The sequence below is a fragment of the Rutidosis leptorrhynchoides genome, chromosome 1, assembly GCF_046630445.1.
Source record: "Rutidosis leptorrhynchoides isolate AG116_Rl617_1_P2 chromosome 1, CSIRO_AGI_Rlap_v1, whole genome shotgun sequence".
Classification (NCBI taxonomy): domain Eukaryota; kingdom Viridiplantae; phylum Streptophyta; class Magnoliopsida; order Asterales; family Asteraceae; genus Rutidosis; species Rutidosis leptorrhynchoides.
In genome coordinates, this window is record NC_092333.1 from 604,647,756 (window position 1) to 604,719,844 (window position 72,089).

Sequence of the window (72,089 nt, forward strand, 5' to 3'; positions counted from 1 at the left end):
AAATGCAAGCTTGAGGATTTGATCAAGGAAACCAAGGTGATTAATGATTGGATAACGTTGGTATTGAATGGAAGTGGTAAAGGTAACGGTTCCCTTAGCTCAAAGGGAGGGGAGGTTTACCACCCCGGTGTTAGCTAAGATCCACGTGGAAATTGAGTCGGGTGATAGACTCGTTAAACAATTTCCACAATCTTGTTTATAGCTTTCTTTAATTGCATTGCATGTAGGATTGTATGACATTTCTTTCAATTAGTTGTTTCGCATTTAAATAACTTTTCTGCATTTTGTTAAATGGAAAAATCCAAAAATAGTTTGTTAACTTGGTCAAAATGTGCTTAAAATGCGAAAAAAAAACTGCATCCAGGTGTAATTGCGGCGCTTCTATGGAAGGAGCGGTGCTCTTGCTAATCAAGAGCGACGCTTTTGACACAGGAGGGACGCTTTTCATCATATTTTGGAACAATTTTTGGTCAGTAGTCAAGAGCGACGCTCTCGCACTTAGGAGCGACGCTTTTGCTTGTCCAGGAGCGACGCTTTTACCCTATTGCGGTGCTTTTGAGCTGGCAGGAGCGGCGCACCTGTGTCAGGTGCGGCGCTTTTGCATCTGTTACTTAAACAATTTTGGACAACCAAAACACCATTTTTTCACACCCAACTCAATTTTTCTCTCTAATAGCGGCGCAACTACAACCCTAATCGCCATAAATCGACCCAATACTTCAAATTACATCCATTTTCTTGCAAATCTTCATCACTTAACATGGGAAAAGTAAGAATCTATCATTCTAATTCATTCTTTAACATGATTTGGGTGATTTTTACAAATTTTCTCTTTATGCTTAATTAGTAGATTATGCTTGAATAATGATGTTAATGTTCAATTTGTTGATGATTCTAGACTACATTGTTGTTGATTAACATGTTTTGCATGCTTAGTTGCAAAAATTTCAACTTTGGATTTCTAGGGTTCATCCAATTTGGGGGTTTTTAGATTCGAGCAAAATTAGAGTGTTAGGTGTTGATGTTGATGCTTAATTGATAGTCTACCATGATAATTTTGCTTTAAATCCATCTTTCATGCTTGTATGATTTGACATTGCAAATTAGGGTTCATAAACTAGGGTTTTGACTTGGTTTGACTGATTCGAGTTGTGGTTTGTGTTAATGTGCTTGTTTGCGGTATACTGATATTATAACATGTAAAGTTGAAATGATTTGATGATTACTCTTATCTTAGTCAAATTTTTCAATAATTAGGCTTTGACTAGGGGTGACTTTTTGCAATATTTTTTTCATGTTGACCATGTTTGACCAAGAGGAGCCTAGCAGATGAATGTAATGCATGTTTAGCTTATGATACTACATGTTGTTAACAAATCTATCGCATGAGCTAAATGTGCAACTTTTTGTAAAAGTTTGGAAGTTCACTAAGTATTTGCTCATGTTTGATCTCACTTATTGTCATGACTAAATGCAATTGTTTTATTCATATTTGTTATTCACGCACATATCTTATAAGATGAAACTAATTGTGAATTTTTGAAATCAACTTGGGAATTGTGATTAGAGCTTGAAAGTGAACTATTGTATGCTAACTTGTATTTCTCCACAATGTTTTTCTTTGTTGTCTTGACATGCAGACCAATGTTCCAACACAGTAGCATGGCGGCTCAGGTAGTGGGAAGCATCAAAAGAGTATAGGTGTTAAAGGAAGGGGTAAGAGGCCAGTTCAGGAAGTTGAGGAGACTAGGGATGAAGAAATGACTCAGATCCCCGAGGATATTCAAAGGCTATCTACGGACCCTTGGTTGCAAGCGATCCTAATTAACCCACGCTTTAGGGATGGTTTAGCAATTAGGCTTAAAGAGACTTTTTAGGTTGGAAAGGCAATTGATTAGGCACTTTTAGACGAGGGTGGTTTCACGAATGAAATAGAACGACTTTTTGAGGTCGAGTATGGAAATAGGAGAATCAATCCCTGGGTCCCAATTTTAAGGTACAATGAGCCCATCTACGCTGTCCCTACACTAGAGTTCGCCTCAACCTTATTTGTGAATTTCAAAGTGTCAAGCACCACTGATCCAGGCTTCATGACCTTCCAATTGGGGGGAAAGCAAAGAACAATGAGCATGCTCCAATTCATTAGAGCCTTAGGAATCTACTCTGAGTTTAAGAATTCCGATGCCCTTTGGGACTACCTTTTGCATTGCAACATTCCGGTCCTCAACACTGAAGAATTTAATTACCCTGCAGCCTGGCATGAAATTAGTAGTGGAGTCTTTAGCCCGGGTAAAACCGTAGCCAACACCCTTAGGACCCATGATTTGAGAACAATAGCGAGATTCATCGCCAACACAGTCAACTACCATTTTAATAGTAATGAAAAGATGTCTTATCTAGACATTTGGCTGACTCACCAAATCTTCCATAAGACACACATTCATGTTCCTCATGTGATTGCCGATTATCTCTTTGACAAGATGGGAACGAAAGCGAAAAAGGGTACGGTGGGTGGTGTGTTTGTGACAAAGATTGCTAAGTATTTGAGGGTTGATCTTTCAAGGTTTACGCCCATGGAAATGAATTCATTTGGTTATGCGGATTTTAAGGGGGGTAGAATTCTTAAGCGGGACATGAACAAGATTATGAGGAAATGGTTTGATTTTGGTAGAGCCGAGGAAGCAGCGGAGGAAAGGGTTTGGCATGAGAGTAGTCGAGCTCAAGGTCAAAGTAGCGGTGTCCCGAACGAGTATGATCCCGCTTGGATTGCAAACCAATTCGAATAAATCAACATCAACCAACAAAATCAATCATATGAGGCGAGCTATAACTTTTTGGGGCTTCGTACGGTTTCACAATGGCAAGTCCATTGTAGTCAACTAGGCCGTACGGACCCAAATGCTCCACAACCATTTACTCCTACGTATGACCTGTATGACCAACAACACCCGAGGACTCAACCGTTCATTGATTATGACCCAAATTAAGGGTATAGGAGGGCTGAGGAGTTCGCTTACTTCGAAAGCTTAAGGAACCAACAACCACAAGATCTGAATCAACAATCTACAACGCCAAACTACTCTGACTATCCAAATCCGGACCAATCCGGAAGCTCTTACTCAGGAGGGTATAGTTGGTGGTAACTTTTATGGTTGTGTTCTCGCTCTCTTAACTCTTGCTTTGGTGAAAACATTTGGTGTTTGTTTGTTGGGAAAACTTTTAATTTAAATTGTTGGTTTGTAATAATTATGGACGGTTGGTTTGGGAAGAAATTTGAACAAGTGCTTGATGGTCGTGGTAAGTTTGAAAACTATTTTATTTGTGGTTTGAATGATGGTATTTGGATCCGGAGGTTATGCGATTCCCGGATAAAACAATTTAAGTTTGATTGTGGTTTGTAATAATTAAATACTTTCAAGGAACGTAATGTTTTGTCTATGGATGTTTGTGTTTGATGTCACTTTGTCGTGATGGTTGATTATTCGATGTGTGCATGCATGATGTGGTTATCATTATTGTTATATTGTGTTTGTGTGAGAAGCGTTGAATCTATTGTTTGCTTGTGATATTGGTGAAGTAAATTGTTCGGTTTCGTGTATCATTATGGAGATAGTTATTGGTATAACTTGCTTGATATTTTTGGATCATTGTAGGTTTATTGTGGGCGCTCATACTCACCCGAGTATGGCCCCGCACATTCTTGTACCTTGTGAGCATATTTCAGATTGTAGGGAATGCCATATGCACTTGGCTCCTTCTTTTAGCTCATCGAATGGTGCAACAACATGCAAGCAAATTTGGTGACTAAGTTTCTCGAATGGTGACAACAAAGATCAATTGATCTACTTCGGTTTTTATTTTCTCTTCTCTTCTCTATTCTAATTCAAAATGCCCCTCAATTTTCAAAATATTCTTTCGTTTAATACAATGAGGGCATTGCATCAAACTAAATGTAGGGATAGAGTAAATCTCGGGTCATTTTGAACTTTTTCGGGTTAAACTTATCACATACGCTCTATAAAGGCTAAAACTTGCATTGTTGATCAATTTTTGGAACAAGTTTTGAACCATTACATTAAGTCATTAACTAACATCATAAACATCTAAAATGGTTAAAACTTGTGAAAATTTTCAAACTTTTTGGAAAAAGTAAAGTCTTTTTCCATTTTGTTTCAAATTTTTGGGGAAGTAAAGTCTTCCCTTATGTTGGCAATTGTAATACCAAGTGTTTAAAGCTTCGCGCTTTAGCACTTCCGGATGACTCAAGTCCATCCATTTTGGTAGGGAGTAAAGTCTCCCGAATTTCGTACTACTTGGTGTGGGACACTTCCTAATCCACACCATTTCATATTGACATTGGTTGTCTCATCATTTCAAGATGGTTCAACCGATGTATCATACCGAGGGAAGAGGAGCCACCGAGCTTCAACGTATGCTATCTTCTTGATGAAGAGCAATGGCCTCGTGCTAGTGTTGCTAGACAATATAACCCGTAGCCAAAAGCTATGGCACCTTGTTGAGATTTCAACTAACGGAAAGGTAGTAACTACTTTCTACCTTTTCTTAAAATAAGCATAAAAGCTTGTTATGTGGGAAGTAGAAAAATCAAACACTTGGAAGTAAAGTCTTCCAAGTAGTCTCGGGTACCAAACTTGAAAGTAAAGTCTTTCAAGTCAATTTTTGTTCCAAGCTTGGGAGTTAAAGTCTCCCAAGTTAAGTTTGTCTCACCCGCTCGGCAAGGAATTCAAATTCCGCCCAAAAAGTTGGAATTAATGGATCTCTTATTTTGGCCACGTGGGGCCCTAATTCCACGAACCTCCGTCAATGCTTTCGCCCTAATATGAGAGAAACCATAGAGTTTTGATAGAAAGCTTGATGAGTGCCGGTCATCCTATGCCCGGATCGACCATAAAGATAGGGGTAACCAGTCCCCTACGCTTTGGCACACCCACCTTAACCCTAAACTTGGAATTGAGGATATCATATTTTGGAATTGACAAAAAATTAGGTGTTTTGGGGGCATGGAGGTGAAAGAGGGATAGCCATCGCGAGGTTGACTAAAGGATCATACTTTTCGGGGCATGTGCTTTTTACATGAAGAAATTCTTGGCGAACGGTAATTTTGATGATTTTTCATGACCCATTCTCAATTTGGGTACATTTTGTGAGCTTTTTGGTGATTTGAGCTTGTTGCCTATATTTTATGTCACCTTGTTTGTATAGTGGTGAATTTGCTTATTTTATGAATAGCGTTGATTTTTGGCTTGATTGATGGCTATCCCGCGAATCCTACATAATTGGTCAAGGTCAAGGAGGTCAAAGTGTTGATTGTGATGAACCTTAGGCTTGATGATTTGGTGTTTAATGGACTCTTAGGTGATGTAGTTAATCTTGACCGGGGAATGATTGTTTTGGGTAGACCTAGGTTTGGATTGTTGTTGATTTGGTAGTGATTGAAGATTATGGAAGCGTTGATTTATGCTCATGCCACTAGAAGTGTAGAAGAATGCTTGGTCCTCGGTAATTTTAAAAGGTTTTGGAGTTCATGTTAGCCAACAAAGTGTTCATTCTAAAAAGGTATCACTTGTTGCCTACATTACACTTTGGTTCTAATCATTAAACGTTTATTTTCTCCAAGCCTTGTTCTATTGATTTGCTTGCTTGAGGACAAGCAAGGTTCAAATGTAGGGGGTTTGATATTGCTCCATTTAGACATATTTATTACGCAATATCAACTTCATTTTATTCGGTTTTGATGATTGTTGGGGCTTTAAAGTTGTTTTCCTGTGCCAAAGTGTCCACTCAAGGCAAAATGCCTAACTTGGTGTAAAATTGACCAAGAAATGTTCAAATAGTGCAAAGAAAATGACAAGTGCAGGAAACAGCATCAAGAGCGCCGCTCCTGATTAAGGAGCACCGCACCTCACAGCCAAGAGCGCCTCACCTATGGTAAAAGCGGTGCAATCACCAACGTTTTGTCTCAATTTCTTCACAGTGAGCAGAAGCGTCGCTCTTCAGAGGCAGAAGCGCCGTTCCTACAGCTCCAAGAGCGCCACACCTAAGTCAACAGCGCTGCACCAGATGAAGCCAAGAGCGCCGCACCTGAGTCTAAAGCGCCGCACCTGAGTCTAAAGCGCCGCACCAATTGAAGCCAAGAGCGCCGCACCTATGTCAAGAGCGGCGCTTCTGACGCTGATTCAGCCCACTTTCCTCACCACTATAAATAGAATATGATAGGTCATTTGGCAAGAGAGCTGCAGTTTTTACTCCGAATTACACACACAAAACCCTAATTTCATCATCCATTAGAGTTCTAAGGTGATTTGGAGGAAGCAAGCTCAAGTTTCATCTTCATTAGTGTTAGATCTTTCTTTTGTTATCAAATTGGGTTGTAATCTTAACTTTACTCTTTCTTATTTTGAATCAATTAGTTGTAATCTTTACTTAATCTTCATCTAAGTTTAATCTTTACTTGTAATCTTTGTTTATCATCATTTATCTTTGAATCTTAGCTTGTAATCACTCAAGATGATGTTTATTAATGCTTTCATGATTATTGCTAGTGTAATCTTTGCTATGAGTAGCTAAATCTCGTGTGTTTGCTTATCTATGAATCTTTAATGCATGATGTGCCCTTAATCTATTGAATGAAAGTTGTTTTGAATGAAAATACATGAGCTAGTGTTATTGAGTTAGCCATGAGGTCCATTGCTATGTTTGATATTGGTTTTACTTTGATTACATGAATTGAGTAGCTCTTTAGGTGATTTTAGTAGTGAATCAATTTGTGCTTCAACACCTTTGGTGATCTAGACAACTAGAATAGGAATTTCAAGTGATTGTGTTTCTAGGCTAGGTTGGTTTTCAATTGACCTTTGTTCATCATAGTGGTGTTTGACTATCTTAGGTGACTTTGATGGTTAAAGGGTTTTAAGTGAATTTAACCCGGGCATAATCTCAATAATCAACTCATACATTACTTGATCTAGTGTTGCTAAGCTTATGTGAATTTTCAAGGTAAAATTGGATTAAGAATATTTACTAGTTCAAACAACTTAAGTGATAACAATTTGGGGAAAACAAGGGCCATCTAAGCATAAACAGGATTAGATAAGTGAACACTCTTCATCATATTGATTACTTCTCATTTCTTCATTACTTGTTACTTGTTACTTGTTAAGTTTTAGTTCGTTTATCGCAAATTTAGTTGATTAGTCAAAAATCTCTCGCAACCCCCCCCCCCCCCCCCAATCAAACAAAATCCCTAGGATAACTATTAGTTTCAAATACATAATCTACACCGCTCTCACGGGATGAACTTGATAAGAAAACTTGCATTAAGTATTATAGCAACCGGGTTTTAAATGCTCGATAGATTGTGCGTGCTTTTTTTGATATTTGAATCTTGTATAAATTTAGGGAGTTATGTATGGTATATCCACGCCACGTCAGGCTACATCCTCCACTTCGGCCCATCCTATGGTTACTCGCGCCCGTGTTGGTAAAACTAAACCCGTTGATCGTCTCAACCTTTACACCTCTGTTATTTCCCCTATTCCCCGCACTTATCCCGATGCACTTCGGGACTCTAACTGGAAACAAGCTATGACTGATGAATATAATGCTTTAATTAATAACAGTACTTGGACACTTGTGCCTCGCCCTTCGAACACGAACATAGTTTGCTCCATGTGGCTCTTCAAGCACAAGTTTAATACAAATGGTAACTTGAGCAGGTATAAAGCTCGACTCGTTGCTAACGGTCGAAGCCAACAGGTTGGTATAGATTGTGATGAGACTTTTAGACGGTTGTTAAACCGGCATCGATACGCACTGTCCTGAGTTTGGCAGTTTCTCGACATTGGCCCATTCATCAGCTCGATGTCAAGAACGCCTTCCTTCATGGACAACTTACAGAGACAGTATACATGCATCAGCCACCTGGTTTTCATGATCCCAGATTTCCAGATCATGTTTGCCTCTTACAGAAGTCGTTATATGGCCTCAAACAGGCCCCTCACGCTTGGTTTCAGCGCTTTGCCAGTTATGCTCATCATACTGGGTTCCATCAGAGTCGGTGTGATACGTCTCTATTTATTTATCGTCAGGGATCAGACACCGCGTATTTACTTTTATATGTAGATGATATCATGTTGACTGCATCTTCCACAGCATTACTTCAGACGATTATCGCTTCCTTATATAAGGAGTTTGGCATGTCTGATTTGGGTCCCCTAAATTACTTTCTAGGGATCCATGCTACTCGTACTGCTTCTGGCTTGTTTCTCTCCCAGAAACAGTACGCACTTGAGATTATTGAGCGGGCTGGTATGCCCACTTGTCACCCATGCAGGACTCCGGTCGAACCCGGGGCCAAGCTTACTAGTCACGGCCCTTCTGTTGACAATCCCACACTTTATAGGAGCCTTGAAGGCGCCCTATAGTATCTCACATTCACCAGACCAGATATATCTTATGCAGTACAGCAGATATGCCTCTTTATGCATGATCCTCGTGAGCACCACTTTCATGCGCTCAAGCGGATCATTAGGTACATTCAGGGCACCACTGATCTTGGCCTACAGTTATATGCGTCATCTCTGACATATCTAGTTGCTTATTCAGATGCTGATTGGGCAGGCTGCCCTACTACTCGACGATCTACATCTGGCTACTGTGTGTTTCTTGGCAATAATCTTCTCTCATGGTCTTCCAAACGACAACTCACACCCTCTCGCTCCAGTGCTGAAGCAGAGTACCGTGGAGTTGCCAACGCCGTTGCCGAGACTTGCTGGATTCGTAATCTTCTCCGCGAGCTTCATTGTCCTCTCACCTCCGCTACTTTGGTTTATTGTGACAATGTCACCTCCGTTTATCTGTCCAACAACCCAGTTCAGCATCAGCGGATGAAACATATCGAGATTGACATTCATTTTGTACGATATCTCGTGGCCCAGGGACATGTGCGGGTTCTTCATGTCCCGTCCAGATATCAGTTTGCAGACATCTTCACCAAAGGTCTACCGTTCCCACTCTTCGACGAGTTTCGCACCAGTTTGAGCGTCTAGCGTACTCCCGCTCCAACTGCGGGGGGATGTTAGTCATTATAGTCCACTTATCAATGTATGGGCCTAGCCCACATTTACACTAGTGCTAGGGTTAGATGGCTATATATATTGCACTATATTATCATTAGGAGTCAATCAATAATACATAATCCATTCTCATTAAATATATCCCGTATCAGATAAAACTTAAGAAAAAGAAATGAAACTCAAAGGAATAAAAACAGACTACTCTAAGGACAAACAACCCACACGAATTACACTAGGAGGAGGTTAACCATGATCATCTATTATACTTGGGTTGAAAGACCATTGGAGCCAATCGAATGAGACTTTCTTCACACGATTTGAAATCCACTCAAAGCTTCGAACTTGAATTTCTTGTAAAGCATAAGCTCCCGACCAATGGGAATTGCGAAAGAGTTTGTTATTTATGTTTTGCCAAAATTTATACGCGCATACTCAAATACAAGCTTGCCATAATAATGAGATGCAATCATTGTTCATTGTGTTTCCTGCAAAAGTATTGGATAACGATTGGGGGGAGTGATGCGATAGACCCCACCAACAATGAAGGCGTCTCTTGATATCTTTTGAGAATTAATGTTTTAAAATATTCTGAAATAATTATAACTCCAACATTTTTTGAAAATAAAATTCACAAAAACAATGAACAGTGTTTTTGTGTTTTAAAATGTTTTGAAATAATTATAACTCATTTAAAAAAAATACAACTTAAATGATTATACGCATGCCATATTTTATATCTATTTGAATATATGTATGTTTTAATTTATGTCATTTATTTCTATCTTTTTTTCTTCTTTTTCTCGATTGAATTTAGCTAACTTTCCTTCATCGCAACGCGAAGGTACCCAAACTTGTTATTTTACTAAAACAGTTTTATCTAAATATTTTGAGCTTGATAAGATGTCTAAGAGGTATGACCTCTTTTAGATTTCGAGTATGTTTGATTCAAATTTGGAGCTTTTAGCTTCTAACTTTTATAATAAAAAAAAAAACTTGTATTTAATAAAAAACTTCGTTTGGTTAAAGGAACTTAAAATTTTTAGACCGAGTAAAAAAAATTAAAAGCGAAAGGGCATGAGGCTTTTTGGAGCTTTTATGAGTTTTTAGTGTCTAAATATCAGTGTTGTAAAAGTCGGCCGACTTGGCCGATGCGTCGTTTTTTTGGGTTCTCCGTCCCGTTTTTTCTGAAAACGACTCAAAAGACGGTCAAAGCTAAAAGTTCGGTCAAAGACGGTCAAAGTTGGTCAAAACGGTCAAAATCAGTCAAATTTTCGTCCAGATGTGATATGTTTTAAAATTAGGGTTTGTTTTCATTTTTAGGGCCGCTCTTTTCTCTGTGTCCTTACTAATTATGCACTCCGTAACATTCATTGAGTTTGAAGTTTGATTGTATTTAAATTCAAGTTCTTATTTAAGAAATTTATGGTACAAAATCAACTATTTTATACATATATAAATATACATTTAAGAAATTATTAATAAAGTCAACGTTGGTCAACGACCGATGCGTCCCCGACGCGTCCCCCGACTCGGCCGACGCGTCCTTTTTAGGTCTCGACCGATGCGTCCCCGACTCGCGACTTTTACAACATTGCTAAATATCATGAAAAAGCTCATATATCTAACAAAAAGTTTCAATTGGTTAAAAGATTTCAAAACTTTTAAACTTAAAAAAAGCTAAAAACGACTACAACTAGCGTTTGAGAAAAAAAAAATTCAAAGTTTTTATCGTTTTGCTTTTTATTTTAATAATTTCAGCTACTCTGTTAAACATCTCAAATTAAATAAAATGCTAACAGCTACCAGTTAAAACTTACCAACTATCGGGTATGTTTGGCAAAACTAGTGATAGAAGGTAGCTTATACAGAGTAGCAGATATCCAGTAGCATTAGCTGTTTGTCGGTAGCTTATGGGTATGTTTGACAAAATTAGTTGGTAGCTTTTAACTTGTAGCTGGTAGCTTTTAGGTGATAACTGATAGCTTTTTAAATACAGTTTTAGTGTTTGGCGAAGTAGATGAATTTGTTAAATAAAGAGTAAAATGACTAAAGCTATAAGCTAAACGTTAAACGCTACTTCAAGTAGCTTTTAGCCTTTAGCTTATTCCCGTGTATAAAAGTAAAAACTTTAAGCTCCTCTAACTAAACAGAGTATTAAATAAGAGCTTTTTTATAAAAGTTAAAAGTTCCAATAAGCTTGTCGCCAAACATAGCCTATAGTTGATAGCTGGTAGCTGTTAGCTTTTTATATGTATTTAAGTGTTTGGTAGAGTCGCTGAAACTGTTAAAAGAAAAACTAAAATGAATAAAAAGTATGAGCTTTTTCTCAAACGCCACTTCTATTGACTTTTAGCTTTTAGTTTTTCTCTCTGTCTAGAGGCTTTAAACTCAAACGTTACTTCTATTAGTTATGAGTTTTTTTTCATAAAAATTAGAAGGCAGAAGCATCAAAAAGCTTTCAACCAAACCTGTTCATCAGCTGACATCTACCAACTATTATACCAGCTAGTTTTGTCAAACATACTCAAAACTTCGTGTGGTTGAAAAAGCCTAGAACTTTTAGACTGTGAAAAAGCTAAAGATACTATAACTAGTTTTTGAGAAAAAAATCATAATTTTTTGTCATTTTACTATTTATTTTAATAATTTTAACTACTCTGTCATAGGCTTAAATACATATAATAAATAACTAAAAACTAAGCTAACTACTATCAGTTAATTTTGACACTTCTTAGTTAATTCGTTCTTAGCTTTTTTCAATGTAATTCTGTCCAATTTTTTCTTTTCATTGTACTTGTAATTGGTAAGTGTGATGACCCGAAAAATTCTGACTAAATTTAAACTTAATCTTAAATGATTAATGATTTCGACACGATAAGCAAAGCCTATGAAGTTGAATCTCAAAATTTTGAACTATTCAAATACCTTTCGGTTGTTCTCAACGATTCGCGAACAATTATATGTAAATAGATACATATGCTATAACTTGAAAACGTAACAAAGTGTTATGAAAATGATACCGTACATTACACTTATTGGTTTATATATCTATTTGAATATATATGATCTCAAGTTATTTAGTAAACGATAATAACATTCGATTATTGATTCAATTGATATTTAGATAAGTTAACTAAAACGTTTAAGATGAACCAGTAAAACACTAATTTGCTAAAGTATTTTCAAATTGCTACAGTACCCAAAATGCTACAGTGTTTTCGAAAATTACTATTTGCTACAGTAAAATTGACTTTGCTACAGTAACTTTGCTACAGTAAACACTATTTTAAAAATGTATTTTAACAAATAGTGAAACGATGATTTATAGAAGTAAATGACCAAAACACTCAAACGTATAAGATACACTTTGAGTGACATAGTTTATGGATAGTTTAAGTCTATATTTTGACAAAGGTACGTGTCACGAAACGTAAAATGCAAGTTTTCTAAACGTACGAAAATACGTTCGAAAAACCGGAACCGGGACATAAGTCGAGTGATGACGTACGACTTATCGGAACTAAAATTACAAATCAACTATGCATGTGAATTTAATATAATATATAATTAATTATTTAAATTATATATATTATATATTTATTTATTATGTCGACAAACAAAAATACAAAAGTTTTGTGAGCTGGAAAAGGAGCCCATGCGATCGCATGGGAATCCTTCTACAAAATCATGCGATCGCATGGAGGGGAATTCCAGGCCAGGTACTATAAATTCAGGTGTTTTGCTCGAATGAAAAATCACACACACATACTCAAATATATATTACTCCGTATTTATTTTATTATTATTATTATTATTATTATTATTATTATTATTATTATTATTATTATTATTATTATTATTATTATTAATATTATTAATAATCTTATTGTTATTATTAATTAGTATTATACATAAAATACTACGACGAGGTTATGAGCTTGTCACTTTCAAAATGGTTTTCAAGCGAGCTAGAGCTAAGAAAATTATGGGTTATTGTCAAGAAAATTATGGGTAATGTTCGGGGGTATTTTTGTGAATCAAACCTCGTGTTTATCATCTCCGATGCGTCTACGTGCTTTCCTACAATATTGTATATCAATATTAAACAGTGAGTTTCATATGATCCCTTTTACTCAATATATTTTTGGGCTGAGAATACATGCGACTGTTTATAAATACTGAAAATACTATATTTATATGCGTGAGTTTCATTTGCTCCCTTTTTAATTGCTTTTGCAATCTATATTTTTGGGCTGAGAATACATGCACTTTATTTTAAACGCAACGGATACAAGTACATACTAAATTCTACACTGAGTTTGAACCGAAAATCCCTTAGCTTTGGTAACTAGTAACTGCCGGTTATAAGAACTGGTGGGCGCGAGTAGTAGTATATGGATCCATAGGGCTTGATATCCCCGTCCGAGCTAGAGCACTAGCCTTTTAACGGACGTATGCTATTTGAGAAGCGTACACGTTGGTTTGCGTGTATTATTAAGATGACTATACAAAGGGTACAAATTATATATACGTTAAGTTTAGTTACCAGGGTGCTCAATTTAATAGAATATTTTGATAAACGTTTCTGGATGAAACAACTGAAATCTTGTTATCCACTTTTATATGCAGATTATGCGAAACACTAAAACTATGAACTCACCAACCTTTGTGTTGACACTTGTTAGCATGTTTATTCTCAGGTTCCCTAGAAGTCTTCCGCTGTTTGCTTATATGATAGACAAGCTATGTGCATGGAATCTTACATGGCATATTTTTCAAGAAAACGTTGCATTCACCAATTCATCACCATGTACCTTATTTAGACTGCATTGTCAACGGAAGTACTGTTGTAAACTATTATATAAGGTGATTGTTTATATGTAGAAATCATCAGATGTCGAAAACCTTTGATTTAATATTCATTTATGGTGTGCCTTTTCAAAAGAATGCAATGTTTATAAAACGTATCATATAGAGGTCAAATACCTCGCAATGAAATCAATGAATGATGTATTCGTCCAAATGGATTTGGAGCGATCGTCACAGTAAGGTTCATTTTTTTTATGAAGTTCCTTTTAATATATATGACAATTCTTTTTCGCCGTAAAAAAAATCAGTTAATTTTGACAAAATACCTAATACCCGTTAGTTAACCTATCCATAGTACTTATATGCTAATTGGTGCTAAAGTTTTGATCTACTAATTGGTGCTAAAGTTTTGATCGTTTAAACACCACCCACCCTGTTACTTTCTTTAATAACATTTGTAATAGTAATACTTTGTTACTTACTTTTTTATTTTTAAAATTTTAAATTATTATTATTAATTATTGTTATTAATACAATAATAAATATTATTATTTATATCAATCGTCGATGTATAATATTATAGAGCGAAAATTATTTAAAGTTTCAACTTTAAATAATATTTTCGTTTTTTTTACGTGCAATTAGTTTCAACTTTATTTTTTTAAGTTTTAGTGGAATTTATTTGTATTTTTTATTTTTCATTTGATTAAAAGGTTTTATTAATCGGCGGTATTCGAATTGTAATTATAAAGATATAAGGTGGAATTATTTCTCAAAACGTAAGTGCTATCATCCTCCTCGTTTAATCCTATTTGTTTCAATTTGTACACAACTATTTTTTATTTATACACGACTAAACTTTTCTTTATGATGTTGAATAAAATACTATAAACAATTTTTTATTCATACACAACGTCCCATATCTATACACAACGTCCCATATCTATCGTCTATTATTTTTTTTTGAATGACTCAATTTAATTGTCCACTTCTATAAATGAAAAAAGAATAACGTAAATTCTTTTATGCTCCTACTTTATATATGTAAGACAAAATGATATGTAAAAAGCAAGGGGTAAGATTAAAAAGTGAAGAAAAAAGTAGACGTAACATGTATTTTTTCTTAAACCGTATATTTTTTGACTAATAACAAAATATATTGAGTTGTGACGGATGAAGTACAAACCAATCACCTTATTACTCCGTATATATTACTACAGTATACTCTATTCGGACACCACCTATTTTTAGCCGTACACCACCAAACGTGCTTTTCAGAGTTGTACAGCACAACAATGTAAAACATGTTTGATGGTGTATGACTGAAAATAGGTGGTGTATAAATTATCACCCATTTCTAAAATATACGGAGTATATACTTAAAAGATGACAGTCAGACACAGCCTAAAAGGCACAGCGGTTGAGGTGGTTTACGCTGGACTGGACCTGCATGTGTATGTTTTTTCTTTTTTTCTGTGAGAATAATTAATAATTAATAATTTAATTAAATTGAAACAGGAAGAGTTAATATTTAAAAAGGGCGACAGTCGTACACAGGCACCCAGCCCATGAAGCGGAGACGTCAAGCTGATTTACGCCGAAATAGACCAGCTTTGATGAAATACTGTTATATTATCACAAATCATTTTAGAAAATTCAAAATCTGTTATAATTCAGTAGGCTTATAACTACCTTTAGAGGTTTGATTCTTGATGTTATAATTCAATAGGCTTATAACTACCTTTAGAGGTTTGATTATTGATTAAGAATGCTAATAATGAAGTGTAAGAACAAAGATGATAATGGAGAGAAAGAAAGAAACACTTTGTAAGTGTGAGAAATGGTGCAAGTTTAATGCTTGCATTCATGGCTATTTATAGCAAAAATATCACAAGTTTAGGTAATACAATAATATTACTTTTGTGTACCAATAATTGACTATCCATTTATATATATATTTATATATTATAACACTTCCCCTTGGATAGCAATTTTGTTTGTTGAAGATCAATTGTAAGTTACTGCCTCGTTAAAAACCTTGCTAAAGAAAACCCAGTGGGAAAAAACTTTAGCTAAGGGAAAAAGAGTGCAGCATGGAGTTGACTTCCCCTCAAGTAGACATCGCTTCAGTTGTTACATCTTTTGAACATGTCTCATGCCAATGTTATGAACGTGTGTTCTGAAAATAGCAGTTGGAAGTGCTTTCGTGAAAAGATCAGCAGAGTTTTTGCTGGATTGAACATATCTCATTTCAATCTCGTTGTCCTTAATGAGATTTTGAGTGTATGAGAAGAATCTAGGAGGTATGTGTTTGGTTCAGTCACTTTTGATATACCCTTCTTTCATCTGTGCTATGCAAGCTGCATTATCTTCATAGATAATTGTTGGACTTTTATCGCATTTTAGTCCACAAGAATCAGTAATGATTTGTGTCATTGATCTCAACCAAAAATATTCCCGAGTAGCTTCATGTAATGCAATCACTTCGGCATGATTTGATGATGTAGCAACAAGTGTTTGTTTTTGAGAATGCCATGATATTGCAGTACCTCCATTTAGGAATACATATTCAGTTTGAGATTTAGCTTTATGTGGATCAGATAAATAACCTGCATCAGCATAACCAACCAAATCTTGTTTTGATTCGTTAGAATAAAATAATCCTAAATCAGTAGTTCCTCGAAGGTATCGAAATATGTGTTTGATCCCATTCCAGTGTCTTTTGGTAGGAGCAGAGCTGAACCTTGCCAACAAATTAACTGCAAAAGAAATGTCAGGTCTTGTACAAATTGTAAGATACATAAGAGCTCCAATTGCACTAAGATATGGTACTTCTGGTCCAAGAATATCTTCATGATCTTCACATGGACGAAATGGATCAGTTTCAACATTGAGTGATCTAACAACCATAGGAGTACTTAATGGTTTTGCCTTGTCCATATTGAAACGTTTCAAAATCTTTTCAGTATATGTTGTTTGATGTACAAGTAAACCATTAGGCATATGCTCAATTTGTAAACCAAGGCAATACTTGGTTTTTCCGAGATCTTTCATTTCAAATTCTTTCTTTAGAAGTTGAATGGCTTCATGGATCTCTTTATTTGTACCTATGATGTTAAGATCATCAACATAAACAGCTATGATCACATATTCGGATGTTGTTTTCTTAATGAAAACACAAGGGCAAGTAAGGTTATTTGTATACCCTTTGCTTATCAAGTAATCACTTAATCGGTTATACCACATACGTCCCGATTGTTTTAACCCATATAAAGATCTTTGTAATTTAATCGAATACATTTCTTTGGGTTTTGCATTTGATGCTTCTGGTACCTTAAATCCTTCAGGTACCTTCATATATATATCACTATCAAGTGATCCATATAGATAAGCAGTCACAACATCCATGAGATGCATTTCTAAATTTTTAGAAACTGTCAGGCTGATTAAGTATCTAAAAGTAATTGCATCCATAACAGGAGAATAAGTTTCTTCATAATCAATTCCCGGTCTTTGAGAAAAACCTTGAGCTACAAGTCTAGCTTTATACCTTGTAACTTCATTTTTCTCATTTCTTTTTCGAACAAAAATCCATCTGTATCCTACAGGTTTCACATCTTTAGGAGTGAGAATGATGGATCCGAAAACTTTTCTTTTATTGAGTGATTCTAATTCAGCTCGTATTGCTTCTTTCCATTGAGCCCAATCATGTCTATTTTGACATTCAACCATAGATGTTGGTTCTGGATCATCATCATTATTCATGATGTCATATGCAACATTAAATGAAAATTTCTCATCAAGATTTTTCATTTCATTTCGGTTCCATAATATTTTTGAATGTGCATAATTGATTGCAATTTCTGTATTGACATCATCAATCTCCTCTGCAGTAGGAGTACTGATTTGTGGTTCTTCTTGAACACTTTCTTTTACCTTATTATCAGCTGATTTTCTTTTTCGAGGATTTTTATCTTTGGAACCAACTGGTCTCCCACGTTTCAGACGTGGCATAGATTCTTGAGTGACTACATTATCAGTTTTCCGATTTGGAATCTCAACTCGAGCTGGAGTATTAACTGCTGGTATATATGATTTAGTCACCCTTTTTGTATCTGTGAATGCATCAGGCAATTGATTTGCAAGTTCTTGTATATGCATTATCTTTTGAACTTCTGTCTCGCATTCTTTTGTGCGAGGATCAAGATACTTTAATTGAGGTTCACACCATGAAACATCATTTTCTTTATTTTTTATTTCTCCCCCTAATCTAGGAAACAATGTTTCATTAAAATGACAATCAGCAAAACGTGATGTAAAAACATCACCTGTCATAGGTTCAATATACCTTATGATTGAAGATGTTTCATATCCAACATATATTCCCAACCTCCTTTGAGGACCCATTTTTGTACGTTGTGGTGTCGCAATTGGAACATACACTGCACAACCAAATGTTCTAAGATGGGAAATATTTAGCTCTTGACCAAAAGCAAGTTGTAGGGGGGAATATTTATGACTTGCACTTGGTCTGATGCGAATCAATGCAGCAGCATGTAAAATTGCATGACCCCATATAGATACAGGGAGTTTTGTTCTCATTATCAATGGTCTTGCGATTAACTGTAAACGTTTAATCACTGACTCGGCTAAACCATTTTGTGTATGCACATGAGCAACAGAATGTTCAACAACAATTCCTATAGACATGCAATAGTCATTAAATGCTTGAGATGTAAATTCACCAGCATTATCAAGTCTCACCCTTTTAATGGTGTAATCAGGAAAATGAGCTCTCAATTTAATAATTTGGGCAAGAAATTTTGCAAATGCCACATTACGGCTTGATAACAGACAAACATGAGACCATCTGCTTGATGCGTCTATTAGAACCATGAAATATCTAAATGGTTGTCACACCCCCCAAAATGGACCAGGGGTAATTGTGAACAATCATATCATAACACAGTTGTATAAACGAGAACGACTCTATATGAGACTTTTTAAATAAAACCTTTGTTAATAAAACAGCGGAAGCAGTAATACATGTTTACATTATTATTAAAACGTAAAATAAATGTTTATGAACTAAAATATAATATGCGATGTGGACTCCATGCAAGCATCAAATCTATCATCACAAAGTTGCAAACAGCTAGCTCAATCATCACCTGAGACAAAACATGCTTAAAGTGTCAACCAAAAAGGTTGAGTGAAATTCACAGGTTTATAAATAATATCCAAAGTTTTAGACCACAAGATTTAGTTTAAAGTTGATTGATATAGAAATATCAATCTAAAAGTGTTGCTGCATTTTATAATATCGCTACTAAACAAGTTTACCCTATGACACCTTGTACTGTCAGTGTCGTGGAATCATTATTATGTAACCAAAGACCAACGGTCGAATGGTTAGAGACGTTACTCTCAATAGGCCTACTCACAATAATTAAGTTTGCATTTAAACGTAGCAATTGACGATATTACGGTAGGGATTTAGCATGAATCAAAGCATGACAGCATAGTTAACAATTTAGTACTTGTGTCTAAGTGTAAAACAGTTATAAAGCAAGCATGTGTCTCACCCCAAAAGTTGTAAAACAGTTATGAAACAGTAAAAAGTGGGGCTATGAAGTTCACCTTAGTAGCACACGAAAGAATTGAACGGAAGGACGTGACCAAGATCTCAACCTAGAGATAGAACGTATGATCAGACATTGCCTAACAGACAATAGTATATAGTACTATATTGATAGTAATGGTTCACTAAAGAATTTCCATTTTCAGAAGGTTACTATTTATGGAAAGTTTCCACTTATAGTAATATTCCAATTTTAGAAAGTTCGGGTTAATCTTTAGCAAGATGTTGTACAACTCTACTCAAACTTCGTTGCTATCAAATAAGTCAGGAATGACCAGATGTAACCGGGGCCCAGGATTCTTGACCAGAATCTAAGTCATGGCATTCGAGATCCACAAGCTTACCCATAAATGGCAACCTAGACATCATTCACTTACGACCGTGAGTAGCGATGAAGTTCACATGAATTATACATTATCTTTGATTAACCTTCACTTTAGGTGTATACACACAACGAATTATTAATGTACTTAATAATTATATATGTGATAATATAACCTAAGTTTTATTTAATATTTAGTTATTATACCTTAGTATGTCTTATATATATTAAATATAATTACCTTTAAATAAATACCTAAATTACTTCAAAAATAATAGTGTTTTATTAATCGAACATTATTCAAAAATGTCTAAATAATAAATTAAATATCTAAAAATTACATACATAATTTTTATAGTCATAGTTAATCATATAGATTAGCAGAAAAATTTAAGAAAATGTTTTTATTATATTTTTGTATTTATTTTTGTTTTTACCCTTAATGTATTCACAAAACAATTTTAATTCTACATAATTACTAAATAAACCCAAATAATTATTTTTATAATTTTTATAAGTTTCTATCAGTCTAATAACCTGTAGAAAAATATATAAAAAAATATTTTTTATTATTTTATATTTATTCTTAATTTACATTCGAATTACATAATAATAGAGTTTAATTATATAATAAATACCAATTCGACCCAAGTAATTATTTTTATAATTTTTTCAGATCTATATAAGTTTTAAAAACTCATAAAAAAGTTATATATATTTTATTTTTGGTTAAAAGTATTTATTACGAATTTTATATTATTTTTACGTTTAAACACTACATAATTCGTATTTAATTATAAATAATATTCCATAAATTATCAAAATTATTTTTATGCATCATAACACTTATAATACTAATTATAACATATAAACATAATTAATTTCAAATTTTACAAAGAATATACAATAAATATAAATATAAATGACAATATTGAAAAAAAATTTAATAAAAATAGAAAGTACCTCAAATTTTCTTCAAGGTTTTGAGAGAATAACTTAAGTTTTTGTGTTTGGCAAGAAAAATGAATGAGGAGCCATGTATTTATAGGTAAAAAATGGTTGGTGAAAAGAAAAAAAAATAATAAAATAAAGGTGCCAATTTTGACAAAATAATAAAAACATGTTAAAAATGTTTTTAATAAGTTTTTATTTTTGAAAATATTTAGTCAAAATTCATGGGCTCATTATTTAATTTATAAAAAAAAATCTTATTTCTTTTTATTTTTATTTTTTATAAGCTAAAAATATATATAATGATTAAAATAACTTATCATTTAATTAATAATTATGTTACATATAGTTTTAAATATAATACGCATTAATATTAACTAAAGTTATTTTATATAATTAGTGTAAACTTTAGTTAACAAAAAGTGTCGACTAAAAATAAATATTTGATCAATGTCAAATTTAATTATATATTACGTATGGATAACAACCCTATAGTCAAATTAGTCAATTCAGGCATGGAAATATGAGGGTTGTTATAATGGTCCACATGGTGGATGAATTGGTCCACATATATCACCTTGAATTCTTTCAAGAAACATTGGTGATTCTTTCTTAACCTTAAATGGTGAGGGTCTAGTTATCAATTTTCCAAGAGAGCAAGATGTACATGGAACCATTGTATCATGATGGATTTTTCTATCATTTAGGGGATGTTCATGAGTACATTCAATAATCATTTTCATCATTGTTGATCCTGGATGGCCTAATCTGTTATGCCATAAACTGAATACACCAGGATCAATATATTTTTCGTTAACTACCATATGTATTTCTGGTACATTTATATGTGTATAATGTAATCCAGAACTAAGTCTTGGCAGTTTTTCAACCACATGACTCTTGTCAGTGATACTTAAATATTTCTCATTTTCTGTTGTCACTGACTGATAATCATACCCGTTAAGGTATATGTCGGAGAAACTCAATAAATTTCTGCTTGACTTAGGAGAAAATAAGGCATCATTTATTAAAATTTTTGTACCATTTGGTAGTATGAAATTTGCCTTTCATATCCCTTTTATCAAGTTAGCAGGTCCTGATATTGTATGTATAGTTCCTTCCGTTGGTTTTAGATCAATAAAATATTTCTCGGATTTAAGTATAGTGTGTGTAGTTCCACTGTCTGCTATACAGAGATCTCCACCACTTGATTGATGTTGTATTCCAGCAAAATTCATATTGAACTTCATATATAAGAAATAAATAGTGAGTACATTAATATTACACAATATTTTACACGCAAATAGATAGTACTGAAACATTTAGCAAACATAATGACAAAGACAGACGATATTAAATCGTTTATTTTTCGAAAGACACACAACTTAAACATTCAAGAAATCTTCATATAAATCAGATGGTTTCTCAGTGACTGTTGGATCGACGTTATCCACAAAGTTTACTTCCTTTTCTTTATCTTTCAGCGAATCCTGATACATCTTAACAAGATGTTTAGATGTTCGGCAAGTATTAGCCCAGTGGCCCATTCTACCACATCTGTAGCAAGATTCTTCAGAATTTTTAGAAGAATTTTCTTCAACATCTTGTTTAGTGGGCTTATTTTGTGGTTGATATTTATATTTTCGTGGATTATTATTTCTTTGACCACCACGGCCACGACCACGACCACGTCCTCGCCCATTACCATTACCATAAGGATGGTTTCTACCATAGTTATGGCTTTTGGCATGATGATGGTGATGGTTATTATAGCCACGACCTTGCCCGCGTCCTTGTCCCTGTTTATAATTATTTGCAGTATTTGCTTCAGGGATTGCAAGTGTACCAGTAGGACGGGATTGCTGATTTTTCATTAATAGCTCATCATTTTGCTCTGCAACTAAGAGATATGAATTAAGTTCAGAATATGTTTTGAGCTTTAGCATTCTCAAATTTTTTTGCACTGTGATGTTTGCGGCATTCATTGTGGAGAAAGTTTTCTCCATCATGTCTGCATCACTTATTTCATGTCCACAGAATTTAAGTTGTGAACATGTATTATACAGAGCTGAGCTATATTCATTTACTTTCTTAAAGTCTTGGAACCTTAATGTTCTCCATTGTTCCATAGCAGCTGGAAGTAAAATTTCTCTTTGATTATTGAATCTGCTTTTGAGACCTTCCCATAAAACATGGGGATCTTCTACAGTCACATAATTATTTTGTAAGCATTCATCAATATGTTGATGAATAAAGCAACATGCCGTTGCTTGTTCTTTTTCAGAACAAGTGTTGTTTTCATTTATGACTTCAAGAATGCCCATTGATTTAAGATGCATTTTTACTTTTATAACCCATGGCATGTAGTTGTTTCCAGTTGATTCTAAAGGAGTAAATTTAAGCTTTTCCAGATTCGACATTTTCTATTAAAACAAACAACATGATAAATTATAGTCACTTTATATTCATAAGTATATAAACATTAAACATAAATTTAATATAACATAAATGATAAGTAGGTGACAGTGTCGACCATATGTAAGCAATCATTAATAAATGTTATATAACATAAATATAAATATTAGTAAACATAAATGATAATTAGGCGACAGTGTCGGCCATATAAATGTTAGATAATAGAAATATAAATGTTAGTAACATAAATGATAATTAGGCGACAGTGTCGGCCATATAAATGTTAGATAATTGAAATATAAATGTTAGTAACATAAATGATAATTAGACGACAGTGTCGACCATATATTATTCAGGTGGTATAACCGACCATATATCATTTAAGTGGCAGAGCCAACCATAATTAGTATTAAGATTATCGTGCTGATAATGTGTTATAATTCAGTAGGCTTATAACTACCTTTAGAGGTTTGATTCTTGATGTTATAATTCAATAGGCTTATAACTACCTTTAGAGGTTTGATTATTGATTAAGAATGCTAATAATGAAGTGTCAGAACAAAGATGATAATGGAGAGAAAGAAAGAAACACTTTGTAAGTGTGAGAAATGGTGCAAGTTTAATGCTTGCATTCATAGCTATTTATAGCAAAAATATAACAAGTTTAGGTAATACAATAATATTACTTTTGTGTACCAATAATTAACTATCCATTTATATATATATTTATTTATATATTATAACAAAATAAGGTTAATAAATTCAAATCATTTTTAAATATTCACCATACAACTTTTTTTGATGCATTTATAAGAAAATTCGACGAAATTATATATCTTTCTTAAAAAGAACTCACAGCTTCATTACAGTACTCATTGTACAGTTTTCTTGGGGGGAAATGAATATAGGAAAAATGATTCGTAAAAATCAACTTATATACAATTATAATAATTAAAAAAATTTAATAATTTATTTAAATCCCATACATTCATTACTCTAACAAAATAAGAAAAAAAAAATTTGATAATGAAGAATAAGAAGAGTATGTTAATTAGTTACGAGTTTATTTCTATTCTAAATACTAATAAAATAAAAATACACTAAACACTACGATTATTATTACTACGAAAACTGGATATACTAAAGATTTGATAACAGGATGTACATGGTTCCGATTTGATTAGAGACTACAAAACATATTACCCCAAATAATACCCATTCAATCCAACCCTACAACACAAACAAACCCTAACATATCTGCTAACTTCAAATCAACACCAATAATCAATAAAAACCTAATGATGCAACTGATGATTTGGAACATGCGGAGGCAATCTAACCGCACCAGAAGACGCCGACGCCGGAGCAGGTGAAGAAGGACAGCAAGGTGAAGAACCAGGAGACGGTGCAGATGCTGACGTCATCGCCACCAAACAGCCTTCACTCCACGATCGCCTAATCGGATACGAAACTTTAGGAATTGAAGAAGCGTGAGAGCAATGATCCTCACCGGATTTATGAAGAGCGCAGCTGCAGTTACGATGATACGGCCGCCGTTGAATTCCGATGTCGTCGCTTGAAATTGTTCCGCCGAATACGTTTCCGAATATTCCGTCGCCGGAAGCTCCTGATGCCATTGTTGAATCGAGGATTGAAATTTTTACTGTATTTGATTTGATGATTTGTGTGTTTGTGACTGGCTTTGTCTCTTTTAGATCTGGGAGAGATCTGTAGAGAAAAGGTTAATTTGGAAATGGGTGGGGTGTGGGATATAAATAGGATGTTTGTATAACACGTGTTGACCTTCAAAAGTTGGTATTCATTACGTGCAAAAATTTTAAGTTACGTTCAGTTCGCTTTTATTTTTCTGTTTTTTATTCTACGGTCCATATTTTTCCAAGCTTATTTATTTTTCAGAAATTTTAAACGTAAAAAAAAAAATGGGAGTATGTTTTTCGAAAGAAAAAAATATATATATACTCCGTAGTAAAAAAAAGTGTTGAGATTTTTCGAGAACTAACTGGTAGAGGCGGAACCGTGGAAATATCTATATCTAAATTCTAAAATCTATCTATCTATTTATTATATTTTATCTAACCCTCTCTTCGCTGAGAGTTCGGTTTTCAATGTATTTTATTACGTTTAGTTTGTAAAATTATTTTGTGGCTAAAGAATGATGTCGTTGAAGCGCAACTCAAGTCGAACTAAAAGGTATAACCCTTAAAGAATTTAAATGTTATTTTAGATTAATAATATATGTTCATCTCCGCGTTTAGCTATGTAATTATCGACTTTTAAAAATTTAACGCAAAATCAACGTGTATGAAAAGTACCCCAAATATTTAGCCTTTTTTTTATAAAAAGAGTCCGTTTTGCGTATAGTTAGTAACATTGTGTTCCTAAAATTATTTCGAGTTTAACGATGGTGTCGGAAAAATTTAACTCGTTGCGAGCGATAAGATATGACCCGTTGAATATTTGGATGGAGTTTATTTATGATTTTTTTATGAAAATAGTTATTTGACACTTTAGCACCCTGTTTGGGGGAGCCCGATTTGAATAGTTGAAAAATGTGTGGTGGTCTTTGTTAGTGTGTGAAATTTAATTAGAATAAAAAAAAAATGTGAAATGATGAAAATACCTCTAGTTACTATTCACCATTTTTGTGTATTAGATATTATAGTAAAGTAATAAATGGAAGTTTGGAGTGAGGTCATTACATCCTTCCATATGTTGTAATATTTGCTAAAAGTTGTAACATTTTAATTTGATAATGTCATAATCTTTAATTTAATTTATATTTATATAATGAATAATTGCAATACATTGGGAATATATATATATATATATATATATATATATATATATATATATATATATATATATATATATATATATATATATATATATATATATATATATATTGGCTACACAACTTTTTTATATAGCTATTTATAAAAAAAATCAATATCTTTGAATGTATTTTTGCTACTACATGACACTAATATTATAAATACTTTATAACAATTATATATATTATGAATATTTTAATTCAATTAATTTAACCAAATACACAGTAATAATTACGGAGTATTACTTAACGGATTAATAATGCTAATTATAATTTAGATTGCTTCGCCAACTCCGTAAATTCATGGGTCAATGAACTAGTTCATTATTATTACGGAGTATTACGGAGTATCTGACTGGAATGACGGATTTAAGAAAAATGTTTTTATATGAAGAGTAAATTGTACCGTTGGTCGTTAAACTTTGAATAAAAATTATATCGATGATTTTTGGCTATAACATATTATGCCAATCGCCCACACATATTTAAAAGTTTGCGTTTACAGTCCCTATGTAACGTCTGTTAAAAACTCGGTTAAATATAAACAAAATTTGATAGTTAGATCTGTGATTAAAAAAGTCCCTTAATATAAATATAAGGGGCTTTATATATATATATATATATATATATATATATATATATATATATATATATATATATATATATATATATATATATATATATATATATATATAAGAAATTACGCCAATAATAAAATGAAATATTGTTTTATATTTCAGAAAAACAAATAATGTAAAGTGAAAATGGTTCACCGCCTATGAATATAAGATCTTATACTCCGTAATATTTATAGAGTAACACGGTCAAGAGTGTTGAACGTTTTTTTTCTTTTTCCTAAGGTTGTGGAATAATACAATTTAGGTCAATTGCTCATCGTTTTTTTGGAAATCTTTTCTCCATTCAAACTTTGCTAGTTTTGTCATGTTACCTTGTCTCTCAATTCACGTTGTTCTATTAAAATGTATCAATCTAATTATGGCTTTTTTATGTTTTGTTAGTTATTTTGTTGGTTAAGAATGTGCAGGTGGTCAAAGTGCAATTTCTGAAACTTTTGTGCTTGCAGCTCAAGTATTTCAAGCTTAAAGTCGATTATTGGAACTTCAGGGTCCTTGTGGTCATTTGCTAAAAGTTGGGTGTATTTAAGCTCATCTAGGGTTGCTGGTGCAGTCATTCAACATATTCATCATCATCGTTCTCTCTATTTTTCCTGATTATGAAACCCTAGATATCATTATCTAATCTTTCATTCATTCGTTTATATTGCTAATCATCTTGATTGCAACAAGTGTACTGGTTTCTGTAATAGTTGTGGTTTCAATTGTTCAAGGTGTTATAAAAGTGTTAAAATATTTTGTGTTGATTTGAGGTGTCTGAATTTGTGTTATTGTTCATTTCATACTACAATCTGTTCATGGTATCAGAGCGGCGTGTTCGTTCGTGGTGATTTGTTCTTCGATTTCATCTTCTGGTGTTCGAGGAAATTTGTTTAGGGTTTCTTCTATTGAGATTCATCTGATTTTGTTGAATCTGGTTATCAATTGTTTTCTGGTTGTCTTCAAATACGCGTGTGTTGGTTTGATATCTCCAGATCTGGTGTTTGGTACTAAAAACCCTAATTTCACAAATTAGGGTTAGGGTTTGGTGATCGTCTGTTTCTCTGGAGTTCATCTTCTTCGTATTTTCTTGTCTATCTTCCGCTGCATCATCAATCACTTGTGATTGATCGGTTACTTCTTACCCTTCTTTATCTTATTTTTGTGTTCTAACTTTCTTGTTTACCTTGTAGGATAGACAATCCTGTGTTCTTGCCTTGGTCATAATTCCCTTGAGAATTGTGATAACCTGGTTCATACACAGCTATTGTTTAGGATTTATTGTTTAATATTTTTTGTATTTGTCTGCTGCTTGTTTGTGTGTTTATATAATTGTTTATCATCATGACTAAGGATGATTCTTCTGGTTCTGGTGATTTGACCATGATAAGTAAATTGGATTTTGGTGACCCTTTATATTTACATGCTAGTGATATCACTAGTACACCTTTAATAAATTTTAAACTAAAGAGAACTGAAAACTATAAATCTTGGGCACGTGCAATGGAATTAGCTTTACAAACTAAAAATAAAATGGGGTTTATAGATAAAACATTAAAGAGACCTGAATCTAATGATACATTAGCAAATCAATGGGAAAGATGTAATGCAGTTTTATCATGGATTTTGGGTTATGTTTCTGATGAGCTATATTATGGTCAAATCTATTCTATAATTGCTTCTGTGATTTGGGATGAGTTAAAAGAAACTTATGATAAGGTGGATGGTTCTGTTATGTTTAATTTGTATCAGAAGATTAATTGTTTAACTCAAGGTGGTAGTTCTGTGTCTGAATATTATCATAAATTGAATTCTCTGTGAAAACAATATGATATTTTATGCAAACTGCCTAATTGTAAATGTGATGCTGAAAATCTAGACAAGAACATAATAATCACTTAAAGCTAATGCAGTTTCTAATGGGTTTTGATGATATATATGTTGATCTTAGAAGTAATATATTATCTAGGGATCCATTACCTTCTGTTAAATCTGCCTTTTTAATTGTGTCTAGAGAAGAATCACATAGGAATGTTAATGATAAAAAACCTGTTACTGAGACTGCTGCATTTTTTAGTAATAAACCAAAAAACTCTGCTGTTCAAACTGATTTGAAATGTAAAAAATGTCTTAGAACAGGTCACACTATTGATAGATGCTTTGAGATTGTAGGATATCCACCTAGGAATAATAATATGAAATGTACTAAGTGTGGATTGACTGATCATACTGTTGACAAATGTTTTGAAGTTGTTGGTTATCCTCCTAATTTTAAAAGAAAATCTTTTAATCAGCAAACTAATTCTAAATCTTACTAAGTGTGGATTGAGGCAATGAATTCTGAAATGGAAGCATTGCATAGAAATGGTACTTGGACTGTCACTGATTTACCTCCTAACAGAGAACCTATAGGCTGTAAATGGATTTACAAGATAAAATATAAATCTAATGGGGAAATTGATAGGTATAAAGCTAGGCTTGTTGCCAAGGGATTTAGTTAAAGGGAGGAAATAGATTTTGATGAAACTTTTTCACAAGTTGTAAAAATGACAACTGTTAGATGTCTTGTTAGGTTAGCTATTCAAAATAATTGGGAGTTATTTCAACTTGACATTAACAATGCATTTTCATATGGTGACTTAGAAGAAGATGTATATGACCCTTCCTTTAGGCTATTATGATCAAAATAGTAATAAAGTTTGTAAGTTAGTCAATCTCTCTATGGCTTAAAACAAGCTCCTAGAATGTGGAATGACAAGTTAACTTCAGCATTATTAGAATTTGGCTTTGTTCAAAGCAAAAATGATTATTCTTTGTTTGTTAAGACTTGTGATAATGTGTTCATTGCCTTGTTAGTCTATGTTGATGACATTGTTGTTACTGGAAATGTGTTAGAAGAAGTTAACAAGGTTAAAGATTTTTTTAGTACAAAATTTTGTATAAAAGACTTGGGAAAGTTAAAATATTTTCTTGGAATTGAAGTTTTGTACACCAATACTGGTTTGTGTTTGTCTCAAAGAATATATTTGTTAGAATTACTTGATGAATATGGTCTTACTGCTTGCAAGCCTGCTCTTACACCTATAGAGGCTTATGTTGATGATTGTCATGATAGTGAGCCTTTAAATAGTATCACAGAATATCAAAGGCTAGTTAGTAAGTTAATCTATTTAACTCTAACTAGGCCTGATATTTCATATGCTGTTCATGTTCTTAGTCAATATATGCACCCTCCTTTGAAAATTCATATGAAGATTGCAATGAGACTTCTTAGATGTTTAAAGAAGTCTCCATGTAAAGGTGTTTATTTCAATAAAAATGATAGTTTTTACTTAGAAGCCTTTGTTGATTCTGATTGGGGCAAAAAGGTCATCCTGAGAAAATCTGTAACAGGTTTCTATGTATTTTTTTGTGGTTGTCTTGTTTCATGGCAAAGTAAAAAACAAAGTACTATTTTAAGATCATCAGCAGAAGCTGAGTTTAGAGCTTTAGCTTCTGTGTGTTGTGAAATTGTTTGGATGCAAAAAATTTTGACAGATTTGAATTTAAAATTAATTTACTTGTTGAAATTTATGTTGATAATAAATCTGCTATCCAAATTGCTAATAATCATGTTTTCCATGAGAGGACTAAACATTTTGAAATTGATTTATATTTTGTAAGAGATAAAATAACAAGTGGTTTAATTTCTCCTATTAAAATTGAAAGTAAAGATAATATTTCTGATGTGTTTACTAAAGGATTACATGGTGCTCAGCATGCTTTCTTTGTTGATAAATTGAATATGATAGATTTGTTCCACAATTAGATTGAGGGAGGGTACTAAAATGTATTAATCTAATTATGGCTTTTTTATGTTTTGTTAGTTATTTTGTTGGTTAAGAATGTGCAGGTGGTCAAAGTGCAATTTCTGGAACTTTGGTGCTTTCAGCTCAAGTATTTCAAGCTTAAAGTCAGTTATTGGAACTTCAGGGTCCTTGTGGTCATTTGCTGAAAGTTGGGTGTATATAAGCTCATCTAGGGTTGCTGGTGCAGTCATTCAACATATTCATCATCATCGTTCTCTCTATTTTTCCTGATTATGAAACCTTAGATATCATTCTCTAATCTTTCATTCATTCGTTTATATTGCTAATCATCTTGATTGCAACAAGTGTACCGGTTTCAATTGTTCAAGGTGTTATAAAAGTGTTAAAATATTTTGTGTTGATTTGAGGTGTCTGAATTTGTGTTATTGTTCGTTTCATACTACAATCTGTTCATGTTCAAAAGTTTGGTTAACGACATAGATAACAAGAAATGTTGTTTCTTGTACTATTATAAACGATGTCGTGTGAAACATTGATTTACATACAAGGAAAAGTTTATGTGACACCTTTAAGCACTAAACTAATTAATCTTGACCGAGGATGGTAAAGACACTCCAAATTCAATGAGTTTATCGCAAAGCTTGATGTTTTTGATTTATGAAACAATGCCGTGTTATCGTCCCCCTCAACTACCCATTTTAACCGTGCCTTTTATTTTAACATTTCGGATTTCTCTCTCTTTTTTTAACTAACACATGTACATTCAACCATGCTTCACGTTCATCACCCCTTGGCCTGCTTTTGCTTCGAGGTTAGTGGTGATTTTTTCCATGATTCAGTCTCTCTTTACAAATTCCCATACTTAAATCTACTCGATACTCTAAGCCCTTCTTTCACATTTTTAAGTTTTTCTCGAAATATGCTATCGGGTTTGTGATCAACAACCTTTTTGTTCCAAGCTTCGACAATATTCTTTTTCACATCCTTCGATTCCATCCAAATGTCGAATAGTTTAAAAGGTTTGGGCCCCAAGTCTACGTTTTTATCCTTGAGTAATATCGGACAATGATCTGAAGTGTGACTGTCTATGGCAATGTCAGAAACATATACCCCACAGTATCTATTAATGTTAACTTTGAGTTACAAATATGAAATAAGTTATGTTAATATGTTTAAACGAAAACTCAAAAGCTACCTTTACTATTCTCCTAATATACTTTATTTGAGATTTTGGTGATTGCAAGCAAGTTACAAAATTCGCTTTTTGGAGATTAATCGGTCGGTATTTTGGAAAGAGTAATTGAAAATTTGGAGATTAATCGGGGATTAATCGGGGTGTAATATATACATTCAAATATTAAATTTCAAAAATTATAGGTGTAAACATAGAAGAAAATCATAATCATAAACATAAACATAAACTTTAACCAACTTGTTTAAAATTTTTCATTATGTTCATAAGTTATAAAGTTTTAGTATAAATTCATGTTAAAATGTTTTGACTTTGACCAACTTTGATTACTAAATTTGATTTTGACACATCAATCGACCGATTACTTAAACAGAATCGGAACAGAATGCTCTTAAAAATGAATAATCGAAAATTAATCAAAGATTAATCGGATTTTTTTAAATGGTGGTTCTAACAAATATTTTCACCTAATTATGTGACACGCGGTCATATATATCCACCATAATTTTGTTACCATCAATATATGTTATGAACCTCAGAGAAAAATAACACGTGACTTGCATATTAAACAAAACTAACCAAGTGGTTCTTGTCAATTTTCATGTTAGTTTAGTTTAGGAAGTTTCGTGTACAAGTAAGCGATTGTTTAGGTGTAACACCGGCCATTTTTTTTTTTTAAACACAGCGGAAGACTTATTAACAAACACACTATAAGTCACGACATTACATTAATCTGAGTAATTAAGTTTAAGTTTACACAACGGTGTTACGTTATTACAAAACATGATTTAAACAAAAGTCCACATCAGAGTAGGGTTGTCAAACATGCCTTCTGCCACAGCACCCATTCCGACTAGCAGTACCTAAACCTGCAAAGGGAGAATATGTGGGGGATTAGCGCACCGCTAAGTGAATGGAATCTATCTAACAGATATAGCTTAAGCCACACACAAGCTATATACTAACAACAACACTTGCTAACTACCAACTAGCATACAATAAGACAATACGAGGATCGGCGGCTTGTACGAGCACACGACTCTCAGCTGATCGGGCCTGAGTCTACCGATAGTCCCTGCTACTCAATTCACAGTATAGTTATCCAGATGCAGGGGGTGCATCGTTCACACTATACTCAACAATCAGTAGCCTATGGACCCAACAATCAGTAGCCTATGGACCCAACTTAAGCACAAACCCTGAGGGCAAAATAGACAACTTACAACTAGCCCGGGTTTCAGTCTGTTACATTAGGTAAGGCTATTATCATTATCATTATCAACATTACTAATTGTCATAAGGATAAACACTTTTACAAGGCCATTTTAGTCATTTCACATTCCCCCCTTTTTTCATAATTTCTTTTACACCTCCACCACCCTCATCAACAAACATGAGCCACCACCCTCACCCATCAAACACCACCACCGCCAACAACCCCGCATCACTAACACCAAAAACCTCCTTTCCCCACCACCTACCCAACCACCATCGTCACACCCACCAACGTGTTGCACATTGTGCAAAACAAGTTGTTCATTGTGCAAATAAGAGTTGTACATTGTGCCTAGAAGGTTGTATATTGTTCTTAAAAAGTTGTACGTTAGTGGTGATTATTGCCGGAAAAATTTTAACCACCAGACACCGCCGTGAGCCGTCATCGGTTTTGAAAGAAAAACAAAAAAGTTAGCCAGAGTCTCTGGAAACGCGTGACGGCTGCCGGAAACTCCCAATACCTTTTAGATCTGGTCGTCGGAGGACGTCATGGTGGCGGAGGTGGTGGTTGAAAGTGGTGGTCGGAGATGGTGGTTGTACATGGTTTTGGAGTTTTTTTTTTAAGTTTTAGATGGAGAACATGGGAAATGAAGGAGAATATGAAGGAGATGAGTGATGGAGTTAGGGTGATAGGGAGATAAAATTGTTCACTGTTAGAGCATTCCCAACCATGACATATTTTTTCAGATTAACACACTGCCACATCAGTGCCACATCACCATTCTCTTCTCATTTTCTTCATATCACTAATCCATCACATATCACTCCCAACCATCATACCCTTTCCCAACCATTAAAAATTAATTAATTAAATCATGGTACAAAACTAGATGCAAAATGTACAAGTAAATAAAACAAATTTAGTCGTGATAGTTTATGCTTGAAATCCACGAATTGGTTGGCAATGGAATATCCACGACAAGGTGACCCTCTTTCACCTTTTCTCTTTTTGTTAGCCGCGGAGGGCTTAAATATCTTAACCAAGGCCGCCTCCGAGAAGGACCTTTATAAAGGTGTTGAAATTGGAGAAGATAAAATACACTTGTCTCACCTTCAATATGCGGACGGTACGATTTTTATTGAGGAATGGAGTCGAGAAAATGCATCAAACATTAGAAATATCCTTAAGTGTTTTGAATTGGCCTCGGGTTTAAAAGTGAACTTCCATAAAAGTTGTCTCTACGGTATTGGTGTAAGTGAGAATGAACTAAACCAATTTGCTTCTAGTCTTGAATGCCAAGTGAGGTCCTTTCCATTTACGTATTTATGACTCCCGATTGGTGCAAAAATGAACAAGTTGAATAGTTGGAACCAGTGATCGATAAAATCAAATTGAGACTTTCGAGTTGGAAAATGCGGTCGATGTCATTTGGAGGGAGATTAGTCCTTATTAAATCGGTCCTTAATAGCCTACCATTGTTATACTTCTCGATCTTTCGTGTGATGCCCCGTACTAAATCATCATGTACGGACCATCAACAACAGGATCATTACAAGGTTAAGTACTATATGCGATTTCAAAAAGAGTTTGCATTCATAATAAAAGTGACGTCATAACCAACGTCGAATGTTTTACATCAAAAGTATGCTTCACTAAGTAGAAGCAATTAATAAGTGTATGTGACCCCAATGGTCGTTACAAATCATCATTTCAAAAGTACTAAAGTTTGAATGCAAAAGTAAGCGTTCATGCAGTGACATCTCTAAAGCAGCGGGTGTCTACAGCAAGACTAGTATAACAGCGGAAGCAACCTTAAGCACCTGAGAAAAACATGCATAAAAACGTCAACACAAAGGTTGGTGAGCTATAGTTTAAGTATAACAGTATGTAAGGTAGGCCACGAGATTTCAGTGCTACAAAGAGCGTTTCAAAACTGTAATCCAAATCAGTATGTTTAAGTATATGCTCAACCGTGGGCACTCGGTAACTAACTTAACGTTTAATAATATATCACCCCCTGAAAGTACACTTGGCAAGTGCGTATGTTTACGAAGTATTAAACACTCGTTAAATGCTAGCGCGACTAGCCCGAGTGGGGATGTCAAACCCTATGGATCCATATCTAATATTCGCGTTCACCGGTTCAAAAACCAATGACTAAACGTTACCGAGCTAAAGGGAATGTTTCTGGCGTTATATAACCCACACATATATAAAGTTTAAGTACTCGTGCCTAGTACGTAAAACATAAAATCCGCATGTATTCTCAGTTCCCAAAATAAGTTAAAGTAAAAAGGGAATGCTATAACTCACAATGATAAAGTAGCGGTAAATTATGGGTCGGAAAGTAAGCAAGTATGTAGGTCCGGAAAGTCCTCAACCTAAGTCAAATAGTACTAAGTCAGTAAATCGTCCGAATAGGTTTAAAAGTATGTAAATTAGGTCTTAAAGGTCATCATCATTCATCATCTAACAAAAGGTGTAAAGTAAGTTTCGTTTATGAAAAGAGTTTAAAACAAGGGCTGAGTTCGGTCAGTTACCACGGCCTCTATACCTACTGAAATAAGGTGAGACTAGTGGTCATGGCTCCGTATATGAGCCCTTTAGTTGTGGTAAAAATCCCAGAAGCAAACTCGTCTTCGTTGACCGTGGCGACGGTCTAAGTACGAGTAGGTCAGAATTTTCAGCACAACGTTAAAAGACATAGTGACGATTGGAGGGCCATAAATCTTAAACCGTAACTCGGATTAAGACGAGTCCTAAATGAAAATTTATCTAATCGAACAGAGTTATCTGAAAATCATCTTTACAGTAGCCCAGGTTGTACGGGTCAGACACAGAAACAGTAAAAAAATAGGTTCCGGTGGTCCTTGGTGTTCGATGCTTATCACGGTTCTCATCCTTGACGCATATAGTTTCAAGTGTACAACTCGTTGATGTGTTTGCATCATCTTAACCAAGGTTTCACCATCATAACACTTGTGTAAGTCCAAGACATGTAGCACAACTAATTTAAGTGTTGCAAGTGTTTTGATGAACCAAAGTTACATCAAAGTCTTAGATTTAACACATACATGAAATATAAAAGTAATTTTGAACTAAAAATTTGAAAGTAAACTAACTAATTAAGATCTTAAGATGTAGAACATAGTTCTTAGTTAGATCTTGAAGATCCAAGACCCAAAAGTCTAGATCTAACATAAGTGTACCAAGTTATAATTAAAGAAAGCTTACTTACATGTTCTTGAACTTTTAAAGTTAATTTTAGTTCAAGAAAGTATGAGATCAAGACTAACTTGTAATACTTGACCATTTAAACCAACAAACATGAAATTAAAGTAAATAATATAAAGAAATAAACTAAGTAAACAAGTAACTAGTTCATGGGTTGTTCATACTTTAAAGATTCAAACCAAAGTTTGATCTTTAAGAATGTAAACTTTAAGTTTACAAACATGACTTACAAGTAATGATTCTACAACCATGAACTTAAAATCTTTTAACATATTAAGTGTAGAACATAAACTAGAAAGTTTATGTTCTTGTGTGTTCTTGTAAATACAAGATAAATGAAGAACGAACTAACAAGTTTGGTTCTTGAAAACTAGTAAGTAAATAACAACAACTAACAAGTAAGTAATTAATCAACAATAACAACAAGTAATGATGATGATTATGAGATGTTGGGTTACGGTTTTAACAAGAAAAAAAAGAGAGAAGAAAAGTCTCATAATACTTACAAGAGTTAGAGAGAAAAGAGAAAAAGAAATGAGAGAAAAATTGCAAGTGAAAGTGTGTATGTGAAATGTGAGAGAGCAAGAGGAGAAGTAATAAAAAAAAATGAATCAAAACCTCCTCCCCATGTGTACTAGGTGACGGTTTTGGCAAGGAATGGGGGGAGGGATTTGTCTACTAGTTTATGCATGGTAAAACCTTAAAAAGTTAGATAATAAGGGAGCTTGCATGGGGATAAGGTGGTAACTAGATTCCTATTACCTTAAACTAGCTAGTTACACTTAAATGGGTTACTTACATGTAAGTATGGGCTAAAAAGTCCACTAAAGAAGTAGGGTGGGCTTCATAGGTCCATTAATACTAATAAAGGCCCAAGTTCAAGTAACTAACAAGTTAATCTAACAAAAGCCCAAGTAATTAACCAATAACCATAGTTAATTAAAATAATTAATAAACTTAATCATGAATGCAAATAAAATCAAAAAATATTATTCGTGAAAGTTTCGTGTATCACAAAGACGTTTCGGGCATTTAAAGTCAAGTATGGTGTATCATGGTAACAAGTAAATGTAATCACATACATTCGTTTAATCACAAGTATTAATAATAACCATTATTAATTAAAGATTGAAAAGTCAGGGTCGTTACATTACCCACCTGTTAAAGAAAATTTCGTCCCGAAATTTTAAGGAGTGACCAAACAATGGTACCGTATTCGAATAAGAAGGAGCTTATCAAAGTTCCGTGAGTCTCGCGGGCTCAGAAGTAAGTTATTCACCCTGAAAGGTATTTTGGTGTATGAAAGTAAGAATAGGTATATGCCATTAATTAAGTCTCTTGTCCTAAGAGATCAACAAATTGATTTCATTTCTGCTTAACATGAGTATGTTATCTGAATATATATCCACAGAAGGAAAGATGGGGTGTTTAGCCTTACAGGCATCTTCAGTAAGCTGGATGCATGAAATGCATCATGAATGTTTCTAAACTTGTTTAAAACATCGAGCGTTTATGTCGTACTAATAGTCTGACAGGTAGGATGGTAAACATGGTGATCACAACCATGCGTTTTGAAGTCTGGATAGTATTTGCCACGAATTTTACTAACCCCTTGATTTCAGAAGGAGACCCTAGGCATAAGGAACCCGATATTTAAGAACATTTCATTTGAGTAAGTGAATCGAAGTTTTAGCTGAAAGTGACCAACCGGACTTGCAAGCCATGATTATTTATAGTGTCTTCAGGACTGTTTGAATGAACAATGAGGAATATCACCTAGTTTACCATACTGCAGGTGAACCTATCCTTGAATGAAATGAAAACACAGTTCCGTAATGTAACTTCATCCTTTCAGTTACATGTTGAACTTAGGGTTAACGTTAACTAGAGCAACATACAGTTGCAACCAATGAAGGAAGGAACATATGAAGTATCCATATCAGTGTCGTAAATGTTTTAAGCAGTCTCTTCCTAAAAGGGATAACAAGGTTCATAGGTTCTCAAAGTATCTTATATTACATTTCCAAAAGAAAGTCACACGAAAGGCGTGCGAGTGAACTCTTCGAGTGGTTCGTTCTGAATTTATCTGTGTACTTAAGGGGACGAGCGGATGAGAAGATACGTGAACTCTTGGTCCTAAAGAATGATTTATTCTGAGTGAAAAGAATCTCCAAAATGATTCTTGTATCTCAACATACTGATTCATAGAGATGATGTTTACGAGGGTGTTGCGTTTAGCCGTGAAATTTTGAGAGTGGAAACTCACCTAGTACCTGTCCTACAATGGGGTGACCACTGAGTGTACCCTGGAAACTGATTTATCGGCCCGCGTTTTTGTCATGTCTAGCTTTAAAAGAACATTTTTGGGTGCAAGGATTTTCTAACAAATTTTATAAAACCGCCATCCAAAGTGGCTCAAGAGTTTTTAACAAAGATCTTAATGGTAAGTTTCATCTCTAACAGAGGGCGAGAAAAGTGTGATCCATACATGGTGTAGTCTAATATGAAAACCTTTAATAAAATCAACTAAGAGAGTTTTGAAAAACAATACCTTTAAACGTTTGTTGTGACAACGTAAATGGAATGAAGTTCCTAGTAAACTTAGAAGTAGGTACATCGTGTACCATTTTGCACAAAACTATTTGACTTAAGTTGAATAATTCGGTAAAGGAGCGGATTTTTTTTTTTAAATAATTTGAAGATATAACTTAGTATCAAAATAAGTAAGTATAAATTTATGTATGTATGATTTTATAAATTGTATAAGTGATAGAAAAGTTTTTAAATCTCGTGAGGACCGCACAAATAAACAACGGGTAAAAATTTTGATAAACATGGTTTTTCGTATTTCAAAGGTTACGAGTTGGAAAAAAAATTGAGTGGAAAAGCTTTGAATCATCGGGTGACCGGTTACCAGGTAATGAAAACTAGTGACATAAATGTAGTTTTGGTAATTATTAGAACACAAGTCTTTGGGCCAAAAATATTCACGTGCGAAGCCGTTGCTAAAAGTGAGGTACGAAGGATAGAGCACGAGGATGAGAAGTTAATTGCTTCTTGAATTTGCAAGGTGCCAAACAGGTTATGACTAGTATTAAAGTCGGAATAATGATGGTATTAATACCACTAAATGAGAATCCCTTGGTATGAGTCAGGTCTTAGAGCTATGTAAGAAAAAGCATTGTTCCAACAGGTGTGGTGAAATAAATCCATGGGATAACGCAATAGTTTTGAATGGTTTAAGTGTTAGCGGATGTCCGAAGGCCTTGCATGACATGGTAGTCAGTGCCTTTATCACATACACATGAATCTCTCGATTTCGACGGTTATAAAGCCTTTATGATGACTTGGATACTAATAACACGAAAAGTTTTATATAGTAAGCAACGAAGGTTTTATAGAAATTGTTTATGGCGACAAGGTAAGAGAAGAAACGAAGTTCTTAGTAAGTTAGGGTTATGTACAACACGTACCATTCAAAGTATAATATCTTTTAAATGAAAGATTTGATTCGTAAAAGTGAAAGCAAAGTTTCATATGTATTTGTCAAAAGTAATCATTTACTTTATTTTATATATAACGGGTACGATTTCAAAAATTTGTATAATTGGCAAACAGAATAAATTTATTTTTATAAAGCTTTGAGAGGATAGCACATTAAAATAATGTGTGTAAAATTTTGGCAAACAAAATTTTCATATTGCGGAGGTTACAAGTTGGAAAATATTGATGAGAATCGAGTAAAAGACTTTTGAAAATTTCGAGTGATATTTGAGGTAATAAAAACCGTTGAATTTATATGTGATTGATGGCTATTAGTGGGGCATAAGTCCTTTGACCAGAAATGTTTAAGTGTGAAGTTGTTGCTTATAAGTGAGATACGAATGGGAGAGTATGAGGATGAGAGTTAACCACTCATTGATTTTAGGAAAATTTTGAACCGGTATGACTAATATCGAGGTAAGAAGGACGATGTTGTGATTATCATCGAATAAGAAATTCCTCGTAATAAGTTAGGATTTAGAGTTGCGTAAGAATGAGTATCAAATGAGATTCTTGGTGAATTGCTGAAGTGACGGAATATAATTTCCTTTAAGTATCGATGTGCAAGTTTGTCCATTGTATCTGTTTCTTTCATGGCTAGAAAGTGAGCAGTTTTGGCGAGATGGTCAATAATAACTCAGATGATGTCCTAACCGCCTACCGTCTCTGGTAGTTAGTGATGAATTTCTTCCCATTTCCATTGTGGGATTTCGGGTTGTTGTCATGTAACTAATAAGGTTCAATTTTCGGGCTACATCTCTTCCCATAATAGTTTCACTATTCTTGCGAGGTATACGAATAAATCTTCCTCATTATAAATAAATTCCGCTTTCATCCTTGAAAGTCAGTTCGTTCCAACTATTTCATCAAAGCTTCCTAACTTGATGGGTATTAGGTTAATCTTTAAAGTTCATCCCAACTATTGCATCCAATTTCCCTAATTGATGGATGTTAGGTTAATCCTAAGGTTCATTCCAACCAATCTTATTATACTGCCGTGAAAATTTTATCAATCTTCTCATATGTCTGCGTGTAGGTAACTAATCCCTTTCAACTATTACATTAAAACTTCCAAGTTTGGTTAATATGAGGTCATCTCCAAATGACCCACCTGTTAACCTTAAAGTACTACCTTAAAGTATTCCCCTATCTTTCTCTGCTTACCATTTGCTAGTCCTATATAATACTTAACCCTCATAGTTGTTATTGGCTTATTAGTCATAACACTAAGGTTCTTAGATATAAGGTTTCTATCACTCCGGTATTAAACAACCTTGAGACAATAAAACGTTGTGATGAAATGTACCCTAACTAAAATCAGGATCCATGCGAGTTTCCATAACTAAGATAACGATTGCTCTACCGCAAGTCAGTACAAGGTTTTTCCTATTTGAGAACTTTTTCCTTAAATGTCCCGGGTGTCGATATCTATAACAAATTTTGGGTTATCAATTCTGCAATCAAGGCCCTTCTTGTACAATATCTGGGCTACGTGGTTACTCCTTCCCTACCTCTAACAGATTATAATGCGTATGCTCAAGTGATCCCTGTCAAAGTTTCCCTGGATCACCTCATATTCCTCATGTAGTAACATTGGAACTTCTGCATGATTTACTTCAATATGATCACGCTGGCCTGGCATCATTATATTGTACTAAATCGTACGTTCATTCCAATATCACTTCACATGGTCAATGTAATGTGATCACTTCAAATTCTACTCAATTTCATCTAATGGTGCTTTACCTGTGTTGTCTCAAAATAAAATCTACATAATTAATCTCACGGTTTCTTGGTGTGGGTGCGTAAGTTCCATAGGTTATGCATCAATGCCTAAGTGCTCTGAAATATCTTCAATATATTCGGGTTCAAGTAACATCGTTAGATTCCTTTCTAGAAATTCAATCTGGGTCTCATGTCGAGTTGTACGTGTAGCAAGTAGTGATACGATATGTCTCGAGGCGACTCCCAAGTCTTTGGGTATGGCTGAGCATCAGTAGAAGACACTATGACCTTGTTAAAGGGAATGCCTTCCCGACTTCTCCAATGTCTAGGAGTTTTAGGGACCTAAGTCCAGAAGTGTCGTTAGATCGTCGAGCAGTGGTAAAGAATGAAAGAGTTAAGTGACGGTCATGAAAGCGTACAGGGTATGTATCAACTGAACAATCTTCTAGATTGCGTGAAGAAATGTTTCGATCTCTGGAATGGTGGAACAGTAGTAACAGGTGGATTACACTACTAGTTCTTAGGATTTGACGAGTGGGAAAGTAGTTCAGGAAAACATCTGAACCGGGAAGGATAAGTTCTCCAAGTCGGTATAGCGGATAGTAGACAGGTAGCAAGAGCGTAATCAGGCATAACAACTACAGCAGCCTAGATCGTTTACAGCAGCACGTAGCATGGCAATAGTAAAAGTATCATACCGAGGTAACATGCTAAAGGCAGATAGTAGCATGCAGTAATATAACACAGTAGCATGCAATCAAAAGTAGGTAATATCATGCAGTAGTGTAAACAAGTAGCAGTATACGATATATAGCAGTAAAAGCAAGCAGCAGTATGCAGTAAGTTCAGCGGAAACAAGTAAACTAGCAAGTTGTAGATTAGTCCTATTAGTTAATCCTACTCGGGTCGGTCTTAGACTCACTAATGCAACCAAATTCCCTACAACCAATGCTCTGATACCAAATGTGATGCCCCGTACTAAATCATCATGTACGGACCATCAACAACAGGATCATTACAAGGTTAAGTACTATATGCGATTTCAAAAAGAGTTTGCATTCATAATAAAAGTGACGTCATAACCAACGTCGAATGTTTTACATCAAAAGTATGCTTCACTAAGTAGAAGCAATTAATAAGTGTATGTGACCCCAATGGTCGTTACAAATCATCATTTCAAAAGTACTAAAGTTTGAATGCAAAAGTAAGCGTTCATGCAGTGACATCTCTAAAGCAGCGGGTGTCTACAGCAAGACTAGTATAACAGCGGAAGCAACCTTAAGCACCTGAGAAAAACATGCATAAAAACGTCAACACAAAGGTTGGTGAGCTATAGTTTAAGTATAACAGTATGTAAGGTAGGCCACGAGATTTCAGTGCTACAAAGAGCGTTTCAAAACTGTAATCCAAATCAGTATGTTTAAGTATATGCTCAACCGTGGGCACTCGGTAACTAACTTAACGTTTAATAATATATCACCCCCTGAAAGTACACTTGGCAAGTGCGTATGTTTACGAAGTATTAAACACTCGTTAAATGCTAGCGCGACTAGCCCGAGTGGGGATGTCAAACCCTATGGATCCATATCTAATATTCGCGTTCACCGGTTCAAAAACCAATGACTAAACGTTACCGAGCTAAAGGGAATGTTTCTGGCGTTATATAACCCACACATATATAAAGTTTAAGTACTCGTGCCTAGTACGTAAAACATAAAATCCGCATGTATTCTCAGTTCCCAAAATAAGTTAAAGTAAAAAGGGAATGCTATAACTCACAATGATAAAGTAGCGGTAAAGTATGGGTCGGAAAGTAAGCAAGTATGTAGGTCCGGAAAGTCCTCAACCTAAGTCAAATAGTACTAAGTCAGTAAATCATCCGAATAGGTTTAAAAGTATGTAAATTAGGTCTTAAAGGTCATCATCATTCATCATCTAACAAAAGGTGTAAAGTAAGTTTCGTTTATGAAAAGAGTTTAAAACAAGGGCTGAGTTCGGTCAGTTACCACGGCCTCTATACCTACTGAAATAAGGTGAGACTAGTGGCCATGGCTCCGTATATGAGCCCTTTAGTTGTGGTAAAAATCCTAGAAGCAAACTCGTCTTCGTTTGACCGTGGCGACGGTCTAAGTGCGAGTTGGTCAGAATTTTCAGCACAACGTTAAAAGACATAGTGACGATCGGAGGGCCATAAATCTTAAACCGTAACTCGGATTAAGACGAGTCCTAAATGAAAAGTTATCTAATCGAACAGAGTTATCTGAAAATCATATTTATAGTAGCTCAGGTCATACGGGTCAGACACAGAAACAGTAAAAAAGTAGGTTCCGGTGGTCCTTGGTGTTCGATGCTTATCACGGTTCTCATCCTTGACGCATATAGTTTCAAGTGTACAACTCGTTGATGTGTTTGCATCATCTTAACCAAGGTTTCACCATCATAACACTTGTGTAAGTCCAAGACATGTAGCATAACTCATTTAAGTGTTGCAAGTGTTTTGATGAACCAAAGTTACATCAAAGTCTTAGATTTAACACATACATGAAATATAAAAGTAATTTTGAACTACAAATTTGAAAGTAAACTAACTAATCAAGATCTTAAGATGTAGAACATAGTTCTTAGTTAGATCTTGAAGATCCAAGACCCAAAAGTCTAGATCTAACATAAGTGTACCAAGTTATAATTAAAGAAAGCTTACTTACATGTTCTTGAACTTTTAAAGTTAATTTTAGTTCAAGAAAGTATGAGATCAAGACTAACTTGTAATACTTGACCATTTAAACCAACAAACATGAAATTAAAGTACATAATATAAAGAAATAAACTAAATAAACAAGTAACTAGTTCATGGGTTGTTCATACTTTAAAGATTCAAACCAAAGTTTGATCTTTAAGAATGTAAACTTTAAGTTTACAAACATGACTTACAAGTAATGATTCTACAACCATGAACTTAAAATCTTTTAACATATTAAGTGTAGAACATAAAAAGGTGTAAAGTAAGTTTCGTTCATGAAAAGATTTTAAAACAAGGGCTGAGTTCGGTCAGTTACAACAAGCCTCTATACCAACTGAAATATGGTGAGACCAGTGGCCATGGCTCCGTATATGAGCCCTTTAGTTGTGGTAAAAATCCCAGAAGAAAACTCGTCTTCGTTTGACCGTGGCGACGTTCTAAGTGCGAGTAGGTCAGAATTTTCAGCACAACGTTAAATGACATAGTGACGATCGGAGGGCCATAAATCTTAAACCGTAACTCGGATTAAGACGAGTCCTAAATGAAAAATTATCTACTCGAACAGAGTTATCTGAAAATCATATTTACAGTAGCCCAGGTTGTAGTGACCCGAACTTTTCCATGTTTATATATATATTAAATGAAATTGTTATTTACATGATTAAGTGTTTCCAACATGTTAAGCAATCAAACTTGTTAAGACTTGATTAATTGAAATAGGTTTTATATAGACAATTGACCACCCAAGTTGACCGGTGATTCACGAACGTTAAAACTTGTAAAAACTATATGACGACATATATATGGATATATATATATATATATAGTTAACATGATATTATGATAAGTAAACATATCATTAAGTATATTAACAATGAACTACATATGTAAAAACAAGACTACTAACTTAATGATTTTGAAACGAGACATATATGTAACGATTATCGTTGTAACGACATTTAATGTATATATATCATATTAAGAGATATTTATACATCATAATATCATGATAATATAATAATTTAAAATCTCATTTGATATTATAAACATTGGGTTAACAACACTTAACAAGATCGTTAACCTAAAGGTTTCAAAACAACACTTACATGTAACGACTAACGATGACTTAACGACTCAGTTAAAATGTATATACATATAGTGTTTTAATATGTATTCATACACTTTTTAAAGACTTCAAGACACTTATCAAAATACTTCTACTTAACAAAAATGCTTACAATTACATCCTCGTTCAGTTTCATCAACAATTCTACTAGTATGCACCCGTATTCGTACTCGTACAATACACAGCTTTTAGATGTATGTACTATTGGTATATACACTCTAATTATTAGCTCTTAGCAGCCCATGTGAATCACCTAACACATGTGGGAACCATCATTTGGCAACTAGCATGAAATATCTTATAAAATTACAAAAATATGAGTAATCATTCATGACTTATTTACATGAAAACAAAATTGCATATCCTTTATATCTAATCCATACACCAACGACCAAAAACACCTAGAAACACTTTCATTCTTCAATTTTATTCATCTAATTAATCTCTCTCAAGTTCTATCTTCAAGTTCTAAGTGTTCTTCATAAATTCCAAAAGTTCTAGTTTCATAAAATCAAGAATACTTCCAAGATTGCAAGTTTACTTCCAAGTTTTCTAAATCCATTCCAAGTAATCATCCAAGGTCAAGAAACCTTTGTTACTTACAGTAGGTTATCTTTATAATACAAGGTAATAATCACATTCAAACTTTAATTCAATTTCTATAACTATAACAATCTTATTTCGAGTGGAAATCTTACTTGAAATTGTTTTCGTGTCATGATTCTGCTTCAAAAACTTTCAAGCCATCCAAGGATCCTTTGAAGCTAGATCCATTTTTCTCATTTCCAGTAGGTTATCCAAGGAACTTGAGGTAGTAATTATGTTCATAACATCATTCGATTCATACATAAAAAGCTGTCTTATTCAACGTTATAAACTTGTAATCACTAGAACATAGTTTAGTTAATTCTAAACTTGTTCGCAAATAAAGTTAATCCTTCTAACTAGACTTTTAAAATCAACTAAACACTTGTTCTATATCTATATGATATGCTAACTTAATGATTTAAAACCCGGAAACACGATAAACACCATAAAACTGGATATACGCCGTCGTAGTAAAACCGGGGGCTGTTTTGGTTGGGATAATTAAAAGCTAAGAAGAACTTTGATTTAAAAGCTATACTTCTGGAAAAATGATTTTTCTTATGAACATGAAACTATATCCAAAAATCATGGTTAAACTCAAAGTGAAAGTATGTTTTTCAAAATGGTCATCAAGATGTCGTTCTTTCGACGGAAATGACTACCTCTTTCAAAAACGACTTGTAACTTGTATTTCTGACGATAAACTTATACTTTTTCTATTTAGATTCATAAATTTAAGTTCAATACGAAACTGTGGCCACTGGAATCACTCAAAACGGATTAGAAACGAAGAAATGGCGAGTAAAACAAGATTGATAAAAATTACTCATTTTACCTACGTGAAAGTTAGTAATAAATCTATTCCAACCATAACCTAATCAACTTATATTGTATATTATGTAATCTTGAGATACCATAGACACGTATACAATGTTTCGACCTATCATGTCGACCCATCTATATATATATATTGCGGAACAACCATAGACACTCTATATGTGAATGTTGGAGTTAGCTATACAGGGTTGAGGTTGATTCCAAAATATATATATAGTTTGAGTTGTGATCAATACTGAGATACGTATACACTGGGTCGTGGATTGATTCAAGATAATATTTATCGATTTATTTCTGTACATCTAACTGTGGACAACTAGTTGTAGGTTACTAACGAGGACAGCTGACTTAATAAACTTAAAACATCAAAATGTATTAAAAGTATTGTAAATATATTTTGAACATACTTTGATATATATGTATATATTGTTATAGGTTCGTGAATCAACCAGTGGTCAAGTCTTACTTCCCGACGAAGTAAAAATCTGTGAAAGTGAGTTATAGTCCCACTTTTAAAATCTAATATTTTTGGGATGAGAATACATGCAGGTTTTATAAATAATTTACAAAATAGATACAAGTACGTGAAACTACATTCTATGGTTGAATTATCGAAATTGAATATGCCCCTTTTTATTAAGTCTGGTAATCTAAGAATTAGAGAACAGACACCCTAATTGACGCGAATCCTAAAGATAGATCTATTGGGCCTAACAAACCCCATCCAAAGTACCGGATGCTTTAGTACTTCGAAATTTATATCATATCCGAAGGGTGTCCCGGAATGATGGGGATATTCTTATATATGCATCTTGTTAATGTCGGTTACCAGGTGTTCACCATATGAATGATTTTTATCTCTATGTATGGGATGTGTATTGAAATATGAAATCTTGTGGTCTATTGTTACGATTTGATATATATAGGTTAAACCTATAACTCACCAACATTTTTGTTGACGTTTAAAGCATGTTTATTCTCAGGTGAATACTAAGAGCTTCCGCTGTTGCATACTAAAATAAGGACAAGATTTGGAGTCCATGTTTGTATGATATTGTGTAAAAACTGCATTCAAGAAACTGATTTCGATGTAACATATTTGTATTGTAAACCATTATGTAATGGTCGTGTGTAAACAGGATATTTTAGATTATCATTATTTGATGATCTACGTAAAGCTTTTAAACCTTTATTTATGAAATAAAGGTTATGGTTTGTTTTAAAATGAATGCAGTCTTTGAAAAACGTCTCATATAGAGGTCAAAACCTCGCAACGAAATCAATTAATATGGAACGTTTTTAATCAATAAGAACGGGACATTTCAGTTGGTATCCGAGCATTGGTCTTAGAGAACCAGAAAATTTGCATTAGTGTGTCTTATCGAGTTTGTTAGGATGCATTAATGAGTCTGGACTTCGACCGTGTTTTCTTTAAAAATGATTGCTTAACATTTTTGTTGGAAACTATATATTATTAACATGTATATATTATGTGATATATTAATCTCTTAACATGTTTGATATTGTGTGATAGATGTCTACCTCTAGCACAAATCTCATTGACACACCTAATAATAACAAAGAGTCGAATATATATTGGACTGATTCACAAGTTCCCGAAGAGGAACCGGAAGAAGAATCAGAACCGGAAGAAGAATCAGAACCGGAAGAGGAGGAACCGGAGGAGGAAATAGAACCGGTGGGGGAAATAATAAAACGGTTAAGTAAAAGAAAATCCTCAACCAACCGACCAAGGTTAATTATGGTCAATGGTGTTTCCGCCAAGGAAGCAAAATATTGGGAGGATTACCAATTCTCCGATGAATCGGATTCTGACGAGAATTCCGATGATGTTATAGAAATTACCCAACTGAATTTAAAAAGGCAAAAGAAAATAATAAGGGAAAGGGCATAAAAATAGAGAAATCTAAATCCAACCCCGATGAACTTTATATGTATCGTCAAACCCCAAAGTCCTTAAGTTGTAACAATGACCCGGGAACCTCTAAACCACCAGGTTTTTCTAAACCGTTGTAGAAAACGACAGCTAGTATTAGGGGAACATCATATATCCCTAGAAACTTGGCAAAACGAACCAAAACCGAAGAAGAAGAAACGAGCGAGTCGGAATAACGGGACTGTTGGACATTACGTAACCCTCGTCCCTTTGACGACGTTACAACACGCTGTCTTATCAACGGCCATAACGGTTATGTTCCACAAGACCAAGGATGGGAAGTAGTCCTAGTAAAACCAGAATGCATGACTTGTTTCTGGACGTATGAATTACGTGTCTTTATTGCCTTTGCTGAACGACTTGTGTACTAGCTAGAATTATCTTCACAACTATCTTGTATCAAATTTATTATGTGCTATATTTCATGCTTTATGTAAAATAAGCGGTATTGTAAGTTTGTAAAATATTGTATAAAAGTTTGAACGCGAAATATTATTATAATCAGTTTTCATATAGAATTGTAGTAGTTGAATTGTATATTAGCTACTAAGTATGAACTTAACGGGTAGGTACTACCCGAATTTAAACTTATAAAACGCTAATATGAAGAAAAAGCTTTTATAAATGAGTTCATATTATGCTACGAAATACTATTAACTACTCTTAATATCCTGTATTATTAACTTGTTCCATTTGACTATTTTGAAGGAAATGGCACCGACTACTCGACACACCGTGAATATGAATGAAGAGAAATTCCGTACTTTTCTAGCTTCAAACATAGCCGCAGTACAGGCTGCTCTACATACCAACAATAACCTTGGATCTAGCAGTACAGGAAATCGTGTAGGATGCACATACAAAGAATTCACTGCCTATAAACCTTTGAAATTTGATGGAACCGAAGGACCGATCGGATTGAAATGGTGGACCGAGAAGGTTGAATCGGTGTTTGCCATAAGTAAGTGTACTGAAGAGGACAAAGTGAAGTACGCTACACATACCTTCATAGGTTCTGCGTTAACATAGTGGAATACCTATCTAGAGCAAGTGGGACAAGATGATGCTTACGCACTACCGTGGTCAGCATTCAAGCACTTGATGAACGAGAAGTACCGTCCCAGAACTGAGGTCAATAAGCTCAAGATAGAACTTAGAGGGTTACGAACCCAAGGATTTGATATTACCATGTACGAAAGACGATTCACAGAATTATGCCTATTGTGTCCGGGAGCGTTCGAAGATGAGGAAGAGAAGATCGACGCGTTTGTGAAAGGATTACCGAAAAGAATCTAAGAAGATATAAGTTCACACGAGCCCGCCTCCATACAACAGGCATGTAGAATGGCTCACAAACTAGTGAACCAGATTGAAGAAAGAATTAAAGAACAGACTGCTGAAGAGGCCAATGTGAAGCAAGTCAAAAGAAAGTGGGAGGAAAACGGTGATAAGAATCACCAATACAACAACAACAGCAATTACAACAATAATCGCAACAATTATCCCAACAATCGCAACATCAATCGCAACTACAACAAATGGCCCAACAACAACAACAACAGCAACTACAACAATCATCCCAACAACAATAACAACCGCAACAACAACAACAATCAGAAGCAGCTATGCCAAAGGTGTGAAAAGTATCACTCGGGGTTCTGCACCAAATTTTGCAACAAGTGTAAAAGAAATGGTCATAGCGCGGCGAAGTGTGAGGTCTACGGACCAGGGGTTAACAGAACGAAAGGAACAAATGGTGTCGGAACGAGTAATGGCGGAGTAAGTAGTGTTGGAGCAAGTTATGCCAATGTAGTTTGTTATAAATGTGGAAAACCGAGCCACATTATTAGAAATTGCCCGAACCAGGAGAACACGAATGGACAAGGCCGCGAAAGAGTTTTCAATATTAATGTGGCAGAGGCACAGGAAGACCCGGAGCTTGTTACGGGTACGTTTCTTATTGACAATAAATCTGCTTACGTTTTATTTGATTCGGGTGCGGATAGAAGATATATGAGTAGAGATTTTTGTGCTAAATTAAGTTGTCCATTGACGCTGTTGGATAGTAAATTTTTACTCGAATTAGCAAACGGTAAATTAATTTCAGCAGATAATATATGTCGGAATCGAGAAATTAAACTGGGTAGCGAAATATTTAAGATTGACTTGATACCAGTAGAGTTAGGGAGTTTTGATGTGATAATCGGTATGGACTGGTTGAAAGAAGTGAAAGCAGAGATCATTTGTTACAAAAATGCAATTCGCATTATACGAGAAAAAGGAAAACCCTTAATGGTGTACGGAGAAAAGGGCAACACGAAGCTACATCTTATTAGTATTTTGAAGGCACAAAAACTAATAAGAAAAGGTTGCTATTCTATTCTAGCACACGTCGAGAAAGTACAAACTGAAGAAAAGAGCATTAATGATGTTTCCGTTGCAAAAGAATTTCCCGATGTATTTCCGAAAGAATTACCACCCCCACATCGATCCGTTGAATTTCAAATAGATCTTGTACCAGGAGCTGCACCAATAGCTCGTGCTCCTTACAGACTCGCACCCAGCGAGATGAAAGAACTGCAAAGCCAATTACAAGAACTTTTAGAACGTGGTTTCATTCGACCAAGCACATCACCGTGGGGAGCTCCTGTTTTGTTTGTCAAGAAGAAAGATGGTACATTCAGGTTGTGTATCGACTACCGAGAGTTGAACAAACTTACCATCAAGAACCGCTACCCACTACCGAGAATCGACGACTTATTTGATCAACTACAAGGCTCGTCTGTTTATTCAAAGATTGACTTACGTTCCGGGTATCATCAAATGCGGGTGAAAGAAGATGATATTCCAAAGACTGCTTTTAGGACGCGTTATGGTCATTACGAGTTTATAGTTATGCCGTTTGGATTGACTAACGCACCAGCTGTGTTCATGGACCTTATGAACCGAGTGTGTAGACCATACCTTGACAAGTTTGTCATTGTTTTCATTGATGACATACTTATTTACTCAAAGAATGACCAAGAACACGGTGAACATTTGAGAAAGGTGTTAGAAGTATTGAGGAAGGAAGAATTGTACGCTAAGTTTTCAAAGTGTGCATTTTGGTTGGAAGAAGTTCAATTCCTCGGTCACATAGTGAACAAAGAAGGTATTAAGGTGGATCCGGCAAAGATAGAAACTGTTGAAAAGTGGAAAACCCCGAAAACTCCGAAACACATACGCCAGTTTTTAGGACTAGCTGGTTACTACAGAAGGTTCATCCAAGACTTTTCCAGAATAGCAAAACCCTTGACTGCATTAACGCATAAAGGGAAGAAATTTGAATGGAAGGATGAACAAGAGAAAGCGTTCCAGTTATTGAAGAAAAAGCTAACTACGGCACCTATATTGTCATTGCCTGAAGGGAATGATGATTTTGTGATTTATTGTGACGCATCAAAGCAAGGTCTCAGTTGTGTATTAATGCAACGAACAAAGGTGATTGCTTATGCATCTAGACAATTGAAGATTCACGAACAAAATTATACGACGCATGATTTGGAATTAGGCGCGGTTTTTTTTGCATTAAAGACTTGGAGGCACTACTTATATGGGGTCAAAAGTATTATATATACTGACCACAAAAGTCTTCAGCACATATTTAATCAGAAACAACTGAATATGAGGCAGCGTAGGTGGATTGAATTGTTGAATGATTACGACTTTGAGATTCGTTACCACCCGGGGAAGGCAAATGTGGTAGCCGACGCCTTGAGCAGGAAGGACAGAGAACCCATTCGAGTAAAATATATGAATATAATGATTCAAAATAACCTTACTACTCAAATAAAGGAGGCGTAACAAGGAGTTTTAAAAGAGGGAAATTTAAAGGATGAAATACCCAAAGGATCGGAGAAGCATCTTAATATTCGGGAAGACGGAACCCGGTATAGGGCTGAAAGGATTTGGGTACCAAAATTTGGAGATATGAGAGAAATGGTACTTCGAGAAGCTCATAAAACCAGATACTCAATACATCCTGGAACGGGGAAGATGTACAAGGATCTCAAGAAACATTTTTGGTGGCCGGGTATGAAAGCCGATGTTGCTAAATACGTAGGAGAATGTTTGACGTGTTCTAAGGTCAAAGCTGAGCATCAGAAACCATCAGGTCTACTTCAACAACCCGAAATCCCAGAATGGAAATGGGAAAACATTACCATGGATTTCATCACTAAATTGCCAAGGACTGCAAGTGGTTTTGATACTATTTGGGTAATAGTTGATCGTCTCACCAAATCAGCACACTTCCTGCCAATAAGAGAAGATGACAAGATGGAGAAGTTAGCACGACTGTATTTGAAGGAAGTCGTCTTCAGACATGGAATACCAATCTCTATTATCTCTGATAGGGATGGCAGATTTATTTCAAGATTCTGGCAGACATTACAGCAAGCATTAGGAACTCGTCTAGACATGAGTACTGCCTATCATCCACAAACTGATGGGCAGAGCGAAAGGACGATATAAACGTTTGAAGACATGCTACGAGCATGTGTTATTGATTTTGGAAACAGTTGGGATTGACATCTACCGTTAGCAGAATTTTCCTACAACAACAGCTACCATTCAAGCATTGAGATGGCGCCGTTTGAAGCACTTTATGGTAGAAAGTGCAGGTCTCCGATTTGTTGGAGTGAAGTGGGGGATAGACATATTACGGGTCCGGAGATAATACAAGAAACTACCGAGAAGATCATCCAAATTCAACAACGGTTGAAAACCGCCCAAAGTCGACAAAAGAGCTACGCTGACATTAAAAGAAAAGATATAGAATTTGAAATTGGAGAGATGGTCATGCTTAAAGTTGCACCTTGGAAAGGCGTTGTTCGATTTGGTAAACGAGGGAAATTAAATCCAAGGTATATTGGACCATTCAAGATTATTGATCGTGTCGGACCAGTAGCTTACCGACTTGAATTACCTCAACAACTCGCGGCTGTACATAACACTTTCCACGTCTTGAATTTGAAGAAATGTTTTGCTAAAGAAGATCTCACTATTCCATTAGATGAAATCCAAATCAACGAAAAACTTCAATTCATCGAAGAACCCGTCGAAATAATGGATCGTGAGGTTAAAAGACTTAAGCAAAACAAGATACCAATTGTTAAGGTTCGATGGAATGCTCGTAGAGGACCCGAGTTCACCTGGGAACGAGAAGATCAGATGAAGAAGAAATACCCGCATTTATTTCCAGAAGATACGTTAACACCTCCAACTACTTAAAATTTCGGGACGAAATTTATTTAACGGGTAGGTACTGTAGTGACCCGAACTTTTCCATGTTTATATATATATATATATTAAATGAAATTTTTATTTACATGACTAAGTGTTTCCAACATGTTAAGCAATCAAACTTGTTAAGACTTGATTAATTGAAATAGGTTTTATATAGACAATTGATCACCCAAGTTGACCGGTGATTCATGAACGTTAAAACTTGTAAAAACTATATGACGACATATACATGGATATATATATATATAGTTAACATGATATTATGATAAGTAAACATATCATTAAGTATATTAACAATGAACTACATATGTAAAAACAAGACTACTAACTTAATGATTTTGAAACGAGACATATATGTAACGATTATCGTTGTAATGACATTTAATGTATATATATCATATTAAGAGATATTTATACATCATAATATCATGATAATATAATAATTTAAAATCTCATTTGATATTATAAACATTGGGTTAACAACACTTAACAAGATCGTTAACCTAAAGGTTTCAAAACAGCACTTACATGTAACGACTAACGATGACTTAACGACTCAGTTAAAATGTATATACATGTAGTGTTTTAATATGTATTCATACACTTTTGAAAGACTTCAAGACACTTATCAAAATACTTCTACTTAACAAAAATGCTTACAATTACATTCTCGTTCAGTTTCATCAACAATTCTACTCGTATGCACCCGTATTCGTACTCGTAAAATACACAGCTTTTAGATGTATGTACTATTGGTATATACACTCCAATTATCAGCTCTTAGCAGCCCATGTGAGTCACCTAACACATGTGGGAACCATCATTTGGTAACTAGCATGAAATATCTCATAAAATTACAAAAATATGAGTAATCATTCATGACTTATTTACATGAAAACAAAATTACATATCCTTTATATCTAATCCATACACCAACGACCAAAAACACCTACAAACACTTTCATTCTTCAATTTTCTTCATCTAATTAATCTCTCTCAAGTTCTATCTTCAAGTTCTAAGTGTTCTTCATAAATTCCAAAAGTTCTAGTTTCATAAAATTAAGAATACTTCCAAGATTGCAAGTTTACTTCCAAGTTTTCTAAATCCATTCCAAGTAATCATCCAAGATCAACAAACCTTTGTTACTTACAGTAGGTTATCTTTCTAATATAAGGTAATAATCATATTCAAACTTTAATTCAATTTCTATAACTATAACAATCTTATTTCGAGTGGAAATCTTACTTGAAATTGTTTTCGTGTCATGATTCTGCTTCAAGAACTTTCAATCCATCCAAGGATCCTTTGAAGCTAGATCCATTTTTCTCATTTCCAGTAGGTTATCTAAGGAACTTGAGGTAGTAATTATGTTTATAACATCATTCGATTCATACATAAAAAGCTGTCTTATTCAACGTTATAAACTTGTAATCACTAGAACATAGTTTAGTTAATTCTAAACTTGTTCGCAAATAAAGTTAATCCTCCTAACTATACTTTTAAAATCAACTAAATACATGTTCTATATCTATATGATATGCTAACTTAATGATTTAAAACCCGGAAACACGATAAACACCATAAAACTGGATATACGCCGTCGTAGTAAAACCGGGGGCTGTTTTGGTTGGGATAATTAAAAGCTAAGAAGAACTTTGATTTAAAAGCTATACTTCTGGAAAAATGATTTTTCTTATGAATATGAAACTATATCCAAAAATCATGGTTAAACTCAAAGTGAAAGTATGTTTTTCAAAATGGTCATCAAGATGTCGTTCTTTCGACGGAAATGACTACCTCTTTCAAAAATGACTTGTAACTTGTATTTTCGACTATAAACTTATACTTTTTCTATTTAGATTCATAAAGTTAAGTTCAATACGAAACCGTGACCACTGGAATCACTCAAAACGGATTAGAAACGAAGAAATGGCGAGTAAAACAAGATTGATAAAAACTACTCATTTTACCTACGTGAAAGTTAGTAATAAATCTATTCCAACCATAACCTAATCAACTTATATTGTATATTATGTAATCTTGAGATACCATAGACACGTATACAATGTTTCGACCTATCATGTCGACCCATCTATATATATATTGCGGAACAACCATAGACACTCTATATGTGAATGTTGGAGTTAGCTATACAGGGTTGAGGTTGATTCCAAAATATATATATAGTTTGAGTTGTGATCAATACTGAGATACGTATACACTGGGTCATGGATTGATTCAAGATAATATTTATCGATTTATTTCTGTACATCTAACTGTGGACAACTAGTTGTAGGTTACTAACGAGGACAGCTGACTTAATAAACTTAAAACATCAAAATGTATTAAAAGTATTATAAATATATTTTGAACATACTTTGATATATATGTTTATATTGTTATAGGTTCATGAATCAACCAGTGGCCAAGTCTTACTTCCCGACGAAGTAAAAATCTGTGAAAGTGAGTTATAGTCCCACTTTTAAAATCTAATATTTTTGGGATGAGAATACATGCAGGTTTTATAAATGATTTACAAAATAGACACAAGTACGTGAAACTACATTCTATGGTTGAATTATCGAAATTGAATATGCCCCTTTTTATTAAGTCTGGTAATCTAAGAATTAGGGAACAGACACCCTAATTGACGCGAATCCTAAAGATAGATCTATTGGGCCTAACAAACCTCATCCAAAGTACCGGATGCTTTAGTACTTCGAAATTTATATCATATCCGAAGGGTGTCCCGGAATGATGGGGATATTCTTATATATGCATCTTGTTAATGTCGGTTACCAGGTGTTCACCATATGAATGATTTTTATCTCTATGTATGGGATGTGTATTGAAATATGAAATCTTGTGGTCTATTGTTACGATTTGATATATATAGGTTAAACCTATAACTCACCAACATTTTTATTGACGTTTAAAGCATGTTTATTCTCAGGTGAATACTAAGAGCTTCCGCTGTTGCATACTAAAATAAGGACAAGATTTGGAGTCCATGTTTGTATGATATTGTGTAAAAACTGCATTCAAAAAACTGATTTCGATGTAACATATTTGTATTGTAAACCATTATGTAATGGTCGTGTGTAAACAGGATATTTTAGATTATCATTATTTGATAATCTACGTAAAGCTTTTAAACCTTTATTTATGAAATAAAGGTTATGGTTTGTTTTAAAATGAATGCAGTCTTTGAAAAACGTCTCATATAGAGGTCAAAATCTCGCAACGAAATCAATTAATATGGAACGTTTTTAATCAATAAGAACGAGACATTTCACAGGTCGTACGGGTCAGACACAAAAACAGTAAAAAAGTAGGTTCCGGTGGTCCTTGGTGTTCGATGCTTATCACGGTTCTCATCCTTGACGCATATAGTTTCAAGTGTACAACTCGTTGATGTGTTTGCATCATCTTAACCAAGGTTTCACCATCATAACACTTGTGTAAGTCCAAGACATGTAGCACAACTCATTTAAGTGTTGCAAGTGTTTTGATGAACCAAAGTTACATCAAAGTCTTAGATTTAACACATACATGAAATATAAAAGTAATTTTGAACTACAAATTTGAAAGTAAACTAACTAATCAAGATCTTAAGATGTAGAACATAGTTCTTAGTTAGATCTTGAAGATCCAAGACCCAAAAGTCTAGATCTAACATAAGTGTACCAAGTTATAATTAAAGAAAGCTTACTTACATGTTCTTGTACTTTTAAAGTTAATTTTAGTTCAAGAAAGTATGAGATCAAGACTAACTTGTAATACTTGACCATTTAAACCAACAAACATGAAATTAAAGTACATAATATAAAGAAATAAACTAAGTAAACAAGTAACTAGTTCATGGGTTGTTCATACTTTAAAGATCCAAACCAAAGTTTGATCTTTAAGAATGTAAACTTTAAGTTTACAAACATGACTTACAAGTAATGATTCTACAACCATGAACTTAAAATCTTTTAACATATTAAGTGTAGAACATAAACTAGAAAGTTTATGTTCTTGTGTGTTCTTGTAAATACAAGATAAATGAAGAACAAACTAACAAGTTTGGTGTACCACCCTAGGCAAATCCCACATCGCCCACGAACATGAGTGATCATGGGATTATAAGGTAATACTCACGCTTAAATGACACAACGCGTTTTGGGATCACAGGTTGAGTAGAAGTGCGAGTACGTTGTGGTTAAGCGTGCTCGGGCGAGAGCACTACCAGGATGGGTGACCTCCTGGGAAAGTGCTTCTCGTGTGTGGTCGCCAAGAAAAAGCCGTGCGCCTGCGAGAAAAGCGGACAATATTGTGGTCATGCTAAGCTGGGGTGTTACAGAATGGTGTCAGAGCCACTCATGTGCCGTTGGGGGTGGTGGGGCAAACCTCATCGAGGACGATAAGTCCCTAAGGGGGGTAAATGTAACACCCTAGGCAAATCCCACATCGCCCACGAACATGAGTGATCATGGGATTATAAGGTAATACTCACGCTTAAATGACACAACGCATTTTGGGATCACAGGTTGAGTAGAAGTGCGAGTACGTTGTGGTTAAGCGTGCTCGGGCGAGAGCACTACCAGGATGGGTGACCTCCTGGGAAAGTGCTTCTCGTGTGTGGTCGCCAAGAAAAATCCGTGCGCCTTCGGGCAAAGCGGACAATATTGTGGTCATGTTAAGCTGGGGTTTTACATTTGGTTCTTGAAAACTAGTAAGTAAATAACAACAACTAACAAGTAAGTAATTAATCAACAATAACAACAAGTAATGATGATGATTATGAGATGTTGGGTTACGGTTTTAACAAGAAAAAAAGAAGAGAAGAAAAGCCTCATAATACTTACAAGAGTTAGAGAGAAAAGAGAGAAAGAAATGAGAGAAAAATTGCAAGTGAAAGTGTGTATGTGAAATGTGAGAGAGCAAGATGAGAAGTAATACAAAAAAATGAATCAAAACCTCCTCCCCATGTGTACTAGGTGACGGTTTTGGCAAGGAATGAGGGGAGGGATTTGTCTACTAGTTTATGCATGGTAAAGCCTTAAAAAGTTAGATAATAAGGGAGTTTGCATGGGGATAAGGTGGTAACTAGATTCCTATTACCTTAAACTAACTAGTTACACTTAAATGGGTTACTTACATGTAAGTATGGGCTAATAAGTCCACTAAAGAAGTAGGGTGGGCTTCATAGGTCCATTAATACTAATAAAGGCCCAAGTTCAAGTAACTAACAAGTTAATCCAACAAAAGCCCAAGTAATTAACCAATAACCATAGTTAATTAAAATGATTAATAAACTTAATCATGAATGCAAATAATATCAAAAAATATTATTCGTGAAAGTTTCGTGTATCACAAAGACGTTTCGGGCATTTAAAGTCAAGTATGGTGTATCATGGTAACAAGTAAATGTAATCACATACATTCGTTTAATCACAAGTATTAATAATAACCATTATTAATTAAAGATGGAAAAGTCAGGGTCGTTACATTTCGTGCCCCGACTAATGTGCTAAAAATCCTTGAGAGTGTGAGGCGAGTGTTTTTTTGGGGCGGGTCGGATGAAAATACTAAAATTTCGTGGGTTAAGTGGGAAAATGTGGTTACTACATACGAAAACGGGGGAGGGGGTGGGGGGGGGTGTGTTAAACATTGGGCTTTTAAAAAGTAAAAATCTTTCTTTATTGGGTAAATGGTGGTGGAGGTTTATTACCGAAACCGACTCTTTATGGGCAAAAATAGTTCAAAGTATTTATGGTTCATGTGGTGGCTTGGAATTAGAGAGTGAAGCAATTCGCTCTTTAAGAACAAGTGTGTGGAAAAATATTGTTCTTACAGGTACACATATTGAAGAATTGGGTGTCGACTACAAGAATTCTTTCGTGAAAAAAGTTAGCAAAAATTCAACTCTAAAATTCTGGGACTCAAAGTGGTTGTATAATGGAATGCTTAAATCAATATTCTCAAGATATGATCGCCTAGAAGCTGAAAGTGATGCACGAGTTGTTGATCGGATCGTCTTTGATGCTGTTAGACCGAAGCTGAGAAGCAACTGGTTGCGTGAACCCTCTGGCCGAACGCATACTGAATATTTGGAGCTGCTGGAACTAATTTCGAGTTATGAATTCGAGAATTCGGGAAGCGATACGTGTTCCTGGACATTAGCATATAACGATAATTTCACTGTTCGATCTTTATCCCTTATTATTGATGATCTTTTAATTACAAATCCAAATGTTGAAGAAACTATGCGCAATAATTTGGTACCAAAGAAGTTAGAGATATTTGTTTGGCGGGTATGCAAAAAAAGATTACCCGTTAAAGTCGAGCTTGACAAAAGGGGGATAGATTTGTATAGTGTAAGGTGTCCGTTATGTGATGATGATATAGAAACCGTAGAGCATTCTCTAATTTTTTGTAAATGTGCATTGAAAGTTTGGGATCGAGTTTTTGGGTGGTGGGGACTTGGAAACATGAACAACCTTAGCGTCTCCGAAATAATAAGGGGAAATGGTCCAAATTCTTCATCCACTATCGAAAGAGAAATTTGGCAAGTGATTGAGTGGGTATGTACATACCTAATTTGGAAAAATAAAAACGAGATGGTTTTTCGGGGTAAAAGATGGAGTCCGCCGGTGGCCTTGAATGAGATACAAGTCAAGTCTTTCGAGTGAACAAAAAGATTGAAGAAAAAGAAAATTGATTGCCTCTCGTGGATAAACGACCCTAGTAGTTACTTGTTATTGTAATAATTTAATTAGTTCGTGTAATGATGTATTTAGGGTTGTGAACTTTAAACTCATGTTTTAGTTTTATTTGGATTTGGTTTGCTTCCTTGCAAACCAAAATTTTTGTAATGTTGCAAGCTTTAGTCTTGCCCAATCTTGTGATAATGGAAATACAATACTTGCTTTTTAAAAAAAAAATATGGTAAGTTTACCTCAATTATGATTGGGTGTATCAATTGTGGCGTATGAATATTTAATTTTATACATCACATTCAGTTTCAGAGTGGCACGCCGTACCAAGAAAGTGGCACGTCGTGCCAAAGCAAAATTCAGCAAAATTAGTTTCAGAGTGACACGCCGTGCCAAGAAAGTAGCAAGCCATGACAAGGCCAACATCAGCAAATTCAGAACCTAAGTGGCACGACGTGCCAGTTAGGTGGCACGCCGTGCAAAGACCTGCATCAGCATTCTTTTCTATTTTTAAAGAGGTTAAATGAAGGGCACTTTGATCTTTTCATGTCATGAACGGTTTTGAGGCCTTAAATCTGGATAAACCTTATCCACATCCTCATTTCATCTTCATCTCCTCATCCTCTCAAAACCCTAGAAAGAGAAACCCCATTTTAGAGTGAGAAAGTTGCATTTGGGGAAGAAGAAGGTCGATTCGGGTGAAAGCTCAAGAGTTAAAGTTGTTCACCTCGTTCCTGGCTACGTTGTGGTTGTTGTGGTAAGTTCTAACTTCCCATTTTAATTGTTTGATATGGTGTTCATGTTAGGGTTTGAGCTTAAAGGTTCTTGAGAAAACCCACCTATCTCTTTAATGGAAGTTAGGAGCTAGTAATCGGGTTTTATATTGTTGCTGGTGGGTTTTGGGTTTGGAAACTAACTTGGCCATGTGTAGGGCTTGTAAAGTGGGTGTAATCACTAGTGTTAGTGATTATGAAAGTGTTGGAACCCATTTGGGTATATTTGAAAGACCAATTTTGAAATGGGTTAAAATTAGGGTTTGTTGGTTGAATGTGGGTTAATGCACTAAACGATAAACTTAAGTATGATTAACCAAAGAATATGTTTTGATGATGACACAACATATGCATAAGTGATGACTGACATCTTAACATAAAACACGCAAGGTCACTAATCCATACTTTATCTTGCAAACGACCAAGTCAAGCATAAGTTAAAAAATGAAATCAAAAGTTCAGCTAAACACACGGTCGAGGTACGGTCGACCGCATAGCCAACCGTGAAACCCCAAACTGAATTGCAACGCAGTTTTGTGAAAACAAGTTGCACGATCGCCACCACGGTCAACCGCAGTGCGACCGCAGTTTTCACTGTTACCATTTTCGACCAAATAAAGTTTGACTAGTTCCTGACATCTATAATTCATGAAACCTTTCTCAACATGCTTAGAATAGATGCCTTCTTCATACTCAACCGAGTTTTGGTCATAAAAACACTAATTGTGATTAATTACGCCTAATGACATCTTAATGATAAATTAACCAAGATTAGGCATAACACATAAGTGTTAATCAACAACTTGTGATCTTAATTCTTATCTAGATATCCTTAGTATGATCATCAAGTATCAACACACTTAAGCCAATGTCACTAGAAAAATGATTACTATTAGAAATGACTTAGTGATTAATTAAGGCTAAACGAGGAACAATGCTCTCAAGGTTAACTAGTAATGACTTGTAATCCTAAAACATACTTAGATACATTTAGGATGGTCACCAAGTCCCAACTAGAGATTGCTCTTCCCTTGTGCATGTGTTGGACATTAATGTGTGCTTACACATTAATCAAGCAATATGTTATATTGCAAATTAAACTTATTAAGTGCTTGAATTATAAGTTGTGCAAGTATCTATATGATTGATCCTAGAATTACTCTCTCTTGCTATGTGAGTATTACTTGCTACTTGTCAATATGCTTAATACTCATAAACTTGTCAACTTAATTAATATGTTTGTTATGTGCTCATTAGTTAGGATTCAAGTAACTAACCTACTCCAATAGATTAAGTGTAAAATGGTTTATAATGAAATTAGAGTCAATTGTCTATTTGGTCTAGTCTAAGTAACTAAGTGTGATTGCTTATTTAAGAATAATTTAACCTTAATGTCTCTACATACTTCATGATTATCTTATAGAGACATCATTCAATTAATCTCTAATTAAACTCAAAGAGGACATGACTTGTGATTAATTGAAACTAGGAAGTTAATGACATAGTGACTAGTCTTTAGAATTGAACCAAGGGCATTAAAGTGACTAACTAAGTCTTTACCAAACTGAGATTTCCTAAAATATCAATCAAGACACTTCTCCAAGAATGTTGGGTTTACCACTTTTGGAATGATTAGTCACTTTCATGCATTAAGACCAAATCTCACACACTTAATGCATATAGTACTTGTATAGGATGTTTGGTTTCTTTTGCAGGTGCTAGAAGGAGTAAAGGTGCCAAAATGTAGTGTTTAAATTTGAGTCAAACGGCTATATAACGAATACCAAATTTGGACTGGAGCACGCACGGTCGCACCACGGTTGACCCTGATGGCAACCGTGTGTCAACGGCTACTTTTTGAATCTCACTATAAAAGAAAAATATTTAAGAGCATTTGAAGGTGACCCTCTTGCATTTTTCAAAGGCTTATTTCCAGTGATCACAAGTGCATCAATTACTACTCAAATGTGATCAAGCAAGAGAAGATTCTATGATCTTATAGATATAGAATTGGGTTGTTGTAAACTTACTAATCAAAATCATTTATCTTGTGAGTTTACTTAATGTAATGTATGTCCTAGTATTGTATTAGGATCACCATTTCAAAGTGTATAAGTCTTGTAACTTCAATTAGTAGAAGCATAGGCTAGCTTAGTGATCTACTTCCTTAAAGGGACTTAGAAAGTTGATTAATCTTATTTAGAGATTAATACTTGTCCAAGGTGAAGACAAGTTGATCTAGGTTGGAGTTGATCTTTCAAAGGGATAGAAAGATTAGGTTTGTTGTCTACCAAAGAAGTTGAAGACTTGTAAATCGGATCTCTACCGGGTTTGGAGAAAAGTGCTTAGTGAAGCAACAAATACCGATTAGTGTAATCGGGGAGTGGATTAAGGTGGATTAGTTAACATCCACCCGAACCACTATAAATCCTTGTGTCTATGTTCTTTACATTACTTCATTTATCATTTTGAACATATACACTACACACATCAAGTTTGAGTTGAGTAGGTTGATCAAAGTTGAATCGAATTTGGTGATCAATCGAAAAAGTGTTAAAAACTTATTAAGTAACTATTCCCCCCCCCTCTAGTTACTTACAATTGGTATCAGAGCGGTTGATCAAATCATTGCGCTATAAACGATCGCGGAAGCATCAAAATTCGTTTTGTGCAAAAACTTGAGTCAATGATTCTCGGATCAACTCAAACTATGGGATACTTGGAAGAATTGGTGAAAGAAGCACCAATCTTTGATAAGATGAATATTGATGTGTGGAAATTAAGATTTGAGTCTTATCTCAAATCCAAGGATTACTACTTGTGGAGAATAATCAAAGTAGGAGACTTTGTACCACAAGCTAGTTCAAGGCTAGTGAAGTCAACATTTCAAAACAATGATGTTTTGAAACAATTTGATACAATTTCACTACTTCATGGAATTCTTCCTAGTGAAGAAAGGTTAAAGATAATTTCATGTGAAAGTGCTAAAGAATGTTGGGATTCACTATGTTCTCAAGAAGATTTAAACTCTAGGAGTTTAAAGGGTAAAGGAATTGGAAAGGATTTGGAAAAGGTTGGTGATTCTTAAGCAAAAGGGTTGAATGGAAATGAAGACTTTTGCCTCATGAGTTCTTTGAATGATTTGGATCAAGATGGTCAAAGTGAAGAAGAGGTTGAATCTCCATTCAAAGAAGATGATGTCTCAAGCATGAATTGCAATGAGGTACATGTATTCTATCCTTCTAATTATGAAGAATTGTTAGATGATTACAAGACTATTAAATTTGTGTATGATAGTAGTCGTGAGAAGGTAAAACTTTTGGAGAAAGAATTACACAAAGTTAGATAACTTAACAAAGTTTTAATTGATGAAAATAACACCTTGAAAAGAAAACTTGAAAGAATAACTATTTGTGATTCATCAAGAGATAAACATGAAATGAATATATGTCACGACTCTAGCAAACACAAATCTTGTAATCAAAGTCCATTGTCTATTATTAGGAAAATTGAGAATATGGAAAAAAATGGACCAAGCTAGCAATTCCATGATATGGATAAGTCAAGGATTGGGTAATCTTAAAATCAATCAAAATCAATGATCAAAATGCTAATGAGAATAACCTTCTCAAAATGACTTTGTATTAATGAAAGGTTTTTCTTACAAATGCAAAATTGTTTTTGAAAAGTGATCTTAAAAGATTAGTGTAGGAAGCTTACTTGCCTAAGGATTGTGTGTTTATGTGAAAATAGGTATTGCATGCTAAATTCTAGATTGATGTGTTTTGTGTATACTATGTGAATGATTAAATATGAATATATATATATATATATATATATATATATATATATATATATATATATATATATATATATATATATATTACGTGTCATTGATGATTAAACATCGGGAGGATGTAATCATTCAATGTTAGGAAAAGAAAACTTGTCCTCAAGTATTCTATAGAACCTAAGAATCGTCAAAATGCGCTCGAAGAAAGATGAAGTGAAGAAATAAGTGATCAGAAGGATCCACGGCAGCAGCACGGCTGACCGTATACACGACCGCAGACTCCTGTCATGTACGTGTAAAAATATCTGCACGGCAAACACCATGGTCGACCGTGCTTTGACCGTGCGTGGCCTGATTCTGTTTTAAATTAAATTAAACCCTCACTTTTATTTCTTTTCAACCCACTTCAAAACACATACACCTACACACGGCTGAGGAAATCGACCGCACGGAGAAGAACGCTCATTCCATCAATTTCAATTCTTACTTTCGGTATGATTAATCCTTGCTTTCCTAGCATTCAATTGTGTTTGTATGATGAATTAGGGTTATGAAGAAACCCTAACTAGAGTAAGTCAAAACTTGAATTGATGCAAACAATCAAAATTGTTCTTGAAGAACAACTTAGAAACGATTGTAGTAGTACCTATCTATGCATTAATTTAACAATGACTAATTCTAGGGTTCATTATACATCTAGGTTAGATTTTCATAGAAGCATTGTTCATATGTGAAATGTCCCGTTCTTATTGATTAAAAACGTTCCATATTAATTGATTTCGTTGCGAGGTTTTGACCTCTATATGAGACGTTTTTCAAAGACTGCATTCATTTTTAAAACAAACCATAACCTTTATTTCATAAATAAAGGTTTAAAAAGCTTTACGTAGATTATCAAATAATGATAATCTAAAATATCCTGTTTACACACGACCATTACATAATGGTTTACAATACAAATATGTTACATCGAAATCAGTTTCTTGAATGCAGTTTTTACACAATATCATACAAACATGGACTCCAAATCTTGTCCTTATTTTAGTATGCAACAGCGGAAGCTCTTAATATTCACCTGAGAATAAACATGCTTTAAACGTCAACAAAAAATGTTGGTGAGTTATAGGTTTAACCTATATATATCAAATCGTAACAATAGACCACAAGATTTCATATTTCAATACACATCCCATACATAGAGATAAAAATCATTCATATGGTGAACACCTGGTAACCGACATTAACAAGATGCATATATAAGAATATCCCCATCATTCCGGGACACCCTTCGGATATGATATAAATTTCGAAGTACTAAAGCATCCGGTACTTTGGATGGGGTTTGTTAAGCCCAATAGATCTATCTTTAGGATTCGCGTCAATTAGGGTGTCTGTTCCCTAATTCTTAGATTACCAGACTTAATAAAAAGGGGCATATTCGATTTCGATAATTCAACCATAGAATGTAGTTTCACGTACTTGTGTCTATTTTGTAAATCATTTATAAAACCTGCATGTATTCTCATCCCAAAAATATTAGATTTTAAAAGTGGGACTATAACTCACTTTCACAGATTTTTACTTCGTCGAGAAGTAAGACTTGGCCGCTGTTGATTCACGAACCTATAACAATATATACATGTATATTAAAGTATGTTCAAAATATATTTACAACACTTTTAATATATTTTGATGTTTTAAGTTTATTAAGTCAGCTGTCCTCGTTAGTAACCTACAACTAGTTGTCCACAGTTAGATGTACAGAAATAAATCGATAAATATTATCTTGAATCAATCCACGACCCAGTGTATACGTATCTCAGTATTGATCACAACTCAAACTATATATATTATTTTGGAATCAACCTCAACCCTGTATAGCTAACTCCCACATTACTGCATATAGAGTGTCTATGGTTGTTCCAAAATATATTATATAGATGGGTCGACATGATAGGTCGAAACATTGTATACGTGTCTATGGTATCTCAAGATTACATAATATACAATACAAGTTGATTAAGTTATGGTTGGAATAGATTTGTTATCAATTTTCACGTAGCTAAAATGAGAAAAATTATCCAATCTTGTTTTACCCATAACTTCTTCATTTTAAATCCGTTTTGAGTGAATCAAATTGCTATGATTTCATATTGAACTCTATTTTATGAATCTAAACAGAAAAAGTATAGGTTTATAGTCGGAAAAATAAGTTACAAGTCGTTTTTGTAAAGGTAGTCATTTCAGTCGAAAGAACGACGTCTAGATGACCATTTTAGAAAACATACTTCCACTTTGAGTTTAACCATAATTTTTGGATATAGTTTCATGTTCATAATAAAAATCATTTTCTCAGAATAACAACTTTTAAATCAAAGTTTATCATAGTTTTTAATTAACTAACCCAAAACAGCCCGCGGTGTTACTACGACGGCGTAAATCCGGTTTTACGGTGTTTTTCGTGTTTCCAGGTTTTAAATCATTAAGTTAGCATATCATATAGATATATAACATGTGTTTAGTTAATTTTAAAAGTCAAGTTAGAAGGATTAACTTTTGTTTGCGAACAAGTTTAGAATTAACTAAACTATGTTCTAGTGATTATGAGTTTAAACCTTCGAATAAGATAGTTTTATATATATGAATCGAATGATGTTATGATCATCATTACTACCTCAAGTTTAGTAGGTAAACCTACTGGAAGTGACAAGAAATGATCTAGCTTCAAAGGATCTTGGATGGCTTGAAAGTTCTTGAAGTAGGATCATGACACAAAAACAAGTTCAAGTAAGATTTTTACTCGAATTAAGATAGTTTATAGTTATAGAAATTGAATCAAAGTTTGAATATGAATATTACCTTGAATAAGAAAGATAACCTACTGTATATAACAAAGGTTTCTTGATCTTAGATGATTACTTGGAATGGATTAGAAAGCTTGGAAGTAAATTAGTAAACTTGAAGGGATTTTTGAAGTATTCTTGAAGTGTTCTTCCTATGATGATTATAGCTTGATTCTTGAAGTGATTTTTGATGAAGATGATGATTAACTACTGGAAAAATACGTTCATAATAGTGTGGGTGTGTTGAGAGAGAATTAGAAAGAGATTTGGAAGTGAAATGGAGTGAATGATGAGTGTTAATTGGTGAGTGGTGAGTGGGGTTAAAAGGAGTTCTAGTTAGTTGACTAGCTCATGGTAGAAGTTAAAATTGATTAGTCATACATGACATAATCAAGAGTGGAATCCCATGCTAGTTCCTATTGGTATATACCCATAGTAAGTACGTTTTGAAGCTGTGTATAATACGGGTAAGAATACGACTAGAATTCTTGATGAAAGAAAAGAATGGGAAAGTAACTGTAACCATTTTCGTTAAGTATGAGTGTTTTGATATATGTATTGAAGTCTTCCAAAAGTATTTTAATACATCTAAATACACTACATGTATATACATTTTAACGGAGTCGTTAAGTCATCGTTAGTCGTTACATGTAAGTGTTGTTTTGAAACCTTTAAGTTAACGATCTCAATTAATGTTGTTAACCCATTGTTTATTATATCTAATGAGATGTTAAATTATCATATTATCATGATATTATGATATATTAATATATCTTAATATGATATATATACATTTAAATGTCGTTACAACGATAATCGTTACATATATGTCTCGTTTCGAAATCCTTAAGTTAGTAGTCTTGTTTATATGTATATAACTCATTGTTATTATACTTATGGAGATACTTACTTATCATAATCTCATGTTAACCATATGTATATCCATATATATATATCGTCAAGTCGTTTTTACAAGTTTTAACGTTCGTGAATCGCCGGTCAACTTGGGTGGTCAATTGTCTATATGAAACATATTTCAATTAATCAAGTCTTAACAAGTTTGATTGCTTAACATGTTGGAAACATTTAATCATGTAAACATCAATCTCAATTAATATATATAAACATGGAAAAGTTCGGGTCACTACAGTACCTACCCGTTAAATAAATTTCGTCCCGAAATTTTAAGCTGTTGAAGGTGTTGACGAATCTTCTGGAAATAGATGCGGGTATTTCTTCTTCATCTGATCTTCACGCTCCCAGGTGAACTCGGGTCCTCTACGCGCATTCCATCGAACCTTAACAATTGGTATCTTGTTTTGCTTAAGTCTTTTAACCTCACGATCCATTATTTCGACGGGTTCTTCGATGAATTGGAGTTTTTCATTGATTTGGATTTCATCTAACGGAATAGTGAGATCTTCTTTAGCAAAACATTTCTTCAAATTCGAGACGTGGAAAGTGTTATGTACAGCCGCGAGTTGTTGAGGTAACTCAAGTCGGTAAGCTACTGGTCCGACACGATCAATAATCTTGAATGGTCCAATATACCTTGGATTTAATTTCCCTCGTTTACCAAATCGAACAACGCCTTTCCAAGGTGCAACTTTAAGCATGACCATCTCTCCAATTTCAAATTCTATATCTTTTCTTTTAATGTCAGCGTAGCTCTTTTGTCGACTTTGGGCGGTTTTCAACCGTTGTTGAATTTGGATGATCTTCTCGGTAGTTTCTTGTATAATCTCCGGACCCGTAATCTGTCTATCCCCCACTTCACTCCAACAAATCGGAGACCTACACTTTCTACCATAAAGTGCTTCAAACGGCGCCATCTCAATGCTTGAATGGTAGCTGTTGTTGTAGGAAAATTCTGCTAACGGTAGATGTCGATCCCAACTGTTTCCGAAATCAATAACACATGCTCGTAGTATGTCTTCAAGCGTTTGTATCGTCCTTTCACTCTGCCCATCAGTTTGTGGATGATAGGCAGTACTCATGTCTAGACGAGTTCCTAATGCTTGCTGTAATGTCTGCCAGAATCTTGAAATAAATCTGCCATCCCTATCAGAGATAATAGAGATTGGTATTCCATGTCTGGAGATGACTTCCTTCAAATACAGTCGTGCTAACTTCTCCATCTTGTCATCTTCTCTTATTGGTAGGAAGTGTGCTGATTTGGTGAGACGATCAACTATTACCCAAATAGTATCAAAACCACTTGCAGTCCTTGGCAATTTAGTGATGAAATCCATGGTAATGTTTTCCCATTTCCATTCCGGGATTTCGGGTTGTTGAAGTAGACCTGATGGTTTCTGATGCTCAGCTTTGACCTTAGAACACGTCAAACATTCTCCTACATATTTAGCAACATCGGCTTTCATACCCGGCCACCAAAAATGTTTCTTGAGATCCTTGTACATCTTCCCCGTTCCAGGATGTATTGAGTATCTGGTTTTATGAGCTTCTCTAAGTACCATTTCTCTCATATCTCCAAATCTTGGTACCCAAATCCTTTCAGCCCTATACCGGGTTCCGTCTTCCCGAATATTAAGATGCTTCTCCGATCCTTTGGGTATTTCATCCTTTAAATTTCCTTCTTTTAAAACTCCTTGTTGCGCCTCCTTTATTTGAGTAGTAAGGTTATTATGAATCATTATATTCATAGATTTTACTCGAATGGGTTCTCTGTCCTTCCTGCTCAAGGCATCGGCTACCACATTTGCCTTTCCCGGGTGGTAACGAATCTCAAAGTCGTAATCATTCAATAATTCAATCCACCTACGCTGCCTCATATTCAGTTGTTTCTGATTAAATATGTGTTGAAGACTTTTGTGGTCGGTATATATAATACTTTTGACCCCATATAAGTAGTGCCTCCAAGTCTTTAATGCAAAAACAACCGCGCCTAATTCCAAATCATGCGTCGTATAATTTTGTTCGTGAATCTTCAATTGTCTAGACGCATAAGCAATCACCTTCGTTCGTTGCATTAATACACAACCGAGACCTTGCTTTGATGCGTCACAATAAATCACAAAATCATCATTCCCTTCAGGCAATGACAATATAGGTGCCGTAGTTAGCTTTTTCTTCAATAACTGAAACGCTTTCTCTTGTTCATCATTCCATTCAAATTTCTTCCCTTTATGCGTTAATGCAGTCAAGGGTTTTGCTATTCTGGAAAAGTCTTGGATGAACCTTCTGTAGTAACCAGCTAGTCCTAAAAACTGGCGTATGTGTTTCGGAGTTTTCGGGGTTTCCCACTTTTCAACAGTTTCTATCTTTGCCGGATCCACCTTAATACCTTCTTTGTTCACTATGTGACCGAGGAATTGAACTTCTTCCAACCAAAATGCACACTTTGAAAACTTAGCGTACAATTCTTCCTTCCTCAATACTTCTAACACCTTTCTCAAATGTTCACCGTGTTCTTGGTCATTCTTTGAGTAAATAAGTATGTCATCAATGAAAACAATGACAAACTTGTCAAGGTATGGTCCACACACTCGGTTCATAAGGTCCATGAACACAGCTGGTGCATTAGTTAAACCAAACGGCATGACCATAAACTCGTAATGACCGTAACGTGTTCTGAAAGCAGTCTTTGGAATATCATCTTCTTTCACCCGCATTTGATGATACCCGGAACGTAAGTCAATCTTTGAATAAACAGACGAGCCTTGTAGTTGATCAAATAAGTCGTCGATTCTCGGTAGTGGGTAGCGGTTCTTGATGGTAAGTTTGTTCAACTCTCGGTAGTCGATACACAACCTGAATGTACCATCTTTCTTCTTGACAAACAAAACAGGAGCTCCCCACGGTGATGTGCTTGGTCGAATGAAACCACGCTCTAAAAGTTCTTGTAATTGGCTTTGCAGTTCTTTCATCTCGCTGGGTGCGAGTCTGTAAGGAGCACGAGCTATTGGTGCAGCTCCTGGTACAAGATCTATTTGAAATTCAACGGATCGATGTGGGGGTAATCCCGGTAATTCTTTCGGAAATACATCGGGAAATTCTTTTGCAATGG

The 72,089-nt window shown here is 34.5% G+C and overlaps 2 protein-coding genes across 2 annotated transcripts; both read left to right on the plus strand.

Moving 5' to 3' along the window:
- The first annotated feature begins 28,042 nt into the window (after nucleotides 1-28,042).
- On the plus strand, nucleotides 28,043-29,016 carry LOC139847540 (uncharacterized). The gene is made up of 2 exons (XM_071837219.1): nucleotides 28,043-28,485; nucleotides 28,578-29,016. Exons 1-2 carry the CDS (start codon nucleotides 28,043-28,045, stop codon nucleotides 29,014-29,016), a joined length of 882 nt encoding a protein of 293 aa, XP_071693320.1.
- A 15-nt stretch (nucleotides 29,017-29,031) lies between these two features.
- Nucleotides 29,032-30,777, plus strand: LOC139847548 (uncharacterized mitochondrial protein AtMg00810-like). The gene is made up of 4 exons (XM_071837229.1): nucleotides 29,032-29,113; nucleotides 29,555-30,195; nucleotides 30,507-30,517; nucleotides 30,591-30,777. Exons 1-4 carry the CDS (start codon nucleotides 29,032-29,034, stop codon nucleotides 30,775-30,777), a joined length of 921 nt encoding a protein of 306 aa, XP_071693330.1.
- Nucleotides 30,778-72,089: the final 41,312 nt, after the last annotated feature.

Bases quoted from the DNA above. Each gene is read 5' to 3' on its own strand.
- LOC139847540 (XM_071837219.1), top strand. From the start codon at position 28,043: ATGACTAAGGATGATTCTTCTGGTTCTGGTGATTTGACCATGATAAGT. The intron at 28,486-28,577 runs GTCTGAATATTA...CTGAAAATCTAG, and splicing joins ACTCAAGGTGGTAGTTCTGT to ACAAGAACATAATAATCACT.
- LOC139847548 (XM_071837229.1), top strand. From the start codon at position 29,032: ATGAATTCTGAAATGGAAGCATTGCATAGAAATGGTACTTGGACTGTC. The intron at 29,114-29,554 runs GTAAATGGATTT...TTGCCTTGTTAG, and splicing joins TAACAGAGAACCTATAGGCT to TCTATGTTGATGACATTGTT.